Raw genomic sequence first — 72,089 nt, forward strand, 5'->3', positions numbered from 1 at the left:
CTGATGGTGATCTTTTCTCCAGGGGGTCTCGAATGTTCACCATGTAAAATAATAATATACAGTGCAGTGTGTATAACAAAGGGATTTCCAGAGTAAAAGTAATAGGTGCAGTCACCTAAAATCGATATGATTCCGGCTTTAAGGTGACTTGTATCTTATTATTGGAGGTTCATTGTTACTGATCCAAAGCCTCAAATGTGTATAAAAAAAATGCTATATAGTATAATACTGTTAGAAAAACTATATTAGTGACCTTTTGCCAGGGCTGTCAAGAGGAATTTCGGGTTCTGGTACAGTATCCTTTTGGGTCCCCTTTCATAGCCACTGAGGGGGGTGCCTCCACCCCACATTAGTGACTCCTCCCACTACAAAGACAGGCCCCCAGTACTGTGCACCAGACCTCACACCCCTCCTCTGTCAGAGCTCCTGACTATTTCAATAAGAGAACTTATTTTGGCACAAGTAAACTAATGCTTCTTGACCTCTCTGCTGCCGTCGATACCGTTGACCATGAACTCCTTTTGCAAACTCTCAAATCTATAGGCCTATGTAACACTGTCCTCTCCTGGTTTTCTTCTTACCTCACCAACCGCTCCTTCTCAGTCTCTACTCATGATTCTACATCACCCCCTCTTCCCCTACCTGTTCCTCAAGGCTCCGTTCTTGGCCCCCTGCTTTTCTCCCTCTACACCTCCTCCCTTGGTGTCCTCATCCACTCCTTTGGCCTCCAGTACCATCTCTATGCTGATGATACCCAAATTTATCTTTCATCCCCTGACCTCTCCCCTTCCCTTCTGCCTCGTATCTCCTCCTGTCTCTCGGCCATCTCATCTTGGATGTCCCAACGCTTCCTTAAACTCAATATTTCCAAGACCGAGCTTATAATCTTCCCCCCTGTCAGGACTCTCCCACCTCCCCCCTCTCTATTTCTGTTAATACCACTACCCTCGTTTCTGTCCCCCAAGTCCGATGCCTTGGGGTCACCCTTGATTCCTCCCTCTCATTCAAGCTTCACATTCTGTCCCTCTCAAAATCCTGCTACTTCCACCTTCGGAATGTATCTAAGATACGTCCCTTTCTCACCACGAAAGCTACAAAATTCCTTGTTCACTCGCTTGTTATCTCTCGCCTTGACTACTGTAACCTCCTTCTCTCTGGCCTACCTGATTCTCGCCTTGACCCTCTTAAGTCTTTCCTCAATGCTGCTGCCCACCTCATATTTCTCTCCCGCCGCTCTGCATCTGCAGTGTCCCTCCAACAGTCACTACATTGGCTCCCCATGCCCTACAGAATTAAATTTAAACTCCTCACCCTCACCTTTAAAGCACTTAGTCAATCTTCCCCTCCCTACATCTCCAATCTCATCTCTACCTACACTCCTACCCGCCCCCTCCGCTCTGCCTGTGACCACCGCCTCACTACTTCACTGATCACCTCCTCTCACTCTCGTCTTCAGGACTTTGCCCGTGCTACTCCCCTGCTGTGGAACGATCTTCCACGTTCCATCAGGTTAGCATCTACTCTCAAAGGCTTCAAGCGTGTCCTTAAGACTCATTTATTTTTCAAGTCCTCCTCCTAACTTCCTTGTCCTGGCTCTCTCCCCAAGTTAGAACCACCCTATTTGTGCCTCCCCCTTCCCTTTAGGATGTATCATGAGCAGGGCCCTCTTTCCTTGTGTGTTTGTAACGATACTGGTGGTATTACTTGAAGCCCAATAGCCAAGTAGATATCCAGAGAGTAGTCAGACGTTAGCCGGGTCGGTACACAAGCAGGTAGTCACAGATGCAAGGTAGGGTAGCAGGAGCTGAGCAAGCAGAATACTCAAGCATATGTCTGAACCAGGAAGTGCCATTTATAGGCCCAAACAGGAAACAGGATCCAAGATGGTTTCTCTTTGATTCCAAACTGGCCATCTTGGATTAGGGCAAATCTAAGGGCAAGTTTGCAAATACAGAGACCTTTAGTGGTCGGAGGTGCAAATGTCAAGGTAACTCCTTACAGCAAGTTTGCAAATACAGAGACCTCTAGTGGTCGGAGGTGCAAGTGTCAAGGTAATTCCTTACAGTGTTACTTCTACTGTTCCTTCACCCTCTGTACATCTTGGCCTGCTTCACTAGCCCTGTTTTCCCTGTTTTTTTAAGCTTTGGCCTTCTTCTCGCTGATTTCTACCATCCCTTTCACTATCTGTCCCAGATATAATCTGATTTGCTTTACCCTGTCACCTGTGTTTTTATACATTTTTGTATCATGTTGTGTCTTGGTTCTGTTTTCTGTATATGTAATGTACGGCGCTGCGGACCCTTTGTGACGCCTTATAAGTCAATGATAATAATAATAATAATAATTAGAAAACATATAAATATGACATTTGAAATAAATCAAGCCTTGATGTCCCATGTGCCAAGGGTGTAACTAGCCCTATCAGTCCATGCGACTGCTATGTGGACAGGCAGCACAATGGCCGTTTCCTAGAGGAAAAAGTGTGTCTTAAAGTATAAAAATATCAACATACACAAATATACTCTTAAACAGGCGCTTGGCTTGGCTCAGATGTCAATCCACATAAGTGAATGTTAACGATTGAAATAAATTTGAGCTTAAGTAAAAATTCACAGATATTAGTTTATTTTTTGTATATTATTTCTTTTTTTGTGTACCTTTTTGTTTTTTTATATTGTTTTCTTCCCTATTGCCTCAATTACCTAGTTTAATGGCCAGTTGGTTTATATAGTCCATGCTTTCTTGGGGAGTCATCTGTGTCTTAAATTACTAATGAATTTTTCCAGGCAGTTATATGATTTGGAGAATAATGAGGATAAAATGATTGAATGTGTAAATCAGACTAAAGAAATCAATTAGTACCAATGTAATTAGTGTGCTCTATTAGGTTGTGACTGAAGATGGAGCAGACATAATGATGGTGCGTAGATGGCCTCTTCACAATTATGTGTCCAGACATATGTAGAGGAGAGACATGTGAGCAGTACATTGAAAGTAAACAAATAACCAGACCACAGTCTGTTAAATGGACAGCACGGTAGTTAGCACTTCTGCCTCACAGCACTGGAGTCATGAGTTCGATTCCCGACCATGGCCTTATCTATGTGGAGTTTGTATGTTCTCCCCGTGTTTGCGTGGATTTCCTCCAGGTGCTCCGGTTTCCACCCACACTCCAAAAACATATTGGTAGTTTAATTGGCTGCTAACAGATTGACCCTAGTCTGTGTGTGTGTGTGTGTGTGTGTGTGTGTGTGTGTTAGGGAATTTAGACTGCAAACCCCAATGGAGCAGGGACTGATGTGAGTGAGTTCTCTGTACAGCGCTGCGGAATTTGTGGCGCTATATAAATAAATGGTGAAATGATGATGATTCCCTGGATTACCCCGAAATCTGGACAGGTGCTTGTTTTATTGTATGTCATATCAGCATCAAAAGATTGTATTCCAAAAATCTACAGAATTTCTCTTTATAATCCAACTGGTTTAAAGTCCTTATAAAGTCTAGTTTAGAGAAATCTATTTTTTTAAATGATTACATATGTGCTATTCAGATTTTCATGGTGGGCTTTCCACAGAACGTTAATACTCTATAGATTTAATTTCTTGTTTCCCTTCAATTGGTTTATTTTCTTAGAGATGGTCTAATCTTCATTGAAACCTAATAAAAACTACTGACCATAACCGCTGTATGCAAACCGCAATGACTCTACAGTTTTCTTAATAAAAGTTTAAATTGTCTTCTTGTGAAAATGAAACAGCGACTGTTCTCGCATCATTGAGATTCTTACAGGAAACACTGGTTGTGACTTCCTGACCACACAGATGCAATCTTCTCATTCTCTCTCACGCCAGCACTAATTAGGGGTACCTGCAAAACAAAATGTTTTAATATTTTTCTTAAATGTTAGGTGTCATGGCAGGTTGTCCATAAAATGGAGCCAATCTAGTAGCCAGTATACAAAATGTGACAGAGAGTTCAAGTTGTTTTTTTTTTTTTTGTAAAGAGAGCGAACTTACCAAGAGGTACCCCAGGAGCCTCCAAATGGCGATAGAGGACCAGCTCTCCCCATCAGCTACTGATTCCAAACATACCTCTCAAACCACAATACAGAAATGAGATGCTCAAATTGGGACTGTCCTGCCTAAATCATTATGATTGGGAGGTAGGATTAAAGTATTTGATTTAACAATTTAATGTATCTTAGTTTGCACTACTATGAGATAACCACTATATCCTTCTTACTGGATGTATTAACTTTAGGCTATCTGTAGGAACACCTCTCAATTATTTTATATAATTAGTGTCGAAGTCAGCAAATTGGATAAAGTCATTTCAATTAAAGTCGAGCAAACTTGGTTGTCTTTGTCTGAAAAGATGCGTACGGTACGCTACGGCGTACAAGGGCACGCTACGGCGTGAAAGGGCGTACGCATCCACTACACGTGGCAGCAACAGTAATTGGTCTTTTACCATACATTCGCACAAACACGCATACTTATAAAATAGTACACATTAATGGTAGTTGCAACACATAGTCAGTTATGTCGAAATATAGTAGTATTTATATGTTATATCAGAGTTACATGCATATTAGTGAAATACACGGGACGGGTTGAAGGAATAACATCATGAGTGGTATCATAATGAACCTTGTCACATATCCTACTGTTTGGTTCACTCTGCGAGGGAATCGCAGAGTGCATGCGCAAGTTATGAATGATAGGGAATTATGAACTACTTAAGACTAAGGAATCTTGGCGGGAAGAGCAGAGCATACCCCCTGCTGAGATGACCCCCTCCTTTGGATTCCTTTGTATGAACTGGCCAATGATGACGACCCCTTGGACCTTCCTGAGACCTGGACCAATAGATGCAAGCTATTCCATCTTCATTGTATTACTGTATGTGATTGTGTATATAAGCAGCAGCTTGTGACCCAGAGTGCAGACATCTTGTCCCCAGACTTCAGGATTGAATGACTGCACTGGATCCAGAGCGCCTGCGATAAGTAATGGCTGTATTTACTATTATTTCGCTTGAACATATTTATTCTACTATTTGCGAATAAATCTTTGTGCTTTGGAAACACAACTCGATGTTCGACAATCGTTATTGGTTAGCGACAATACGCACATAACATTAGTATAGTAATATCAGTCTAGGTGGGGCCAGGATATATTGGCCCTAATAGCCCTAATATGTGAATAGTTTAATCTCTGGTGCAGAAGGTACAATATATAGTTGGTAGTTATGTGTACAAACGTACAAACAGTTGAAAAAGTTCTGCAGTCTTCTAATCTCTTCATCCATTTGAAGAAGCCCTATGTTGTGGGCCCAAATGCAGCCTGTTTATTGGTCAGATGCTTCACCCTAAAGTCCATACAGATTTAATGACTGGGATATTACTGCTTCTGATATTGTCCCTAACTCCAACACCTCTGGTGCTTCCTCACAATGTAACAGTACAAAGTTAAACCATGCATAGAGAAACTATATATTACACAAACTTTGCCACCAAGTAAAGATGAAATGCAAGGGTTGAATTGCCTTTTAGGAACTTTGTTGTTCTTTGCCAATGGAATAAGCGTTGTGAGTGATCAGTGATCATACATTGGCAAACGGATACTGTGATATTTTTCGGTAGACAAAATTGTCTCAGTGTAATGGTGTTTTCCCATTGCGAGATAAAATGTAAATGTCCTAATGAATAATATGAAACAACATCTGCATGTTTAGGTAATAATATCTCTTTATCAAGTTCATTTAGTTATCTGTTAACCATGAACAGTCAATATCTATCAATGATATCAAAAATAAAAATACAAAATATATATACCTTCCCATAAAGTGTATAAATATGGCTAGCCAGCTCAATCAGATATATAAGAGCAGTACGTTGTAATGCAAACGGTTTTTCTTCTTTAGAAGCAGCACCCAGAAAGTGATTAAAATTATCTTTAATGCCTAAAAATATGTTCATAGTATATAAACAACACTTAACTCCCCCCCCCCCCAATAAAATATAGAGTGAACACTCACAGACATGGTTTATAATGGAACCATTAGAAGTAAAGTACCCTCTGGTCTCAGTACACTTCCAAGGGTCACTATGGATATGACCCTATGGAGCAGGGATAGTGTTTTAGGGATGGTGTCACATGGGCCTGTAGCGAAAAATGATCAAGGACCTATCATGAGAAGTGCCGTCCCACTGAAGGTGTGTCAAGTGATGTGTGGGTGTGGCCAGTGGTGTGTGGGCGTGGCCAGCACCATGGAGGGCATAGTTTGCACTTCCCTCCAACTGCTTACATTCTCCTTCCCATCTTCCCTTCACCTGGCTAATCAGGAATAGTCCTCTAATATCAGGACTAGCCTGATGGAATTGGGACAGCTGAGAGGTAAAAGTATGTAATTTTATTGACCATTGAAGAGAAAAATACAAACAATGGTAAATAGAAAAAAAACATCCACTGTCCACTTTATTAAATATATCTGAGCACCTGCTAGTTAAAGCAAATATCTAATCAGCCAATCATGTGGCAGAAACTCAATACATAAAACCATACTTGAAATGTGACATTCCAGATTGCTTTTTATAGAATAATGGTTAGAACTCGACTATACATCCATTTTGATTCTATGAAAATTAAATTCCCCAAAATATGCCAAGCGGGTGAATACTTTTTATAATACCTATAATTTTAGGGTAAGCCTAATCGTGTAAAAATAGCAGATTACAGGATTACGGTTTAGTGTAATTTTCCAAGTTACAATTCTGCATGCTTGTGGTTTTTGGGCTATTTCTCCAGCACATACAAACTATGTTGTATTTATGAGTTCGGCACACTTATGTTTTCTGTAGTACAGGCAGAGATTGGGTTATATCATTAGAGCTTACATAGGTCTAAACAAATTCAAGCAACAATAAATAATTCAAAGGAAACCCTAAAAGCTCCAAATAAAATTCTTAAAATAAAATCCTAATACGGGTAAGAAACCGATTCCGTCCTTGCTGTGACCATCAATTTGTGCTCCAATAAAACATGAAAAAAGAAAAATAATATATAGTGCAACAGTGATCTGTGTCATTTTTATTAAAAAAAAAATATTTATGTCCATCATTTGCAGGAACGTAGTTTAATGCATGGCTGGGAGGAAGGGGCTGCAATGAATTTTAAAGTACGTCATTTCATTGGTGTGTATAAAAATGGGGCAAGTGTCTCTGCCAAGTATGTTCTAAAACGCCAGTGGTCCTCTGGCAGTGAAAGGGTTAAATAAGTCTTTCATACATTTATTTTTTTTATACTTAGATTATATTGAGGTTTCATGTTAATTCGCTTGAAAGATATTCTATATATTTGAAAGTGCTGATGAATAACACATATTGCTGGCACTCATAATTGTTTGTCTTTCTCCTCTGTTCTCTCTATTTCCACCTATGGTGACAGAGTCCTTCTTTTACCAACAATCCCAATGTTACTCCTGATTATTCAATATCACTCTCACTCTATCAAATATTGAAGAGGACGTTCTCTGAAGATTTCTTTTCGTTTTTTCCTTTTTTTCTTACCTCACTAACCTCGGTCTGTGCTGCTGTTGGCTTGAAATGAATGTGTAAGTTACGATTAATATCTGAAACTTGGCTTTCGTTCCTTCACTTACAATTCCCACAGGTGTAGCTATCACTCTCTACATCATCTGCGTCTGGAGTTGTCCCAGGTCTGGCTCTGACTGATTAGCCAGAAGTCATAAGTTTTACTTTTTATTCTGACCACAACATAAATACGTGAGATGTTCCCTGTCAGTTCCTCGTCTGGAATTGGTTATTTGCAATATTTGAATGAAGGTTTTGTGTTCCTGAAAGTGTTTTGTAGTTAGTGTTTTAAATATTATCTATGTTGTGGCTTAGTATGATGTATCTGTGTGTAATCAAAGTTCTTTTTAGCAAGTCGGTGACATAATTGCCTAATTTATAATGAAACTACTGTACATTTGCTTTGCTGTAAGAAGTTCACATAACTCTCAAATTAATAACATTAGGACCACTTGTCCTTATCAGTAATAGGAAACCAGAAGTTAATATTTATTTTAAACATGAACTTGGTACTCAACCCAAATTTTCAGCCCATCCAGATGTTGGACATGTGTAGATTGTTTTATTGGATTAGGGACCTCACAATTTTGACAATAATTAGAGGTGAGGTTTGCCCATTCCACACTCTCTATTCTTCCATGTCTGTGCCATATAAGTAAAATAGTAATAGGTGTTTAATTGCATAACGTTTTTGGAAAATTTTCAGGTTAAAGTCTGTCAATGACATTGTTATCGGACTTGATTCATTACCTGCGCTGATGTCAGCTGCTAAGAGAAGAAGAGAAGAGTTTATTTAATTACTTTTAAATAAAGGTGCAATAATAGGCTGCAAGACACCTACCTTCACAACGGTGATAGAAGGGGGAGAGATTAAAGGATCCACCTTTAATCCCACCCCCTTTCATCACCATTTTGAAGGTAGGTGTTGTGTAGCCTATTGCTGCAGCGTACATGGTGGTCCAGCGGGGGGCTGGGGGACAGGAGCAGCCCTGGAGTCACCCCTGCCCTCTGGAATAAAATGAATCCAGCAGACGCGGGACATGCTGATGAACCCAGCATGCAAAGAAGCTTAAAGGAGCAGAAGCCTGGGGACGGCTGCTCGGGATCTAACTGTCCACTCCCTGAAGCCCAATTTGGCTACATTGGGCAGCCAGACCTTGGGGCAAGGTCCCTGGAAATAAGTTTTAGGTGGGAAATCTAAAGATTAAATCTCCTGCCCTAGAATTGGTGAGACCAGGGTAGGAGAGGAGGCTGGACCTCCCTCTCCCTGGCAGCTCATGAACAGGGGGGGAGTATACCCCCCCCCTGACGCTATCAACAGTGTTAATGATGTGAAAACCCTCAAGGGTGATTCATGTGCTAGCTGCATGAATCAGCCTGGATTAGATAAAGGGGCAAGATAAAGATAAAGGGGCTGAATAACCTCCTACCAAGGTTATGTGTCCAGAACTGTATAGAAAGAGCTGTTTTGTCCATGTTAAAGTATATTCTATCTGTACTTTTGGATTATCACAAGTACATTTAATGTGTATGTAACATAACTTGTAAGAGATATAAACCATCACTGCTTCAAGATTTTGCCTGACACCTATCTCCTGCTGCACCATGTGACCAAGAGATAAGAGCTTACACTTTAATCCATTCCCAGGCTGTCCTGTGTTGAACCCTGAATCTCTGTGTCAATGGTCTGCCCGCTACTCAGCAGTCATGATCCATTGTAAGCGGTCACGAGGAACCAGTCAGCCAACAGCAAAGAGGCGCTGCAGGATCTATACCAGATAACTAGAAGTAAACGGGCACTTCAAACGTTCACTCAAAACTCATCTTTTCCTCAAAGCCTACCAGCCATCCGCCTGATCTTCTATCCATACTTGATTGCCTTACCCTCTCATGCGCTTGATCCCCTCCTCTAACTCTCCTTGTGCCTCCTGTCTGTTTACCCTCCCTCTAGGATGTAAGCTCAGATGAACAGGGCCCTCTTCCCTCTTGTTTCTCTACCTTTTCTTCTGCTCCTACGTCACTATGTAAGCTATGTTTGGAGTGTTTGAAGCACTGGTAGTACTATTTTAATGTTCGATACTGTATCTACCCTGTATGGTCTTATGTCTGTCTCTATACAGCACTGCGGAAACTTCGTGGCGCCCTATAAATAAAGGCTAATAATAATTATTATAATAATAATAATAATAATAATAATAATAAACGGTTCCAGGTACCGGAGAAGGAGTGTAAGACGTCCCTCTCCAGAGACCAAAACCGGGTGGCATGGTAAGCCCATTCAGTAACGGTCACCCTATTAGCTTTTCTTTATAAACCCTCCCTTTCAGTAATCCTGTCCTTTTTTTCCAGCTTAGCTAGTCTGTTGAAATCTCAATTCAGTTCCTGTTCCAGAATCCTGCATCCTGCTATTAATTTGGTATGAGGCTCACAAGTAGACAACATCAACACAAACCTGTCATGAAAATAGGAACCACACATGGGAACATACAAAGTTATAATATGGATATATTCCATGGTATGATTTTTATATAAGAAATAATTGGTATCTGGAAATAGAGCTTCCTCTAATCCTTTGGATTGTCTAAATTCGGCTGGTGGAACTACCAACCGAGTACACAGAAACACTGTCTCCTACATCTGTGGACAGGTACAGTTAAAAAAAAAAATCCTACATATGTAGATAGATTGAGAAAGCATGAACACTTTCTATAAAATGTTTTCTTCATTATTCATTTATTTATTATCTATCAAGCATTAGTATCAATAAATGTGTTGGGTTTCGGTTTCAAAATAAAAGTCTTTAAGCAATTACAATATACATTTATTACAATATGGAATTATGGACATCATGTTTCAGTGTAGGAAACTTGGTAAAGGCTTAAGTCTTCTGAGCCCTATCCTAAACTAAATCAATAATATAGCTCTTAAATAAAGAGTTACTTTGTTTTTTATATCAATGTTTGTTGATTTCTTATAGTGAAGCCAGAATAGATATGAGTCAGCCACATAAACATCAAGATAGACAAAAAAAAAAATCACATTTGGCGTAGTTCAAGACAGAGCTAAATAAAATTATATGTTATATATAGAAGCTTCTACAAAATGCTTATTTGTAACTACACTGATTATATCTTGTAAAGTGTATCTTTACGGCATGCTTTATATGATGCTTTATATGATGGAAATGTGAAAATTCAATATTCATACGGTTGTAGTTTATTAACTTACTAGTAACCAGTACCTCAGAATTAGTCAGACATTGCCTCAGTGATGCAACCTGATAGGCCACATGCTGGGTCAGCCTATACAATGGATGCCTCCACTGTGTGTAAGTGACAGGTCCACTTTTATTCAATACAGATCCAGCCAGAACTTTTGAAAAGACAAGTTCTTTGCTATAGATGCAATGTGATGAAATGCACAACAAATATTTATAAATTATAGGAAAGATTAGTTTGGGATTTTCAGACAGTGCAGTATCAAATATTTTCTATTTGATCAATTTTCATTTAATAATATCAAGTACTTATAAATTATAGTTTATCAGATAGATTCATACATAGTGTGCACGGCAGGGAAACCTTCTAAATGCATAGTAATCCCATGATTTAAAGATTTGTCCCTGTAATAATATTTTTTAATATTGACCAACTAAACAATAAAATTCTTTGCGTGTTAGAGGCAGTTCTTATCTGTTTTTAGTCTATTGATTTTATAAGTTAAAATATACAGTCTACTTAGTCCAAAGGGATGCTCCATGTTTGATTGTGGCTTCTGATTGGTCCTCCTCCTCACACGCCCCCCCCCCGCCTTATCATACAGACCCAATATTTGGTTGGGGCTGTGAGACGAATCCTGGGAAATACAGCTGAGCAGCCACTGGGGCTCCTGGACCATGGGCTGGGTTAAAGGAGAGAATATTTGAAAATATACTAAGGGCTAGATTTCTAAAACCTTCTAAACAGGAAAAGGGAAGGCGTTGCCCATAGCAACCAACCAGTTTCTAGCTATCATTTTCTAGAATGTCCTAGAGAAATGATACCTAGAATCTGATTGGTTGCTATGGGCAACACCTCCACATTTCCTGTTATTTATTAATTTTGAATGGAATACATGTCACAGTTCAGCAGTTCTTTTTAAATATATAATCAAATGGTCTGTAAATAATGTAGCACTACTATGCTGAGCTGGTAACGTCTTACAGTGTAGCTGTTTCCAGTTCATGTTTTTTTTGACGACTACACAATATATTGACAAGATAAATGACTACTTGTAACTGAAGCTGCTTTCATGGCCACTGCGATATGAAGGAAGCTTTAATCTCTTATCCTATATTCCTTATCAACACAGGGATTATGGCAGTGCCAAGAAAAACAATAGTTCCTGACACATTCCTTGCACTTCCTATGTAAGCAGCCTTAAATATGTTGTAGAAGTAAATAGAGTTAAGGGAAGCCGCAGAGGAAACCGAGCAAGACCAAAAATAAGATGTTGGAATAGAAAGCTAAAAATAGACAGCAGCAACAAAGTCTGTCCCAGGTCCCAATTCATTGTGTTCTAGTCAATTGTATAGGAACCCATTCCGCAATGTATTACTCTGTCATTGTAACAGGACCTGGGAACAAAGTTTTTAATTTGTTTAAGGCAAATCTCATTTTATATGGTTCGTAGTGCATTATGTATGTCCTAAAAACAACCAGATTCCCCTATGCTCCCTCCATCATTAGAAGAGCATATAATCTGTGTTAAGTGCAGAATGTTGTCTGCAAACATGGACTTCCATGGGGCGAGGGCAGTGCTCCTACTGCTCCCCTACACTCCCAACGCAGAGGATCTGTGACATAGGAGGAAGCTGCGCAGGATTGAGCCAGCATTCAGCATTTGAATGTAGCACATGAACATATTATTTACTGTCTCCCGGGCAGGTAAAAGGGACTTTGGGGTCTATTTATCATTATCGGGCGATAGGGAAGATTTTCTAATTTTCTATCACCCAATTTACCATTAAAAGTTCACCGAGGCAACTGAGCGATGCTCAGCTAAGCTGCCCACCAGTGCAGGGCCCCTTTGCCCATACCTGAGCTGGCTTTAAAATCTATCCTTCCCCCATTGATAATTGAGGCAGGATCTTGTTCTTTGTGTGTATACATATACTTTTAATTAGGTAAAAAATAACTATTTGCGTGGGTTTCCTCCGGGTGCTGCGGTTTCCCCCCACACTCCAAAAAATATACTGGTAGGTTAATTGGCTGCTAACAAAATTGACCCTAGTCTGTGTGTGTGTGTGTGTGTGTTAGAGAACTTAGACTGTAAGTTCCAATGGGGCAGGGACTGATGTGAGTGAGTTCTCTGTACAGCGCTGGGGAATTAGTGGTGCTATTTAAATAAATGGTAATAATAATAATAATTATACATTTGAACTAGGTCTCAAAGCAGCTAGACGGCGCGTATAAAAGATATCTGCAACCGTGTGGGACAATGTGCATGTATTTAATCCATTTGAAAATAAACACAATTGCTTATATCTTGGTTCTAACTTAACTCTGTCCACCCTACTGTCAGATATATCTTTCAGAGACAGCAGACATTGCTTAATAGGCTGAAGCATCTCTGTCTGGCAGGATTGCAAAAACAAAGCGTGTTTGATTGGCTAGCAAACCTCTGTACAGGCTTCCTATTGGTGCAGTCATACAAAGGGGCAGGGCTAATGAAGAAGAAACTAATTTATGGAATAAATGTGTGGTGTGGCTTCAGTTGACTGTAATGGAAGGAATGGCAATAGCTATAATCCCTTTTCACAATAACATTTAATATACTTTCCAGCTAAAGTATCTTAAAATTTTAATTTTACCTTTAGCTTTTCTATCATGTTATATTTTACTGAAACATTAACATGATTTTTAGTGAGTAACAAAACTGCAATGAATGTTGATGCAACAGTTGACATTGATATTATTGTACGATGTTTGCATGTCCTTATGTAAACTGCTTTATATGCATTGGGACGTCTGTTATGCAGAGGTTTGTTTTGTACTGTATTATTTGTATTTGGCTACAACTGCCTGCTCATACTTAGCTGTAGTTATGCAAATGATGTCCAATTTTTTTGCTATTGGTTTATTGCGAATGAATCTGCTCAATCTTGTTGGAATTAATTAATCCTTTGCGAACACTCACGCTAAGTCGTGGCTCAGCACTGCATATTCGTCTTCCTAAACCCCTCCACTTATTAGAGCGTACTTCCTAATATTCCACATAGAAATATCAGAACAAATTTGGCCACACCTAACACCCAAATGAAGCCCTGATTTGCCCATGACCTTTTCCCATTTGACTGCTCCTTGCAAAAATTGTGACTGTAGTTATGTTATTGCAAATTTCTTAAATTACTGCCATTTAACACTAGGGGACAAATAGCTTGTATGCAAGTACTGTTATTGTGATGCTAAAATGGGTTAAAGTAATAGCTATAACAACTCTCACAAACAAATGTCTGACATTGTACTCAGAAATAATTACAGTTTAAAGGTTTAGTTTACCTACCAGAATATTTTTAGTAAAATATATCTTTAAAATCAACCACATTTTGTGTATTTTAGAAAAGCAGGTCTCTCGTCTCTGTTCTGTGTGTGGTTTTGGCCCGTGTGTGATTCAGTAAATGACTTGCTCATGCAGTTGCTGTCTGGTGAACGCCCACTCCTTGTTCTGTACTAAACGTCTGTTATTACGGGCACTTCGTTATTAATAATGTCCATTTTTCACACATTATTTAAAGGCTTAAAAAAATTCCTCCATAAACATTCACTAGCATTTAAATGTTAGCATTAAGCCTCACACTCCCATGTGTAGATGTGTGCTTTCACCCTTATGGGGGGGTACATGGGGCACCTTAGTAAAATTTGTAATTTAGTTACACTCCAGCTAACAATGTCCTTCTCTGTAGTTGTCTGATTGAAGCAGGTAGAGCTGTTGTTGATACCGTTCTTCCCATACAGGTTTCATTCGCATGCACTTGGAAGGACCTAGGGGAGGGGCACTGACAACACCCGTGGGAGCGCTGGCAAATTGTGGCCCAGGAGGCAAAACTTGACTCAGCAGCCTATTTTAGGAAAAAAATGCAGGCGGCCCAGTGACCCAGCCCAAGGTAACCCATTATGCGACCAGCCCGGGGGGGGGGGGGGGGGGTAGGGCAGATGCCCCCCTGCCCCCCATCCCAGCCTGCCCCTGACAACACCTCTGGATGTTTTAATCAGGCAGTGGCTAAGCAATGGCTAGTATATAGCTGAGCAGCTAAGTAACTGCTGGTGGCTTCATGGAGCCAATGGAACAGACGAATAGCACATCATAGACAAGTATTATGTGAAACAATGGACTTAATCTTAACATACTAATCTCCACCTACTACTAGATTATATGCTTTTGTGCAGAATTCTTTAAATATACAGGAATCATAAAGATATAATAAATTGCACTTTTGTCTTTTTCTTACATCTTCTTTAAGCAAAGAAATTTTGTTGTGGTGGATAAAAATGACATTAACACTCAGTATTTCTGGTGTACTGAATGATCTGTGACTACCCCATTCATAAGCAATAATTACTTTTGAAACTAGTAACACTTTATTAGGTATATGTATTCTGGACTGTCACTGCTCCATTCATAGCTCACATTAATCACTTTGTTTACTAATGATGCATTTATCCCATTTGAAAAAAACAACAACATACAATTTATGGGCATTGACACAAAGAGATTTAAACTACAATATAAATTTGTTTTGTAATAAATAGATTTAGATTTTTTCCCCATGCTTTTTGTTTATTGAAAAGGTTTAATAACCATTTTTTATCCAAAATGATTTCAATAAAGTTTTTAGAAGTTGTACGTACTCCATAAGTTGGGCAAGACACATAACAACCATGTGCGGTGGGCCATTTCCATTTATTTCAGACATTGGAATCGTAACGATTGTCTCAGGCAGAGAGCCCTGGGGTGATAGATACAGGTGTTAGTCTGGCTTAACACAGGCCAAACAGAGGCACAAAGGCCAACCGGTCCCCCGATCTTCACCAAGAACCACCGCAAGGCAGGATGGACTTTAGCATCGGGGAACACACAGGTCGCAGCCCTCTGATGAGTCGTTAGCCGTAACACAGCTTAGAGAAAGGAAAATCCGAAAGCAAGTCAGCTAGGATTGGTGCACTGGTGGTAGCGAGGTACAAAATCAGTATGCAGAAGGGAAGTCCAATAACAGGCCGGGACCTGGTACACATGCAATTGTGCAGTACAACGTCAGGGAGAGAGTAGTCAAATTAAGCAAGGACTGGTACATGAGGGGTTAGAGAAGACGCACTAGCCAAGAAGGAATCACAAAGGAAGCTAAGGTCAGCAGCAACACAGCATAACAGGGAGTCAGTCTGGATATGAATACCTGTTGCTCTGACACAGCTGCAGTGTCAGAGTGAGCTTATATACTCTGCAGGTTTGAATATACCGCCTCCCAGCCACAATCATGTGACCGAAAACACAGACACAGAGGAAATCAGCAGCACAAGACTGTGTGACAGGTAAGTTTTGTGACCGGAATGTACTCATATGCAGCATCTGTGGGTGAGAAAAAGGGAAAATATAAGTGTCACAATAATCATTTCTGTTCACTAATTAAACAAGCCCTAAATACAGACCATATACATCATTGATGATAATTGGGTTTTGCACATAGTTTTTACATTTTTTAAATAATGTATGGAATATAGACTTTTCCATTATACAAACATAATTTATTGGCTTATGCACAAAAAAACAACAAATATATACGTAGCTATACTTTATAGAGCAGAATGCATCAAGTCTGTCTGAGTATGTGGAAACCTCTCGGGATTACACTACTTGGACACAATTGGTCTGTATGTCTCTTAGAGAATGCCATCACATTGCACGTCTGAAAAAATTAGATTTTGTGTATTATGCACCTTTTGGATTATTTTTGGCAAAAGTAGATCACACCGTAATAAAGTTCCATTGATTCCAGCACCTATAAACCCTCTGAAGTTACACATACACATTCTGCTTGGCCAACATTGATTCATCTAAAGCCTACAGTGCAGGGGCTGGGTGGGCTGGAGGGCTGGGGGCTACATCGGGCTGGGTCACTGGATCACCTGCATTTTTTATCATTTAAAATGTTCCTAATAGGTTGCTGAGTTGAGTCTTGCCCCCTGGACACAATTTTGCCAGTCCTCCTCTTGTACGTGTCATGCCTACACAATCAAAATATTTTTACAGCTAGGATAAAATGTTACATTTATTTACCTTCATCTCTGTATACCCTTGACGGGCCGGTCGTCTCCTTAGTCAATTCCTCATCATGGCTGTCCATTGTCAACTCCTGTTGACCCTTCTTCTCGGCTTCCTGTTGGCCATCCTCGCGGCCTCCTCCGGCTGGACTGACAGCTCTCTGTATGTCTTTTATTTTGTCATTTCATTATTTAAGCAAATGTCAACATGTGAGTGTTGCAAAAGAAAAAAACAACACTGTGGTCACTCCAGAAATATTTCCAAAAAAAGTTTACCTTATCAATGGCCATTTGCCTTCCCACTTTGCCCACATTGTCCAATATCAACCACTATTTTTTTAAATAAACTTGTATTATTATTTTAGATTTTCAAACAGTGCATTCTCTTTTAGTAATATGTATAACTTTATGATATTTTGATTTATCCTGTTTATTTATACTATTTAAAAAACAAACAAACAGCTGTGTTGTACACTTATGTCCATGTTAACACTTTAGAGCAGCGTTTCTCAAACCCAGTCCTCAGGACCCCTAACAGTGCAGGTTTTCCAGGTGCCAAGAGAAATAATTAGTACCATCTGTGGATATGTTACAATGTGTCAGTCAGTAATGAATACACCTGTGCTAAAGCAAGGAGATATGGAAAACATACACTGTTAGGGGTCCTGTGGAACAGGTTTAAGAAACACTGCTTTTGAGGATAATGTACTGTGTGGTACAGTTTTTAAACTGTGCATGCATTGTGTGTCTTACAAAGGTTAGATAGAACCTTGTTCAAACTTAATAAGGGGATGGACAGAATATTATATAAAAAATTACATTTTCAAATGACTTTTTTATTATATAAACTTAAACAGTAAGCTGCTATTTAATGTTAATATATAAGGCGGAGCTGAATAAAATATGTGAAACAATCGTAGTGTTTATACTTAGCTAAATATGTCCGCAATGCTTTCTTTCACCCCTCTGCAGCAGGCTGCCATATCAGGGAGTGACTAACAGCTTGGCGGACTTGCTTGATAGAATTCCACTGTGTGGATTGGTTGATTCACGTTGCAACAACTGGAATGCCTGTAGAATCAGCTTTTTAACCTGCATGAGATCCCTTTAGAACACTGTTCTAAAGATATGGAAGTTGCATCAGCAATCTGTAATGGATTGTAGAGCTAACACTTTAACAGACGTTTAGTGAAATGTCAGGTTTTCGTTTCTTCCGTTTCAGATTTACAGTTTACTGGTCCTTTAAAAAACTTTACCCAAAATGTAAAATCTGAATGGAACAGGTGGTGTTTATTTATTTTTTAAGATTACATTTGATTGTGAATAATTACATATTCTCAGTACAGTGTTGCTTAATTTGATTGGCACTATATAAATAAATGATGGTGATAATAATAATAATAATAATAATAATAATAATAATAATAATAATTGATCCCTAATGGCTCACACCGCACACAAAGTGAGTAGTACAAAACAGAATATAAAAATAACTGCATTGATTGTTACACGTTACCAAGTGACTGACACCTTATTTTCATTTGACAATTATATTATTATTTTGTTACATATGTTTATTTGTTTATATGGTTGTGTCTATGGACAAAGGTTACATAGTATTTTGTACAAATATATGAGTTGCACTACATTAAAACAAGAATGTACTTTATTTGCTTATGATATACGTGTGCAACACAGCAACGAAACCATTTGCCGTGTGTTGGATTTTGATTATATCTAGAGGTCTCTCATCAACCTGTGGATCGAAACATTTTAAATTAGTTCATAAGGGTTTTTTTTTAAAAAATTATTAGAATTTCCTTTTGAACAATAAGTTCAAAGAAGTAGGATTTTTTTTCACCCCCAACACATATTTTTGGATATGTTTTCTGTGATGAAACAGAAATAAAAAGAAATTGCGAATAGATTACACGAAAATATATTGATCCAACTGTAAGGTAATTAAACATAAATACATGAATAATGGCTGAATCATTGACTCTCAAGCTGGTTGCCAGACTTAATCTGGGTTCTGAGCCGTGGAAGATTAAGGACTTCTGCTTTGAACTGTTGTCTTTGATAAATGCTGTGTAGAATTTTGCAGTGTGGCGCTTGCCATTATCAGAATTGGCAGTATGTACACAGCAGCTTTTCTGCTCTGTGGATTTCTCTGATTTTCAGATGTTCAGAACAGTCTGTGCAAGGCTCTACTGGCATGAACATTATCTTACAAACTCTGCTCTGCTCAATATTACAAATTCCCTGTCTGCCAAAACTACATCTGACAAAGCAACAGCCACATAAGCAATATATCACTCACTATATTCTTACTGCACCATCAATGACTCAGTAGACGATATTCAGTGGCCAGCAATACAAGAAATCTCACCTCTCACATTATTATGCATACATAGAGTGTACAGAAATATCATTGATTTATTAGTGAATAGCAATTGTCAGATACCAGCCAAGGTCAGGGTAACATTCAGACGTTCATTTCTGATATCCAAACCAAGGATAACAAAGTGGAAATGCTACTGTAGGCACGTTACGCTGGCAGAGATCAAGCGTAAAAGCTCTGGGCCAAAAGGTTTCCTAGAAAGTCTACTGCAGTATTTCCAAAATCTGCTCCTCAGAGCATGTTTTCCAGGCCTCGCAATATCACAAGTGAAATAATAAGTGCCACCTGTGAATCTTTTTACAATGTGTCAGTGACTACTACACCTGTGCTACAGCCAGGAGATATGGAAAACATGCACTGCTAGGGGTCCCCGAGGACTGGTTTTGGGAAATGCTGGTCAAGTGGCATCAGATGGTTGATAAAATGTGTTATTGTAAACCAGAATATGACCCAGATCATATTCTGGGCAGCATATTTGTGGGCAGCACAGTGGCTAAGTGGTTAGCACTTCTGTCTCACAGCACTGGGGTCATGAGTTCAATTCCCGACCATGACCATATCTGTATGGAGTTTGTATGTTCTTCCGTGTTTGCGTGGGTTTCCTCTGGGTGCTCTGGTATCCTCCCACACTCCAAAAACATACTAGTAGGTTAATTGGCTGTTATCAATATTGTCTGTGTCTGTGTGTTAGGGGATTTAGACTGTAAGTTCCAATGGGGCAGGGACTGACGTGAATGAGTTCTCTGTACAGCACTGCGGAATTAGTGGCACTATATAAATAAATGATGATGATGATGAGATCAAAATGAACACAGGACTGTAATTTTGGCAATAAAAGAACAGCCCATTGATACTCACAGAGACATCAGCTTCTGGTACATTCTTTTATCCTTCATTTCTATACCACCAACATATTCCACAGTGCTATATGCAGAATTCATTAAGGCACTACAGTCCATGCCCCATTGGAGATTACAATCTAGATTCTCCACAGCAGATACACATATACAAGGTCCAAATTAGGAAGAGACCAATCAATTTACCACTATAGTGAGAAGAAACAGGAACATCCAAAAGCAACCCAATGCAAACTAAGGGAGAACATGCAAAAGCCACACAGGTAGATCCTTGGTTGAAATCAGACCCAAGACAGCAATGCTAACCACTGTGTTGCTCTACCATGTTCATTGATTGTGATTGTGATTCCATTCTTGGTGTATGTTGTTTAGGTTGATGATTTCTAATCTCTGTCTTCCCTATTCGGTTCTCCAATCCAGCTTAATTTTGTGTAAACTGCCTTCTTTTTTTAAATACCAAATATATGAGATCAAGTGGATTGTGGTCAATGAGAAAATCACTTGATTTTAATGTTTACTGTGATTTTACAAAATACCTTTGCCTTCCTTTGACAGGTTATCCTTCCCCTTATAAATCTTTTTATTAGTGGAATTACTTTGTATGTCATTCTCTTAATACTTCAGTGATTTCCTGTTTTCCTACTCCAGTCTATCTTTGTTGTATCCCCTCTCGATCCTAATTCTCTTCTCTGTAGAAAAAATAAATTAAATTAAAAAAAAAATAAAAAAAATAAAAAAAAAAATATATATATATATATATATATATATATACACACGTGTAAATAAATATATATATATATATATATATATATATATATATATATATTAGTTGACAGCTATAGAAAGGCTTATGCTTGCCTACTTTTCAAACTTCTCCTCTGGGAGATCCCGGAAGAGAAGTCATGTGACAGAGGGTAGGAGGGGGTGCCACCGTAGCTCCGTCCCCTGCTAGGAAATGCAAAAATGTCATAGCAGAGGCAGGGCTTAATGACGCAAAATCGTGTCATTAAGCCCCACCTACACCACGTATGGGAGGTTGCCTACCCTTTCTGGAGTCTGGGAGGACTCCTCGAAATTCGTGAGCCTCCTGGAAATTCCGGAAGAGTAGGCAAGTATGGAAAAGCTTCTATTATTGAAAGGTCACTCGCCAGAGACTCTGGTCAGCAGCACTAAGCAGGGACTTACCTCTCTTCTGGCCATTTGGGGTCCAATCTGCGCATACGTGACACGGCATTACCGTGTCACACATGCACTTGGTTTAATAGGCAGAAGTACAACATAAAAGGCATTTTGACCTGCAACTTGGTCATTTCTATTTTAAGAAACTTTCCTTAACTTTTTACTTTTGTTCATAATTTCATCTGTAAGTGGTAAAACAATATCCTATTCCTATCAGGAGGTTTAAAGGAAAAATACTTCAGAAAACACTCCAGTACCAGAAGGAAACCCGCTGTCAAATGCTGCGAGAGCTTCTCAATTGGCAAAATCCTGTTTGCTGCAGACACAACAGAAAACAGGAAATATTTACTGGTTTTGCAGGTGTCAGGAAATATCCTTAGAACAATCTGGTGACCTCAGCAGCTTAATGTGGGATGTGGAGACCAAGCAGGTGTTATTAATATTTCCTTATTGTGTGTTCTTTGGCTTCAGTGTGTCATTTTTGTGCATTGTATAAACGGCGATTACATTTTCCCACAAAGTTTATCGGCGGCGGTGTTGACAAAATATATTCTTCGGGCAAAGATTTATCCACCAAGTGCCACTTGTTCTTCCAGAACAATTTTTAATAACTTCCTCTGCAATTTGAAAAGTTCCCCCACGTTGCTTTAAGAAGTAGCGCCCTGGTTTGAAAGAGGGACTCTCTTTATTTCTTGGTGATAAACATGATCACCCAAGAAACCCATACACACAATACTTATGTAAAAACAAGGGGATTGTTTTTTTGCAAAGAAAACAAAAATTGCCCCCAGCCCCAATTATGTCACCCATATTTGAAAGAAGGAAATCCTCTCTTGAAAACAAGGAAACATCTTCATATTTAATGTCTGGTAGACGTTAGTGAGCACCAGACAAAGAAAAGCATATATATGTAAATAAAAGTAATGTACTCCTGGTCCCCCTTTATGTTATATAAACAGTAATAAATGGGGTACCATTCTTGTCGGGAGATGATCAGCTATTCAGAAAAGTATGACAGTCCCTCTTTTTCAGTTGTGTACCTATCCTAAATAAAGTAAAACATTTGAAAACATTTCCTCTATAGCGCCAGCTCCTGGAAATGTGTATAACTGCAGGGCCCTCTCACTGATTTGTCTGTCAGCCTTAGTTTTATTTACTGTGTTTCTCCCCAAATACAAAGAGCTGCGGAGTATGCTGGCACTATTTATATAAATAAATATTACTATTAATACAGTTTCCTAAATGGAATGCCTTCCCCATTTTCATTTTATTTTTTTGACACTCTGTGACCTATAAAATGCACCCATACATGAAAGAAAAAAAAAATCACACATAAAATGGTGGAGGGCCGCAGGAGTGGCCGTCCAGCCTTCAAAGGGGCCACACAGAGAAGGGTGGAGTACACAGTGCACTGTGCAGAGCAGGTCACGTGACAGAGAAATCAGCTACCGCCATTCTAATAAGATAGGGAGCAGCCTGATGGGGGCCACAAGAGGAGGCCACCTGTTGCCCACCGCTGGCATAGAGTGTGCCAGGATTACAAATAAGTCAGCCCATGCCCTGGGGTATCAGAAGACCTGCAGCTGCCCTATTGAGATTCCTCAATGCGACTGTTCAGCCTCAATGCGACTGTTCAGAAAGGTATGATACTCCCTTCTTTTCAACTGATTTTCCAACTTTTTTTAAGTACTTCATTCCATTGTATAATCAAGGTAACAGAGACATTATGTCTAACAGTAAAGGGTCCACTGATAGACTCCTGCTGTAAGGGGGGAGATTGGGACATTTGACCCTACTCCCTGTGTATACAGCCAAGAATATAAGAAGAGCAGAATGACAAGAGAGCTATTCTAGCTTGGAGGACCCTGGTGTACAGGACATCAGTGAAAAGGACTCTGGGCCAGACATTGTGGTGCCGCTGGAGGGAACTCTACCAGGACAGGGTCTGTGTGAGCCAGTATCGCAAGCTTGACGACATAGTAACTGTCTAGCTAAACGGTAGTGGTAATACTATGGGAGCACAAGACTCTGAAAGAGACTGAGATTATTACTTTGGAGCGCTGACTGAAACAGGCTGCTGGAGGGTATGTGCTACTGTATACCCTGTAACTAGTGAACGTCTTGTGGTATTGGGCTGTTGTAATAAAGCTTTATTATGATTATATTCTGGTCTACCCGAGTGAGTGTAATCCCACAGAGTGTAACTGCCATCCCAGCTAAGGGTGGTATCCTCACAATACTGTGTGGGGAGTACCAGAGGATCTTCATTGTTTATATAAGGTTGCAAGATTTAAATAAAAAAATATTTCCAGTAGATCTTCATTATCTTGGCCCTCCTTTCCTGGTATGGAAGCCCTATGATCTGGAATAAGGTACCCATATGGATAAGGTTCAAGGGGAAGAGGTTCATATAAGGACATAGTCCTGAGGTGAGAATTGCTGACATGTAGAGTGTAAAAACTGGGCAGCTGTGGGACAGCTCTTGGTGGTGATTAATGACAGACCTCTGGGGTCTCCACACATTTGGGGCAATTAGTTAAGTTATAAAAGGGTTACGTTACAGTTAAGTTTATCTATTTATATAGAGATATATTTTCTATAAAGGAGAGAGATGGGGGGTGCAAAATAATATAATAAATTATTCAAATGTCAAATAAAACATACAAAAGTAAATTGGATAGTTAAATATATCTGGTGATTCATGTCAGGGTGTTAGTTCCTCCCTGGAGAGAACCAATTGGCTGGGGTACAGAAACTAAGTGGGCCTGATTCATTAAAGAATGTAAAGCAAAAAAAGGAGTAAATTTGCTCCTGGACAAACCATGTTACAATGCAAGGGGTGCTTTGTAATGTAGCACACAAATACTTGATAGCTTTAATTTTACACTGAATTTTAAAGTTGATCTAGGACATGCCTCACCCCAAATATAAATCTGTCCTCACATTATAAATTTACCTCCCCCTGCAATGCAACATGGTATTGCCCAGGTGCAAATATACTCCTTTTTTTGCATTACTCTCCTTAATCACTCAAGCAGGGCCGTCTCTTCCATTGGGCACGATGGGCAGGTGCCCGGGGGCCCTGCAGGCAAGGAAGGCCCGTCCGAATCCTAAAAAAAAAAAAAAAATACTTACCTTGCGGTCACATCAGCAGTGATCCGGCTCCCTCCCTGGTCCCCTCTTCCGTGCTGTGCTCGCAGTGAATGCTGGGCATGATGTCACGCCCAGCATTCACTGCAACCACAGCATGGAAGAGGGCAGAAGAGACTCAGCGGCGCGGAAAAAAGAAGAGGATCGGACTTAAGGTAAGTTAAGGGGGCCCCTATATATATATATATATATATATATATATATATATATATATGTAAAAAAAAAGGGATTATATATATAATCATGTTTTTTTTTACATACATATATATTTTTTTTACACACACACACTATTTATATATATATCTGGAAGACTACTGGTTATACTGCTGCACCCTGAGACACATACCATTAGAATATCCTGCATTGAGCTTCTGTGTGGAGCCTGCTGAGAGACTTCTATCACCTAAAGGGACGAGACTGCAGACCAGTCACTTACAGATAAGCCTATTTTAAGCATATATATTGTGAGTTTGCACTCTAAATGCTATACTTGAATAAAATGTTTATATAAAATACTACACCATATGGCTTTTTATATACTTCTTTTTATGATGAGCGGATAAGTTTGGTGTCGCGGTTGTTTTAGAACATACATTTTATCCATCGTTAAGGAGAATTGGTTGCAGATCATACTCCGGGATTCCTAAGGAGCTACTATACAGATAAGCGGTTTGATTTTATATATCTGGTACGCACACCACTTCTATTAATTTGCACGATCAATCATAGATCATCTCTATCCTGTTTTACCGTGTTTATGAATTACCTGCGGTGCATCTATTCAGACACCATTTTGTTTAACTCCTCTGGACTATTTTGTGTACACCTGTGCTTATATGTTTATATACACTGTATACACCTGAAGGCGCCGCCCTTTACCATATATATCCTTTTATATATATATATATATATATATATATATATATATATATATATATATTTATTTATTTTTTTTATTTTTTAGGGGCCCGCTACACTGCATTGCCCGGGGGCCCATAAAGTTGTTAAGGTGGCCCTGCAATCAGGGTCAATGTGTCCAGCCAAGCTGCATAGTCCAGAGAGGATGGGTTGTGAGGGATGAGGCCAAAGTCGATAGACTGGAGAATGTACAATTCTCTAGAATGTAGAAGGGCAAAGCCATAGTCGATGAGGAAGCAAATGAACAAGACTGTTTGAAGCACCAACAAATAAAACACAAATCTAAACTTTATTTGTGCAAACCTTGGTAGGAGTGAGGTCTTTATAATGGCTGCATACAGAGTGAGGTCTCTTAGTCCTTGACCTTTAGTAGAAGTGTTGTGTGTGCAGTAAGTGTTATATCATTCTGTATGCTTTTGTTATATAAGTTGTTGATGATGCTCGCTAGTTAAGATAAACATTAATATGCAGTAATATGTTAATATGGATGCTAACTGCTTTCTATACAAATGTGGTGTCAGTTCTTGGTGAGCTACAGGTAGGCAGAATTGACCCTTCGAAGTCAAGTGAGTTTGAAAAGATGTTAGTCTAGGTTATCACATCCCCTTACCTTGCCTATTTGTTGCAACAGAAACTGGTGACAGACATGACCACTGTTTTTTATATTTTACTTTATTGAAACAATGTTGCTACACTCTGCAAAAGATACAGTGCAAATTTTTGTATAACCCCCTATTCCTCCGTTCACCTACAAGTGTGTCCAGCAGTGAGCTTACAAGTTGAGCTGGGGTGAGTTATACTCCCGGTCACCTATCAGAATGCTGAAATTCTGACTTTCCTCAATAAACCACATTTTTTCATGTCTTCGTATACACATGAGCACTGATAGAAATGTTGTATGCAGATTATCTTACTATTAATTGGGATATAACAAATCTATTTTCTTAGCAGTATAGTGACTTGCAGAAGTCTGTTAAAAAGTACATTATTCCTGAGTTAAAATAAAAAAGGTTTCTTTGTATTTGTATCAAAATCATTGCATTGTTTATTTTTGTCCAATGCTGCAGAACTAACTATATACTTAATTTTGTAGCCAGTCTGCTTCCCAACTCTTGGTCTGAAACTCTAATTTCTAACTTTTGATAAACTAATAAGTAAAAGTGCAATCACCCCTTAAAATGTGTTTTGTTTAACATAAATCATTCTGGCTATGTGTTGGAAGACAAATAGGTGCGAATTCAATTAGCCGCGACATCCCATAGGAGCCTCGTCTGATCTGTTCCTGCACAGAAAAACATCACTAAACTTAGAGGTACGAGCAAAAATTAGAGAGAATTATTAACAGAATCATCTGGCGGACATGCAACGTGCAAATAATTAAAATTGCCCCCTGGAGATGTTTATTTTTCCTAGGTTTTTGATTCATGCTGAGATTAATGATTTACAGTCAGCTATGTGTCATGTGATTACCGTGGCAACCACAGTCACATGAAATATGATGCTGTGAGAGAAGCTTTGGAATGTTCATAGCATAAAACCCAGCTCTCCTCCTTTCTCTGCATCATGTGACCATCAAGGAGCCACCAACTCGCTCGTGCAGGAGAGAGACACTTTTTTTTCTAAATGACAGCCATATAAATTTACCCCACAGAGCTATTTTGTAAAGAGAATACTGAGATACAGGAAGACCTTCAGCTTCATGTTACAGAGGTACAACACTATATATATATTGTGATGATTATGTAGTATATCTAATGAATGATTGTTATTTTCTGTTGAATTTATGTATAACACTGTGAATATTTTATATAACCTTGTGTATTTTGTTAAATGACTTAAGTCTGACCTAGGCAAGTGTCAATGGTCTTTTGAAAATAGCCAGACCAGGGAGATAGTTTAGGGGGAGTTTGAACCCAAAGTTGTGTATGAAAAGGAGTTAGACAGGACGAACAGCAGAGGTGAGCACTCAGGTCATGTGAAAATGCTAGGTCTCAGGACATCCTCTAGTCTTCAAACCTTCAAGCGTTCTCTGAAAACCCACCTCTTCAGACAAGCTTATGATATTCCGCAACCACCATCTTAATCTCCCTAGGTTACCCTATTACCACCCTCTACACAGCTAATACAAGACAACAGCCCTCTTCCCAACATTGCAACACACAGCCCACTCAATACTTTTACCTTTGCATTCTAGCTGTGCAATATGATGTAGCACATGCCCTTGTATTTCAAACTCCCATTGTCCCATAGATAGTAAGCTTGCGAGCAGGGTTCTCTTTCCTCTCTGTCTGTTTGTATTACCCAGTATTGTTTTATTAATGTTTGTTCCCAATTGTAAAGCGCTACGGTATTTGCTGGCGCTATATAAATAAATGTTGATGATGATGATCCATGATTTACTTCGAAACTCTGTGTCATTGTGGGAATCGATCTGACTTAATTGAAAGTATAAATTCCTAAGGTGGGGTTAAGGAGCCAGCAAGAAACTGGTTTAAAAATCCCTTGTAGCAACAGGACAGTGTCCATTTCTTGAGGAAGGTTTGTCATGACTGAAATGTGCCTGACTTCTCAATGTGTTTTCCTCACATGCCAATTCCTGAAACTTGTAAGTAGGGATTCTGGTTTTATTTCCTATTTTAATTTCTGAAACTCATTTGTGCATTTAATGTATGTCTGTTTATTACCTTTTTGTAAATAAGCCTTGGAAATATTTTTCAGATTAAACATATTTAATATAGCGTATTTCTCTGTGATTCTTTGTGTTCTTACGATGCCCAGGGAGGCTCATGCTACAGGTGTATGTGATTTAAGTGTGAAACATTAATAAGTGGTTCTGGTGAACGTAAGGACACCATAAGAAATCCTTTGTGGTGGCAGAAAAGGTGTATTCATTGTTAATTAACTAAGGCAACACCAGTCTCGGCCAGCTGTTCAGGTTGTTGTATCTGGGACAGGCTGGTCCTTCGTGACATATATATGTATATATATACCTTTAAAAGATAAAGTTCATATTGTGTAGTGGATAACATTTAGCCTATTTCCATTAATATTATTTACATTTATAATTTAAAATAAAAAAAATGGAAGGTAACAATAATCTAATGTAGAAAGCATTTATTTAAATACACATAAAAACTATATCAGATATACTAGACCAACAGTGTCCAACGCGTTCGTCATTAGCCAAATGTGGTGACCGAACCGTTATGTTATGGCAATTTGGCTCTCCTCCAGGACAGGCTTATGCATCGTTGTGCTCATGAGATTGATCTGCTGGACTGTTAGTGACAAAAAATAATTTGCAGAGAGAGGCACTCCTAATATCATTATCTAAATTATTATCTAAATATCCAGTCATGTGACAGGAAAGAGGCAGTCTTGCGGGCCTGAGCAGTCCTCCTGCGCAGGGTTGCTGATGTCATGCAGAGTACCTCGTGTTTAAAATATGCAAGTACCCTGTCCTGGAAAGTAGCAGTTTCACGGGATTGGACGGCTCTGCACAGGAGCCGTCATAACCTGCAGTTTCAGAGAAATGCCGCCAGAGAAGAGCCAGGTAAGGAATTGTAATAATATTATGGTAAAATATTATATTTTTAATCTTGTTTTGTACTATGGCGACTATGGTTACAATTTTTGCAGCACCTGTGGCCAGCATCAATTTTACTTATGTTTTTGGACACCATTCTAGACCATTGAAAATACCTTGAAAATAGTCCAAAATAAATTTTAATTGCCAACACATTTAGAAAAAAAAATTGATTGAACAGATATTCTGTTCACAGAACGAAGATGTACATCTGGCTTGTTATTATTCCACAGTCTCCAATGATTTCTCCATTTGCTATAAATTAACAGTGTCATTTTGAGAGTTGACTTCCTGATAAGCAGTACATCCAGTTCATTCACGACATTCCACTGCATTGTTTAACACGCATCCATCCTGAAATCCTCATGGAAGTTCTTAAGCACAATTATAAATTAACAATCAGCGTGGATTTAGCCATTTTATTCCAGGTGAGCGAGATGTTTTATCCTTTGCTTCTTGCTTGACAGTGTTTCCGTCTCCAGAAGCCATTTCAAGGTCTAAAATGAACAAGTAAATAAAAGCAAACAAACATGTTTACAAAATATTGTAACTTAATATGATTGTGACTGAAAAAAAATCACATACAACGTGTAAAGCATACTGCAGAATAGAAATAACCATAAACATGGAGAAAAAGCTTAATATAATATTATATATTATTATATACATTTCACAGGTTTGTTACAATTTTTGAGTTCCCTTTAAAAAAAGCAAAAAAGTTTGAGTCACATTTAGGGCTTATTTATAAGACTGCATTTGCCCTGTGTCAGTACTGTTAGTTCATTATCTGTTTGGTAATTTGATTGTGAAATGTCACTGGCACAACTGAGGTTTAGAAAAAGGTGTCTCTCTCTTTAGCAAGGGGTAACAGTGTTTCCCCAATCGTGTTTCTCGATAGGAGTGGGCAGTGAGGTGGTGGGTATTCTGGAGTTGGCGTTCTACTTATTTACATTTAGTAGTTTGTGCACAGTCTGTGTGTGATCTGAATGGATAAAAACTCTGCTCAAAAGGAACAAACACTATTGTGTGGTGGAATAAGTTTTTGGTACTGCAACAAAGAAGACAAACTGGACCATCTCCCACATGACATAACCATGATGTATTTGCATGCCGATGTTATGTGGCCATCATTTTATTTGTCTGTGTGTTCTTCCAGACAGAAATGGATTTCAGAGGTTATAGAGAAACATGCACTTTCAGCAGAAGATTATTTTTTTTCTTCATAGCTGAGTTTTCACCCTGAGAAGGCAGCGGTGTCTCCTGCTTACCTTACTACCCCTGCCCTGCTCATCAAACTGTTAGCGGGGTATTTAATTGTGCGTGATGTGCTGCTATAGATCACGGCTACGCGCGTTTTTGGGCACCACGGTACCTCAACATCGAAGATTTTCCTGTGGACCTCTTTGGGGTGCGAGAAGATATCCGCCATGTTATGCGGCTGCGGAGTGCCGCGCCACCGTTTCAGAGGAACAATTGAATCCCCCCCCTAAGGTGGACCTATTACCCCAACATAAAGCTGCTTAGTTGTCATGAAAGCGGCAAGTCCGGCTTTGACTAGATAATTGTAGTGCTAAAAATGGAAACAAACCATTGTTCTGTAATTACCTTATCTATCCTTTCTTCCAAAGGACAGTGGTAACAGCTATCTTCCCTACTGAACAATTACAACATTTCTAAATGTGTCCCCTTCCTCTACTTTGCATATTGATGTCACGCACATTTCTCAGGAAATGACAACAAAAAAGCAGGATATAGTTTTAGAAAGACCTGGATAACTAAAAAATAGCAGGAATATTTTCAATTAGAAAAAAAAATTCCCTTCTTGTATCACCTCCAATCGTTTTATTTAATACCAAATTGAAAACCAGTTACTTTAAATGGACCTTTACTGAAACAAAAATACATATAGTAAATTTTGAGCATTCCTGCAATTTAAATTTTAGATCCCAAGGATAATTCTGGTATTTTCCTTGCACTTCAAATAGTTAGAACCCTTTATAAGTGAAGAATAGGAGTCTAATTTTAAAAAACGGTTATCAAGTACACATGCGATAAATTACACATATAGTGGAATATGAAAATGTACATCTGAATGTATCAACTGAAATAATTCTCAAGAGACCCATTCAGAACAAAAGATACAATATAATTATGATATATTGATTGTAAGTGTCCAATACTCATCCTCTATAACTTAGTAAATTAATATAATAATAATAATAATAATAATAATAATAATAAAATAATAATGACATCAAGCATTAAACTGTAGATTATTATTGTACCAGAACTGTGTTTTTTCACCAACAAATCTTAATTTATTGCAAACTAAAGTTTTCTTTTTCGATTGCTCAACAGAAAGAAACAGCCAGGAGATTTCCAAACACCAACTTCATGATACTCTTATTGACAAAATGATGTAGTTTGATATAGAAGAAATGGAACCATGTTTCCATCTTTTTTGCATGCAGGGAAAATACTTTTGCACCTAGAAGATAAATACTGGGCAGCCTTATTTTTATACACTGCAGTTTAGAGTTGCGCTAGAACACGTCCCCTCAAGACTCTAAATTTGCCGGCATGTTTTACATCCCTCTCACTCTGTAGTGCATCATCGTTTTGCCAAGGTGTAAAATTGCACCTTGTACCTGGATTTAGTGTAAATAAGGCATGTAGATGTATTTAGTTTTTTGTTCTATGGTTGGGTTAATTTTTGGATTGTGGTCCACTGAAATAAAGTATTTTAGTTGATTTTCCCCTCAGTAATCCCACTGTTCATCTATGGGCAGCACGTGGCGTAGTGGTCAGCACTTCTGCCTTACAGCACTGGGGTCATGAGTTCAATTCCTGACCATGGCCTTATCTGTGTGGAGTTTGTATGTTCTCCCCGTGTTTGAGTGGGTTTCCTCCGGGTGCTCTGGTTTCCTCCCACACTCCAAAAACATACTGGTAGGTTGATTGGCTGCTAACACATTGACCCTAGTCTGTGTGTGTGTGTTAGGGAATTTTGACTGTAAGCCCCAATGGGGCAGGGACTGATGTGAGTGAGTTCTCTGTACAGCGCTGCGGAATTAGTGGCGCTAAATAAATAAATGGTATAAATAATAAGGACAAGTAGACTGACTGTGACTCTTCAGCTCTGGTGGAAGTCCCAGCATTCTCTGCCCAGGTAGGGGAGGGCCATAGATGCCTAGGTGACAGGCAAACGATATCACCCATGGAACCCAATGGAGGAATAAGCCCCTAACTCCAAACGCAGACTGAACTATTATATAGAAACACAAAATGTTCACTGAGTCTGGAGAGTTTGTTTACTGTAATTATAATAAACTTATTCTCAGCACAGACGTGTCCTTATCCCCTATGCATATATCGAGTAGGTATAATATAAATTTCTCTTTAAAATAACACTGTTGTTTTTCTCTGAGTTGATGCAGAATACAAAGCAAGTGCAACGTTTGCCTCATGTATACCAGTGTATTTACAGATCAGGAAACCTTTATATATGACATCTGAAATATAGACAACACTGGTGCCCTTTTACTTTCCTTAGTTGAATTATTAAATGAGAGTAAAACTAGCTGTATATTAGGAGAAAACATAAAAATAGAAATGAATATAGGAACACATTCAAATGTGATCGAAAGACTTGCTCTGATTGATTTTTTACTCTTTTGCAAACCAGCAATGATCGTCAACTTATTATTTTTAATGTTACTATGAGGAGCTCTGCTAAACAATTTAATAAGGAGGGAAATATGTGGGAAAATAAATGGGTAATTTTTCATTGTGTTTTAATTAAATGTTAGGATTGGTGCTCCAAATTATGGAAAAAAGCCAGTGCATCCAGACAAATCCAAGTCCCAGGCATTCTGGACAATAGATTTCATACTTGCAGTATGAATCACCCATAGCTCTGATCTGTCCAGGTTTGGCAGTACTATGTTATATGTATTTCAACATTAAAATCCTCACGAGTCCTCATCTTATCACCACAACCTTAAACCAATGGTGATCAATCATTTTAGGTGGAACTCCGAGAGTCAGTGTGCCATTGTTCTAGAACCCCAAAACACGTCATTACCAATGATATTGATGTCTGACAATCAGATGTCATCAAATAAGGTCCCTTCTGATATTCATGAATGCCAGGTATTATAAAGAAAACTTACCAGGATTAGGAGGTCTAATTTTGTTGGGAGACTTGGCTCCAGTGAATTGGAAAAATGGAAATTTCAAACATTTTCCTGTCACGCGGTCACATATTCCAGACGGACAACTACAAGTTCCTCTGCATTCCATCCCAAAGGTTCCATATGGACATTCTATAACACACAGCGGAACACAGAGAGACATTAACATATAGCGAAGGAAGCAGGACATCGTGCTAGTAACAGAGGACATCTCAACAATGGGCTGTCATATAGCGAAGGAAGCAGGACATCGTGCTAGTAACAGAGGACATCTCAGCAGTGGGCTGTCATAATTCTGCCTAAACTAGCAAACAAAATATTGCCCTCTTCACCCGTTACAAAAAATACCATAAATATATATAAAGAATACTTTACACTATAAAATACAAATATTTCCCCATTAATCCTTTTCAGTAATAATAATGTAATTAATTATCATTACATCTTTCAACAAGTTGGTTGTGTTAAGAGATAGAGGATTTGGCAGTTTCCACTTCCCTTTGAACCTCTGATAACTATACCATTGTATATAATATAATAAGTCTTATCAGTGTGAAGCTCCTTCGGGTAAGTTAAAGACAATTCCCTGTTTAATGCCTAGCACTAAACTGTAAATAAAGAAGGAATTTAAAGACTCCAGATTATTAAAGACAATTTAGCATCTGCTCAGGATGAAAAGCCTGTATTATTCAAAAAACAAAGAATGCAATTATATAGCTGTCAGGGGAGCTGGTGCTTAACCTAGAAATGATTTATTTGTAATATGAATCAACAATGTGATGTATTTTTTTTTTAAAAAAAAGGACTTACAGGAATGAGTGGGGAAGGACAGAAATATGGAAATAATTAAAAAGACACAAATTCTTGGAACGGAGCATTAAGTTAGGCAACTGCCCCAATTCTTCCTTTCTTGAATGTCCTAAGTGTTTGCCGTTGTGATTTCTGACAAGGACATGACAGTACTAAACATGGTACAAATTTACTTTTGTCTATTAAAGTAAAATATGCTATTGATTAGCATAATCAAATTTAGATGACAAATACCCCTATTAATAAAATATTCTTTTTTACCAGTACAACAAGCGCACATTACCAGAACATCAGAATGCAAAGGTTTCATTTGAAAAGCACTGTGTGTCTTTAGATATATTTTTGCAGGTCTTAATGATTTTGTTTAATAAAGTATTGACAAAACTAAAGTTCAAATTTTTACTTGTTGTGGCCAGTGGATGGCGCTATTATTTTATATGTAAAAGATTCTTCAGTTCACTTTTAATGAATTGTATTCACATTGTAGGAGTGATTACTGTGTCAGTTCTATTTTCAATAACTAACTCTCTCTCTATCTCCTTCTCCTATCCATCCATCTATCTATCTATCTATCTATCTATCTATCTATCTATCTAATAACTATCACTCTCTCTAATATCCCTCTCTAAAATCTATTTATCTCATATCTATCTATTATCTCTTATCTATCTATCTATCTATCTATCTATCTATCTATCTATCTATCTATCTATCTCTCTCTCTCATATCCCTCTCTCATATCTATCTATCTATCTATCTATCTATCTATCTATCTATCTATCTATCTCATATCTATCTGTCTATCTCATATCTATCTATCTCATATCTATCTGTCTATTGCATATCTATCTATCTCATATTTCTATCTATCTCATATCTATCTATCTATCTATCTATCTATCTCTCTCATATCCCTCTCTCATATCTTTCTATCTATCTATCTATCTATCTATCTATCTATCTATCTATCTATCTCTCTCATATCCCTTTCTCATATCTATCTATCTATCTATCTCATATCTATCTGTCTATCTCATATCTATCTATCTCATATCTATCTGTCTATCTCATATCTATCTATCTCATATCTATCTGTCTATCTCATATCTATCTATCTATCTATCTATCTATCTATCTATCTATCTATCTATCTACCTAATAACTAACTAACTCTCTATCTCTATCTTTCTCCTTCTTCTATCTATCTATCTATCTATCTATCTATCTATCTATCTATCTATCTCTAATAACTATCACTCTCTCTAATATCCCTCTCTAAAATCTATTTATCTCATATCTATCTATTATCTCATATCTATATATCTATCTATCTATCTAATAACTATTTCTCTCATATCCCTCTCTCATATCTATCTATCTATCTATCTATCTATCTATCTATCTATCTATCTATCTATCTCATATCTATCTATCTCATATCTATCTGTCTATCTCATATCTATCTATCTCATATCTATCTATCTCATATCTATCTACCTATCTTGTATCTATCTATATCACATCCATCTATCTATCTATCTATTTATCTAATAACTATTTCTCTCATATCCCTCTCTCATATCTATCTATCTATTTATCTATCTTGGATTAAACATGTTACATTCTTGACAGCAGACAGGACTAATATCACATTTCAGGTCTCTGTAACCAGATAAGTTAATTCATGTGTGATAGGTGTATAATGAACACTTGTCACTGAAGTCCATTACTGATCGTGTCTTATTTTTAATTGTCCCTGGAGATACTGTTCCTTTCCAACTGATGACCTGTGCTCGGATGAAATTATAATCTCTTCAACAGATGTGAAACAAGTGCTTGTCCTCTATAGCTATATCACACACACAGCAGTCATATACGGTAGTCACTACTGGCTCTTAGCATGTCACTGAAACATAAATTAAATGTAAATATATTTTTTTAAGCTGTATAAACTCTCTCTGTTACATTGATTGTCTACAGTTGAAAATATGTTTTTTCTAAGGACTGTAATGTCTTCTAAGCATTTTATCTCCATCACAGCCTATATTGTATGACATAATAAAAAAAACCATAGGAATGATCGATCCACTAGCCTGTTGCTATAGCATAAACTAGGACATATTTGCTTTCCAGCTTTTGGGACATATGAAAAAAAGTGATATGTCTTAATCCGTTTTTAATTTGATGTTGATTAATGCACACTGTTTGATAATAGGCTGCACCTTTCTACATACTTCACAAATGTGCTAAAAATAAAACATTTTTTATAATACTGTAGCTTTCTCCAGTGTAAGTTTTGCTTAGATTTCTCCAGATATAATGCAGAGTAGTAAAAAACTCTCATTTTTATCAGGTCCTTGGCATTTAACATATGTTTCACTTACACACTATGCCTAATATAACTAGAGATTGAATCTGTGCTCGGAGGGAAATCTGTAAAATATTCTAAATGTAAAGTACTCTATCAGTATGTATTTGATTAATTATGCTTAAAATGTTTCTCACATGGACCTGATTGAGTTACAGGCTGTCACTCAGGCACTAACCAGTTAAAATAACAAACAATAAAATAACTAGCAAAAAAAGTAAATAGCAAGCAATGCAATTAAAATATTACATTACTACAATAATAAAAGAGAATAAAGAAATAAAATAAAATAATAGTATAGAAAGGGTAGCATTATTACCTCGGCAGATGCCAAATTCATCTCCAAAATCATCCTCTTCTGTAAAAAATTGACATTTCAGCCCAGGGCCACATTTAACTCCATCCATGCCAGACACAGTCCGGTAACAAGTTTCACCAGCAGCAGCGGCGCAGACCCTGCAGCAGCCACAGTCGTCCAGCACAGTCCTCTTGCACCGTACGGTGTTTTTACATTCATTGCTGTCACAGCGCTCTGGGCAGTCCACCGCATAGGGAGCATTCCAGGTACTGCCAAGGTGCATGTTAATCAGGAGAGAGGCAACCAAGATACAGCCCTTCATCTCTGCAAAGGGAATGTACTTTTATGTCTGGGCAAAGAGCTTCACTATCAGCCTCTTGTTGGGGACAGGAATGAATCCACACTAGTAGCTGAGCATCAACCTACAAATTTAGCAGCTTTATACATTGTCTTCCCACAGGCTTGTTAGTCGTCAGCTTCCTCAATCCGGCAGTGTTATCCTACTGCCAGCCTCCCTTGTTTTACTTCATGAGATCCAGGATGGAGGTTGGATTAACAAGCTGCTGCCATCCAGAAACTGCAAAGCCTGAGCTGATGTCATTTGTTATGTTTAGACTTTAGATAGTTGTTTTTTTTTGCATGAGCACGAAAAAAAAAATCCATATATTCGTGAGAAGCAATCAAAGAGACATGTGAGGAAAGAGAATAGGAAAAGCAAGTTTGTTGTCTGGGATTACGCTTCCTAAACATGCACATGGGCTGTTCAGGTTGGCACATCTGAAAGCATAAGAAACTTTCAATAGAACCTCACAAACAAAACTTGTTTTCCCGTATATTCTTATGTAGCTGTCAATATTCTAGGGCCAGAGGCCCAGGCTCCACGTCTCAGTTGCAGGGGCAAAAGTAATTTTAAAAATAAAATCGTGTTCTATAATTAATTTATAACAACTTGTTGGGTATATTTTAAGGCTTTCAGAAATTGTAAATTTGGTTGTATGCACTCAGTCCCAACACATGGTGTGTCATGGCTCCGTTGGTAGCTGCACCTGCTGCTTTGTTTAACAGGGGCAGCGTGGTGCTCTTAGGTGTCAGATGCATCACTGATGAGCCGGAATGCAAATGCTTGTTTGTGACATCTATCTGTAATAAAAATCTCAAACTGTGCCTTTGGAAATGGGTCTACACTTCGCTTACCCCAGATCTGTGCATCATTTAGGGTTCTGCTCTTTGGACAGCTGCCTCTTGCCTGAATGGCACCAGCCCACCAGGAGTTAGCTACTCCTTGGGTAAGTGCGTCAGATCCCTCGTCTTCTTCTTCAGCAGAGATGCCAGTGGCACTAGAAACAGTTACATTGGGAAAACAGCTGGAATGCAAGAGCTGGGATCCCCTTCTGTGTCTTTTCTGAGGTAAGGGAATTGTGTAAACCTGGTATAATTTCACAGGGTCTGTTGGATCCTTGCTGTCTGCTTGGGTTTCCGCCCGCAGGTCGCGGTTCTCACAGTAGGTCCCAAGCGAGAGCAGGTGGAGAACACTGGGAAAGTAGGGATGCTGAGAAGGGGATGATTCTGGGTGCTGCTACATCAGGATACCTGGGAAGGTAAGAGAACCATGGACCCAAGTATGCAAATAAGAACAAGGACCGGCCCACTGGAGGTACAATAGTCTGCAAACAGGAATATACGGAGGTCCAGGTATGCTTGGAAGCCGTGGGTCTGGATCACTGGTGGTCCAATAGTCTGCAAGCAGGAATACACAGAGGTCCAGGGAAGCTTGAAAGCCCTGGGTCTGGGTCACTGGTGATCCAATAATCTGCAAACAGGAATAGACAGGGATCCAGGTAAGCATGGAAGCCCTGGGTCTGGATCACTGGTGATGCAGTAGTCTGCAGGCTGGAGATAACAGGAGTCACTGAATGCCATGTCTGCACAGCAGAGAGACTCAAAGTACTGGCACCATAACTCTGGACCAGGTGCTTCAAATAGTTAGAGCTGTCACTAAGCAGGTAAGCGCACTGGACCCTGACTGACCATTCTGTGGGTCTGATGTGTGATAAAATCCCCCTTCCCAAAGGTGGAAATCACTTTTAAAACAGGGTAGCTATAATTAACATAAAACTTTTTTTTAATAGTATCTCTTCTACTTGCTTATGGTGCTAGGACACATGTCCATTGAGAACCTAGAAATGCCCATATTTAAGCCTATCCGAAATTGTTTTGCTTGAAAAATTTATAGAAAGGTTTGCAGTAGAATATCCCGTAGAGATCCTGACACTTGTCTCTATGGAACTGTTACAGTGGTATCTTGTAATGTCAGGGATAAAATCATATAAGTGGAAGGAGCAGATAAACTACAGTCGTGGCATCTTTGCAGTTTTTTCTAGTAATACACCATTTCTACCAGATAATTATTGAAATTAACAACATATATAATCACATATGTATTTATTTACATTTGCAGTGGAATGAAACACAAAAAGCAGAAATATTTACTAAATCATAGGTTATTCCACATAGAAATCCTTAAATGGGACAGACAAAATTATTAGCGCGTTTTAGGAATAGTTAGAAATAATAAGATTTCAGGCAGGTGATTCTTCTTCACTTTAGAACTGAACTCACCTGTGGTGAGTAGCAGGTGCCTGAAATATAAAGTCACTCATTAAACGAGCCTGAATAGAGAAAATTACTCATTCTCCTGTTTTGTGTTACTATGTATACTGCTATGAGCATGAAGAAAAGAAAGCTAGCAGTCAGACACAACATTATATATAGGCATGGACATTCTGAAGGTTACAAATCAATCTCCAGACGTCTTGATGCTCCCATTTTCACAGTATGCAATGTTATTAGGAAGCTTAAGGTCCATGGCACTGTAGCCAACCTCCCTGTACGTGGCTGCAAGTGAAACCTTCATCAAATATTGCAGCGCATTACTGTTTTAATAAGAGATGCTCAGGCTCGGTTCCTCGAGAACTGAATACACCCGAAATTAGGGGATCCGAGTACCGAGCCCTGTCGCGTGCCCTTGGAATCGAAAACGAGGCAAAATGTCATTGTGACGTCGTCGGATTTCGGATCTCGCTATTTTTGGATTCCTTTTTAAGATCCAAACTAACGGTGGGTGGGAGGGAGGACGGGCTCGGAGGGCGGGCCCAAGGAGAAATCCATCTTGCACCATTTTTATTTTCTGCCACTGCTGTGTGCCCATGTGTCCTATATGTGCTAGGAACTGCTGTGTGTTTGTGTCATCGCTTTGTCGCTTACCATCCGGCCAGGTCGCTGCAGTATTTGTCTGAAAGTATATGAAAATAATATTGTGGTCTGTGAGGTGGTCAAAACTGACTGCAAATGACTTGAAATTAGTGTTTTTGAGGTTAATAATAATGTAGGAACAAAAAAAAGAGTAAAAATATGTGATTTTAGCATATCTTAGGATTTTTTCTAAAAAATCCAAAACCAAAACCAAAACACACGAGGGCGGTTTTGCCAAAACCAAAACCAAAACACAAAGCTAATCCAGATCCAAAACCAAAACTAGTTCACAGGGGTCAGTGAGCATCTCTAGTTTTAATGGTGGAGAGAGCACCTTGATCAACTGCTGGACAGATTCAAGCTGACCTTTAGACACAAGGTGCAACAGTTTCAACTAGAGATGAGCGCACTCGGATTTCGTGAATCCGAGCCCACCCGAATGTTTCCGATCCGATTCGGATCTGAGACAGATCCGGGTATTGGCGCCAAATGAAAACTTGAAACCGAGGCTCGGAGTCATAATCCCGCTGTCGGATCTCGCGATACTCGGAACCTATAAATTCCCCGCTAGTCGCCGCCATCTTCACTCGGGCATTGATCAGGGTAGAGGGAGGGTGTGTTAGGTGGTCCTCTGTCCTGGTAGATCTCGTGCTGTGCTGTTTAGTTCTGTGCTGTGCTGTGCTGTGTTCTGCAGTATCAGTCCAATGGTGCTGTGTGCTGTGCTCTGTCAATTTTGAGTTCAGTGGTGCTGCTGGGTCCTGTGCTGTGTCCTGTTCAGTCCAGTGGTCCTGTGTCCTGTGCTCTGTGCTTCTAAGGGCATAGTTATTTCCCCAATATTCCCAAGTGTTTAAAAAATTTAAAAAAAGTTATAAAAAAAAAATACAAAAAACAAATTAATTTTTTTTTAATTACAACAAAATTTGCAAAACCAATCCTGCAGTATAAGCCCATTGGTACTGCAATATTACCAAGTTCACACATTCAGCAGTATAAGTCCAGTGGTACTGATATTACAAAGTTCACTGATTCAGCAGTATAAGTCCAGTGGTACTGATATATTACAAAGTTCACTGATTCAGCAGTATAAGTCCAGTGGTACTGCTATTACAAAGTTCACTGATTCAGCAGTGTATAAGTCCAGTGGTACTGCTATTACAAAGTTCACTGATTCAGCAGTATAAGTCCAGTGCTACTCTCCTGTGCCGCATATAATTTTTAAAGGCTTTGCCGAGTGTGTGTGGCTTAGGGGTACGCTCTCTTGTGCTACATATAATGGAAAACCAAAATTTGGAGGATAAAGTAGGGAAAGATCAAGACCCACTTCCTCCTAATGCTGAAGCTGCTGCCACTAGTCATGACATAGACGATGAAATGCCATCAACGTCGTCTGGCAAGCCCGATGCCCAATCTCCTAGTACAGGGCATGTAAAATCCAAAAAGCCCAAGTTCTCAAAAAATATCAAAAAGAGAAACTTAAAATCATCTGAGGAGAAACGTAAAGTTGACAATATGCCATTTACGACACGTAGTGGCAAGGAATGGCTTAGGCCCTGGCCCGTGTTCATGACTAGTGGTCCAGCTTCACCCAAGGATCTAAGCCCTCCCCCCCCCCCTACAAAAAATTTAAGAGAGTTATGCTGTCAGCAACAACAACAAAACAGCAAAGAACTCTGCCTTCTAAACAGATGACATCACAAATCCCCAAGGCGAGTCCAAGGGTGTTGGTGGTTGTGAAGCCTGACCTTCCCATCACTGTACGGGAAGAGGTGACTCCATCCAGCATTTGCAGCACACCCTCTGCATATGCTGGAAGGATCACCCACTGTCCAGTTACAGATTTGGCTAATGAAGGTGTGAATGTTGTACACCGGGAGGAGGATATTGATGTAGCTGGCGCTGAGGAGGATGTTGATGATTATGATGCAGACAGATACCAAATTGCCTTTCTCAATTTCTATTTATATTCTAGATTATATAACGGCTGAATAGTTTTCTATTTTACTCCTAGTGGAGAGGGGATCTGATGCAGACAGATACCAAACAGCCTTTGTCCATTTCTTTGTATATTTGAATTTCTTGTTCTACAGTCTATGCAGGCTGCTTTTTTTATATTCAACTACAAGTGTAGGGCGGGGGGGGGGGAGGGGGCATAGATAGCCACCAAAGTAACGTGGTCCATTTAATTTCACTTTCTAGCTCCACAGTCTGTGCAGCCTGCTTTTTTTTATCTTCAAAGTATTTACAAGCCTTGCAATCTAAATTAACTAGAGGTAGTGACGTGCTAGAACTCCACCCTCTATATGCTGCAGAGGATGGAGGAGCATCAAAAGGCCATTCAAGCCTACACAGCCACCTATGACATAGGAAAAGGAGTGGGGATGCGCCTGAGTCAAGCGCACTGGAGAATGATTTCCGTGTTGTGCAAGGTTCTGCAGCCATTTGAACTTGCCACACGAGAAGTCAGTTCCGACACTGCCAGCTTGAGTCAGGTGTGTCACTCACCGGACTGTGAGTGCTTCTTCCCGGACATTTAGGAACCGTGGCCGTCCTCCATCCTGAGGGTCTGCGCATGCGCAGCCCTTTCCTATACTTCAGTGTATGTCCCTTTAACTCAATTGGCAGATCAGGCAACACTCCCTATATTAAGCACCTGTGGTCAACACCACGTTGCCTGATCTTGGAGTCTCATTCCCCATGAGTCTCTGAAGGTGTTCCTGTGTTTCCTCGTGTATTCAGCGCTGCTGATTCCTGTGGTTTCCAAACCACTTCTACCTCTGTGGTTTCCAAACCACTTCTACTACTGTGGTTCCCATACCACTTCTACCATCAACTGTATCATCGTGACTGTTAAGCTGATTCCTATCCGCTGCCTCCGTGCACTACAGTCTTCTATACCTCTTCAACGCTATCATATTCCATTGTGACTGTTAGCTGATTCCTAACCGCTGCCTCCGTGCACTACAGTCTCCAGCTTACTACTCGCCTGTGTTCATCATCGTGACTGTTAGCTGGTTCCTATCCGCTGCTCCTGTGCACGGCAGCCTCATCTCATCTCTCCCGTGTTTCCTCGAGACTGCTGCTAGTATTGCCATCCGCTACTCTCCGTGATCAACAGCTCCTGGTCTACTCTGCTCTCCCGTGTTCCATCGCTATTGGCGCCTGTTGGTTGCTACTGGTTACCTCCGTGTGTCCGCAGAGTCCTGCTGCCGCTGTCAGCGCTATCGTCCATCTGCTGCTGATCCGCTCTCCACGCCTTCCTGTGTCCCGCTGGTCTCTACCCTCCTGTCAGCATTGGATTCGTATCTCATCAGCTACTCCTCTGCTAGATCATCTCCATTCTCCTGGGTCCTCCATGAGTCCAGTTCCACGTTCTGCTGATTCCTGTGGATTCGTGTCCCTGTTGGTCTACTTACCTGTGCGCTGCACCTACTAGACCCCTGCCTCATCCATCCAGGGACTTCTCATCCTGCCGGCCTCCTGCCGCTCAGGTATCGCTGCACTCCTATCTGACTGACTACTTCTGAACCACGGTATGCATACTTCTCATTGACTGTGCTGGTGTATTGCATATCTTGCTGGACTGTGTTGGTTCTCCTTTGGAGTCTGCTATCCGCTGAGTCTATTGCCATCATTGACTGTGTTATCTTGTGCTGGATTACTTCAAGAGACTTCCTATATTTGCAGACCTGTTCAGTCATTTATATATATTGTGCATATTACTGTGGATCGTGTTTAAGGTGCCCGTGTACATCCTGTGTTGCAGTCTCTCCCCGTACACCTCCTCACATATATATATTCAGTGGTACAACTTGCTGAAGGCAGACCACTGATCCCTGTTTCCTGTATCACCTGTTCCAGTATCCTCTCACATAGCAGTGGTACAACTTGCTATCGCAGACCACTGACTACCCGGATACCTCCACTTGGATTCCATTCCTTCACTCAGACAGCGGTACCACTTGCTATCCGCAGACCGCTGACTCTCATCACCTCCTCATTTCTGTTGGACATTCCTCCTCACTATAGCAGTGGTACAACTTGCTATCGCAGACCACTGACTACCTTCACATGCCCTTGTCCATACAGTTCCTCGTGTATTATTACCTCCATATTACCAGTGCTGCTAGTCATAGACTTTCCTGAGCATCTCATCATCTACCATTGCCTGTTCCGTGATCACCCTGCTACCAGAGTACCCTATTACCATCTACATTGCTCTGGTAAGCCTACCACCTGGTGATCCCTGGGTAAAGACTCCTAGTGCCCGTGACAGTAAGATCAGGCCATGACAGACCCAGATACGGAACCTACCACCAGAGAGATGCTGCAGCATCTGGTCAGCCGTGTGGAGCAACAGGATGCCCGCCAACAGCTGTTACTTCAGTGTTATCAGTCATTAACCTCCCAAGGAACATCTGGACAGACTGTGACAGCTACTCCTGAGGCTTCTGTGCTTTCCTCCGTTTCCCCAGTGCCATCCCAGGTGTCTACAGCTTCCACGCTTCACCTGCCTACTCCGTCAAAGTACGATGGAGACCCCAAAACTTGTAGGGGTTTCCTGAACCAATGTTCAGTCCATTTTGAGCTCCAACCTCAAAATTTTTCTACCCATCGTTCCAGAGTGGCCTATCTTATCTCCTTGTTTTCAGGACAAGCCCTGGCTTGGGCCTCCCCTCTGTGGGAAAGAAATGATCCAATATTACAAGATAGTGCCAAATTCATTTCTACATTCCGAAGTGTGTTCGATGAACCAGGTCGTGTGACCTCCGCTGCTTCCAGCATCCTCCGCCTACGACAAGGATCTCATACAGTAGGCCAGTACGTCATTCAATTTAGGATCTTAACCTCTGAACTTCAGTGGAACACTGAAGCCCTAGTTGCCGCCTTCTGGCAGGGGCTCTCCGAGAAAATTAAAGATGCACTGACTACTCAAGAGCTTCCTTCATCACTTGAAGATTTGATCTCTCTATGCCATCGTGTTGATATGAGATTTCGTGAAAGAGAGGCTGAGAAAACAACTTCTGCTAAAGCACCTCTTCGTTCTAACCCTCAATTTCGTCCAGTTTCACCCTCTGTGATTCCCATGGAGATAGGACGTTCCAAATTATCTTCCGAGGAGAGAAAACGAAGAGTAAAGAATAGACTCTGTATCTATTGTGCTGATTCCACTCATATTCTCAGCTCTTGCCCTAAGAGATCGGGAAATGCCAGGCCCTAACTAGTTCTGGAGAGGTGAAGTTAGGGTCCCTGGAGTCCTCTCCATCTTCCATGAAATCTAAAGTCTGCGCTTTTGATGTTACGATTTCCTTTGCTACCAAAACCTTTGAGTCACAGGCATTGATTGATTCCGGAGCAGCAGGAAATTTTATTTCCAAATCATTAGTAAATCAATGGTCTCTACCAGTGATCACCTTAAAAACACCCATTACTGTGACGGCTATAGATGGATCACGTCTCATCAACGGTCTCATCACCCAGAGTACGTCTCCAGTAACACTTCAGATTGGTGCCCTGCATCATGAAGAAATATCGTTTTTAATCCTTCCTGTTACGACAAGTCCGATTGTCTTAGGCCTTCCATGGCTTCAGTGTCACTCTCCCCAGATTGACTGGCGCACCCCTCAAGTCACGTCTTGGGGGCCTGAATGTCACCATCGTTGCCTTTCCCAAGTTATTCCTCTCAAAGTACAGCAATCTTCCATCTCATCTACCTCACCGGGACTCCCTCCTCAATATGCTTCATTTACTGATGTGTTTGATAAAGCTCAGTCTGAACGTCTTCCTCCTCATCGTTCTTGGGATTGTCCGATCGACCTTCTACCTGGCAAGACTCCCCCCAGGGGCGGGGTCTATCCACTTTCGTTACCTGAAACTCAAGCCACATCTGAGTACATACAGGAGAACCTCCAGCGTGGGTTTATTCGACCTTCCACCTCTCCCGCTGGAGCTGGGTTCTTCTTCGTCAAAAAGAAGGATGGATCATTACGCCCTTGCATAGATTTTCGTGGACTCAATGCCATTACTATCAAGAATCGGTATCCCATTCCGCTGATCACTGAGCTATTCGATCGCATCAAGGGAGCCCGTATTTTTACTAAGTTGGATCTTCGTGGTGCCTACAATTTAATCAGAATCCGTTCCGGTGACGAATGGAAGACAGCGTTTAACACCAGAGACGGGCATTACGAATATCTGGTAATGCCTTTCGGGCTGTGTAATGCCCCCGCTGTTTTTCAAGGCTTCATCAATGAGATCTTTCGGGACTTATTATATGTATGTGTCGTCGTCTATCTGGACGACATATTGATCTTTTCTCAGGACCTGCCTTCTCACCACCAACATGTGGCAGAAGTCCTCTCCAGGCTACGAAAAAATTCATTGTTCTGTAAATTAGAAAAATGTTCATTCGAATTGCCCCAGATTCCATTCTTGGGGTATATAGTTTCCGGAGTTGGCCTGAAGATGGATCCAGACAAGGTGAATGCTGTACTACATTGGCCCCAGCCAACTACTCTTCGTGCTATCCAGCGTTTTTTAGGTTTTGCCAATTACTATAGACGCTTCATTCAAGACTTTTCTTCCATTGCATCTCCTATTGTGGCCCTGACTCGGAAAGGGGCTAATCCTAAGCAATGGTCGCCTGAGGCTCTTCAAGCCTTTCAAACACTCAAAGAGTCCTTCTCTTCGGCTCCAATCCTTCGACAGCCTGATGTGACACTCCCCTTCTTTCTAGAAGTAGATGCCTCTAATGTGGGCTTAGGAGCCATTCTCTCCCAACGCTCTGAACAGCAAAAATTCCATCCTTGTGCCTTCTATTCTCGGGGTCTTCTGCCCGCAGAGAAGAATTATACTATCGGGGACAAGGAGTTACTCGCTATCAAAGCTGCATTAGAGGAATGGAGATACTTACTGGAGGGAGCTCGCCATCCGGTGACGATCTTCACGGATCATAAGAACTTGTCATATCTTCAGTCTGCCCAATGCTTGAACCCTCGTCAAGCAAGATGGTCTCTTTTCTTTTCCCGTTTTGAATTAATAATAACCTTCAAACCAGCTGCCAAGAACAAAAAAGCTGACGCTTTATCTAGAGCTTTTGTGACGTCCTCTGATATAGAAGAGGTTTCCAACCATACCATTCTAGACCCCAAATGTATCTCACTGGCTGCTTCATCCACCAAAACGCTACCATTTGGGAAGACCCTCGTGCCTCCTACTCTAAGGAGGAAAATCCTTTCGTGGTTCCATGCCTCTCGCTTTTCTGGACACGCCGGTGAACACAAGACCTTTGAGATTCTCTCTCGAAGTTACTGGTGGCCTTCAATGAGGAGAGACGTCAAGGAGTTCATTGCTTCCTGTGAATTATGTTCCCAGTTCAAATCCTCCCGCAGAACTCCAGCAGGGTTGCTGTGACCACTACCCATTCCGTCCAAACCGTGGACCCATATTAGTATGGATTTCGTTACTGATTTACCACCTAGTAAGAATCATAACACTATTTGGGTGGTGGTGGACAGATTTTCGAAGATGGCTCATTTCGTCCCTCTGTCTGGTTTGCCTTCCTCGTCTATCCTGGCTGAACATTTCATTAAAGAGATCTTCCGCATCCATGGATGTCCGTCTGAGATTGTGTCAGATAGAGGAGTACAATTCGTTTCCAGATTCTGGCGAGCCCTTTGTAAAACCTTGGGCATACGATTAGCACTCTCATCTTCTTACCATCCGCAATCTAACGGACAAACTGAACGTGTCAATCAAGATCTTGAGACTTTTATAAGGATGTTCTCTTCAGCCAATCAAGACAACTGGGTAGAGTTGCTTCCTTGGGCTGAATTCGCCCATAACAACATGTACCATGAGTCATCATCCAAAACTCCATTTTTTGTGGTCTACGGTCACCATCCGTCTTTTCCGGAATTTCCTGCCCTCCCGCCCACCCAAGTTCCTGCGGTGGAGACTGCTTGTCAGACCTTTAAAAATATCTGGTCTCAGGTCAAAACCTGTTTAAAGAAGACATCTAACAAATATAAATCTTTCGCAGATAAGAAGAGGCGGGCTATTCCACCACTAAAAATTGGAGATCGTGTCTGGTTATCTACTAAAAACATTCGTTTGAAGGTTCCATCTATGAAATTCGGCCCTCCATTCATTGGTCCATATAGGATCATTCAAGTAATCAATCCAGTATGTGTGAAACTTCTTCTTCCTAAGAATCTTCGGATTTCTAATGCCTTCCATGTGTCTTTACTCAAAACTCTTATTATCAACCGTTTCTCAAATCCTCCCTCAGCTCCGCAGCCAGTTCAAGTTCATCAGGAGGAGGATTTCGAGATTACTGAGGTACTAGACGCAAAAATTTCGCGAGGAGTCCTCCGTTTCCTCGTTCATTGGAAGGGCTTTGGTCCTGAGGAGCGCTCTTGGATCAAAGCTGAAGATCTTAATGCTCCTGCCCTTTTGAAGAAGTTTTATTCCAAAAATCCGGACAAGCCCGGTTCCAGGCGTTCTGTGCCCACCTTTAAAAGGGGGGGTACTGTCACTCACCGGACTGTGAGTGCTTCTTCCCGGACATTTAGGAACCGTGGCCGTCCTCCATCCTGAGGGTCTGCGCATGCGCAGCCCTTTCCTATACTTCAGTGTATGTCCCTTTAACTCAATTGGCAGATCAGGCAACACTCCCTATATTAAGCACCTGTGGTCAACACCACGTTGCCTGATCTTGGAGTCTCATTCCCCATGAGTCTCTGAAGGTGTTCCTGTGTTTCCTCGTGTATTCAGCGCTGCTGATTCCTGTGGTTTCCAAACCACTTCTACCTCTGTGGTTTCCAAACCACTTCTACTACTGTGGTTCCCATACCACTTCTACCATCAACTGTATCATCGTGACTGTTAAGCTGATTCCTATCCGCTGCCTCCGTGCACTACAGTCTTCTATACCTCTTCAACGCTATCATATTCCATTGTGACTGTTAGCTGATTCCTAACCGCTGCCTCCGTGCACTACAGTCTCCAGCTTACTACTCGCCTGTGTTCATCATCGTGACTGTTAGCTGGTTCCTATCCGCTGCTCCTGTGCACGGCAGCCTCATCTCATCTCTCCCGTGTTTCCTCGAGACTGCTGCTAGTATTGCCATCCGCTACTCTCCGTGATCAACAGCTCCTGGTCTACTCTGCTCTCCCGTGTTCCATCGCTATTGGCGCCTGTTGGTTGCTACTGGTTACCTCCGTGTGTCCGCAGAGTCCTGCTGCCGCTGTCAGCGCTATCGTCCATCTGCTGCTGATCCGCTCTCCACGCCTTCCTGTGTCCCGCTGGTCTCTACCCTCCTGTCAGCATTGGATTCGTATCTCATCAGCTACTCCTCTGCTAGATCATCTCCATTCTCCTGGGTCCTCCATGAGTCCAGTTCCACGTTCTGCTGATTCCTGTGGATTCGTGTCCCTGTTGGTCTACTTACCTGTGCGCTGCACCTACTAGACCCCTGCCTCATCCATCCAGGGACTTCTCATCCTGCCGGCCTCCTGCCGCTCAGGTATCGCTGCACTCCTATCTGACTGACTACTTCTGAACCACGGTATGCATACTTCTCATTGACTGTGCTGGTGTATTGCATATCTTGCTGGACTGTGTTGGTTCTCCTTTGGAGTCTGCTATCCGCTGAGTCTATTGCCATCATTGACTGTGTTATCTTGTGCTGGATTACTTCAAGAGACTTCCTATATTTGCAGACCTGTTCAGTCATTTATATATATTGTGCATATTACTGTGGATCGTGTTTAAGGTGCCCGTGTACATCCTGTGTTGCAGTCTCTCCCCGTACACCTCCTCACATATATATATTCAGTGGTACAACTTGCTGAAGGCAGACCACTGATCCCTGTTTCCTGTATCACCTGTTCCAGTATCCTCTCACATAGCAGTGGTACAACTTGCTATCGCAGACCACTGACTACCCGGATACCTCCACTTGGATTCCATTCCTTCACTCAGACAGCGGTACCACTTGCTATCCGCAGACCGCTGACTCTCATCACCTCCTCATTTCTGTTGGACATTCCTCCTCACTATAGCAGTGGTACAACTTGCTATCGCAGACCACTGACTACCTTCACATGCCCTTGTCCATACAGTTCCTCGTGTATTATTACCTCCATATTACCAGTGCTGCTAGTCATAGACTTTCCTGAGCATCTCATCATCTACCATTGCCTGTTCCGTGATCACCCTGCTACCAGAGTACCCTATTACCATCTACATTGCTCTGGTAAGCCTACCACCTGGTGATCCCTGGGTAAAGACTCCTAGTGCCCGTGACAAGGTGATTCCCCTGATCAGGCTTTTGCAGAAGCAGCTGGAGAAAGTGAGGGAGGAGCTGGTAAACCATTGCGATTCCACCAAGCATGTAGCTCTTGTGGATGACGCCCTTCGTACGTTTTGCCAGGATCCGAGGGTGGTCAGTCTTTTAAAGTCAGAGGAATACATTCTGCCCACCGTTCTCGATCCTCGGTTTTAAGCGTATGTTGTGTCTCTGTTTCCGGCGGACACAAGTCTACAGCGGTACAAAGACCTGCTGGTCAGGAGATTGTCCTCTGAAGAGGACCGTGACATAATGCCACCAGCTCCACCTTCATTTTCATCACTGTTTGTGCAGTTCCAAAAAAGAGGAACTGCCATTTCTATTGCTACCTTCTTTCTTTCTATATTTTTTTTAAAAAAAAAAATAACTGACATTTCTAGTACTACCTTCTTTCTTTCTCTATTTAAAAGAAACTAAATAACTGCCATTTCTAGTACTACCTTCTTTCTTTCTATATTTAAAACCCCCCCAAAAAAACTGTCATTTCTATTACTACGTTAATTGTTTGTGCAGTCACAAAAAAGAGGAACTGCGCCCTTAACTGCTATGTTGGTTTTAGACGTCCATCCGGTGTCCGCCATCTGTTCCCCGGAATTCTGACCAGTTGAAGTTGTATTAATTATATTGTGGCCCCGGTATCAAATTGGGCACTGGGGCCACCCCACTACGCAGTCCAGAATTTTATTTTTGGGAATTCAGACCCGTGGAGGGTTTTTTATAAATTATATTGTGGTGACCACTCCTCTACGCAGTCCAGATACATTTATTGGTGCGAATCATACAAGTTCAGGGTTTTTAAATTATATTGTGGTGACCACTCCTCTACGCAGTCCAGGTACACTTTTTGGTGCGATTCAGACCAGTTGATGGTTTTCTTATTATATTGTGGTGACCACTCCTCTACGCAGTCCAGATACATTTATTGGTGCGAATCATATAAGTTCAGGGTTTTTAAATTATATTGTGGAGACCATTCCTCTACGCAGTCCAGGTACATTTTTTGGTGCGATTCAGACCAGTTGATGGTTTTCTTATTATATTGTGGGGACCACTCCTCTACGCAGTCCAGATACATTTATTGGTGCGAATCATACAAGTTCAGGGTTTTTAAATTATATTGTGGTGACCACTCCTCTACGCAGTCCAGGTACATTTTTTGGTGCGATTCAGACCAGTTGATGGTTTTCTTATTATATTGTGGTGACCACTCCTCTACGCAGTCCAGATACTTGTTTGGTGGAATTCTGACCAGTTGAGGGTGTATTAATTATATTGTGGCCCCGGTATCAAATTGGGTACCGGAGCCACCCCACTACGCAGTCCAGAATTATTTTTTGGGGAATTCAGACCCGTGGAGGGTTTTTTATAAATTATATTGTGGTGACCACTCCTCTACGCAGTCCAGATACATTTATTGGTGCGAATCATACAAGTTCAGGGTTTTTAAATTATATTGTGGTGACCACTCCTCTACGCAGTCCAGGTACATTTTTTGGTGCGATTCAGACCAGTTGATGGTTTTCTTATTATATTGTGGTGACCACTCCTCTACGCAGTCCAGATACATTTATTGGTGCGAATCATACAAGTTCAGGGTTTTTAAATTATATTGTGGTGACCACTCCTCTACGCAGTCCAGGTACATTTTTTGGTGCGATTAAGACCAGTTGATGGTTTTCTTATTATATTGTGGGGACCACTCCACTACGCAGTCCAGAAAGATACCTCGTTGCAACGTTTTGGACTAATAACAATATTGTGAGGTGTTCAGAATACACTGTAAATTAGTGGAAATGATTGTTATTGAATGCTATTGAGGTTAATAATAGCGTAGGAGTGAAAATAAGCCCAAAAACTTGATTTTTTAACTTTTTATGCTTTTTTCAAAAAAAATCCGAATCCAAAACCTTAAATCCAAACCAAAACCTTTCGGCAGGTGTTTTGTGAAACAAATGCGAACTCAAAACATCGAGAAAATCCGAATCCAAAACACAAAACACGAGACACCAAAAGTCGCCGGTGCACATCCCTAGTTTCAACTCACACCATCCCTCATTGAAAGGGGGTTGTATGGTAGCAAGCTCAGGGGGACCCCACTTCAGAGATAGACATAAGAAAGCCCTGCTGGAGTTTTCCAAAACTCACCTCAACAAAACAAACTGTTTCTGGGAAAATGTCCCATGGACAGATGAGGTCAAATTAGTTGTTTGTGGCAAAGCTTTGTGTTTACAGAAAGCAAAATTAACCTTTTAAGGAAAATAACACCTCCCTTACAGTCGAACATGGAGGAGTTCACTGATGTTTTGGGGTTGCTGTGCTGCATCTGACACTGGGTGTCTTAAATGTGTGCACGGCATCATGACATTTAAAGATTACCAGGCCATCTTAGAGTGCAATGTTAAATCCTTTGTCAGAAAGCTGGGTCTCCGTGAAAGGTTATTTGGTCTGGCAGCAGGACAGTGACCCCAAACACTTCAAAAAGCACCTAGGAATGGTTTCCGGTTGCTGGCCTGTTCTAAAGTGTCCAGCAATGAGTCCAGATCTAAATCCCATGGAACACCTGTGGAGAGATGGGAAAGCAGCAGTTGGGAGAAGGCACCCTACAAATCTGGGAGAACTGGAGCAATTTGTATGAGAAGAGGAATTACAGGAAGGAGTTACAGGAAGATCATCCAGAATCCAAACCGAATGTAAAATTAACAAAGATATAAGTGGACACTGAATACTAATGGTAATTTCAACTTATGTTTAGAGGAAATTGGGAGTCCTTTGAAGAAGTGCAAGTGTGCCATTATATTTGACCATGACTGTATTGCCAGTGGTGTGCTGATATGGAACACACATAGGTGCTCAGGTAGTATATTTTCTGGGCAGTAGAATATAGAAAATTAGTAAAAATAATTCACATTCTCTTGCAGCACAATTCTAAATTATAGGTTGTTTACATTGTTGGCGGATCTAATAATGATTGTAGTTACACTATTTCTATTTTATAGTATATATTACAGTAATATAAATATTATAATGCTTGGTGTAAAAGATAAAAGGCGTGCCATTCAGTTACAGTCTAAACAGAATGGGTTGGTGACCCCTGATCGCCTTTTATTAATAGTGTGATCCTTATACATGATGATGAGCAGGCGTGAGGATCCGACACAATACCAGCTACAGACAAGTGCACCTGTAACTGCCCCGGCATTACCATGGTACCGCTCGCTCTCTGGTGACGGCACAGTACGTAATTTGCTGGCCAAGTTATGTAAGGGCCAGAGTCTTTAAAACACTATGGTTTGCTTGCAGAAAAAGACTCTAAGTGCCGGGTCCCGGGAAGATGGAGGGGAGGACCCAGGTCCCTGGCAAGGAAGGGGGGAGGGCACTTTTCATGCCAAAAGGCACAAGTTATTATTAGCCCCATAACAGGGGGAATATAAGATGGGGACCCCTAGCATCAGGAGAACCCCAAGCAGAGGCACCAGAATGGAACTGGCGCCTGGCAGTTGCCACAATAGGACATCATATGAAGACAGAGGGAAGAGAGCTCACAATAACTAAGAGCCCCTAACAACCAAGAGGGCCCATATAACACTCCTGAGGAGTGTCAGTACTCTGGGAGTGGGTTAGTGGCCAGATGCCGTGCGGAGGCATGTGTGACTATACCCTGAAGGGGGGAAATGTTTTACAGGCATTGTAGTAAGGGGTGGTAAGAGAGAGAAACTCTCAATGAAAGATTCCCCTGAGAAGTGCCCCCATAGAGAGCGGGGGTCACTGCTGGAACAGCCTGACAACAGAGGTGTAATGTCAGACGCCGTCCCTGCGCCTCCTCCTCGAGCAGGGATGGACGTCTGTCTCCAGAGCGCCCCATTGCCAAGCAACGGGGACGCCTCTTCCGGCGACGTGGTGCGCAGGCGTGCCCGTCGCCATAGCAACGGGACGCGTCTTCTAGTTCCTGTCGGCGGTCAGAACAGCTGACCGCCGATCCCCTGCCCACCAATGAGGAAGCTTCACTTCCTATTTAAAGTCTGCTCTGACACCATTAGGGTGCCAGAGCAACTGGTTTACCTAGTCTCCAGCGTTCCTGTATAGTTACGTCTCGTTTCCTGTGTTTTGACCCGGCTTCCTGACCTCGCTTTCGGATTCTCCATTTGTTCCATCCTGATATTCTGGTTTGACCTCGGCCTGCTGACCATTCTCTGTCTCCTGATTCGGTACCTCATCTGCCCGGTTGGTTCCTGACTCTGCCTGTTTGACTACGTGTTTCTCTATATCTCGCAAGTAGCTACCTGGGAGGGCCGCGACCTGCATGTCGTTGCCGCTAAGTCCAAACTTCCTTGCGGGGGTCCCTGGTGAACACCAGCGGCGTGTTAGACTCCGCGCCTCCTGGTGTAGTAGTGCCAATACTTGCAGGTACTAAGGTCACGACTGTGACATGTAATTTGTCAAGAGTTCCTACATGTAAATCCCTAATATTGGAGGGAAGTAACCATATGGGTGAGGGAGTACTGTGGCTGCAGTTGGAGAACACCTGGATATTGGAATGGATGTAAAGGGGGCAGCCTGGATGAACCACAAAGTGGGGAGATCCTTGCCAGGAGTTGGATGATTGAGAGAGCCCCTGGATATGTGGGAATGTTATCGGTGCAGTGGGGTTGACATGGAGTGGAGGAATCTTTGGTTTAGGGGATGGCTGCTAGCTGTCTTGTGAAAACATGAGTGGAACCCTTGCTCCCTGTAGGACTTACTGGTGTGTGGCTTGTTATGATGTCAACTCTGTAACAAGTACTGTGCAGGTGGAGAAGGACACTGTGTTAACCTAAAGCATGCAGCATCTGCTAAAGTAATGTGCTGGTGGTTTTTGGAGAAGCCGTGACTGTAACCATTATGCTTATATGCAGGAAGAGAAGTGTAAATTAAATGTCTTGTTTGTATCATGATGGTCTTATGCCCAACCTTATTTGACTTCGCACTGCACTGCCCACAACACTTGTTTTTACTTGCATAGAAATGAAGTGTTCAGTGGGGTCCCTCTGGTCTTTCTTTGCCTAAGCCCACCAGTTTACCGGGGCTAAGAACCACCCATGATAATCAGACCAAGGCTACTAGAGGGTCTCACACACCATCAACACAGACAACTGCAACACTCTTATTACTAACTATAAACACCGTTCTTGCTAAAGCTCTAATAGACCTCATCCGTGTGCAGTCTTAACAAGGCCCCCACTCCTACCCAATATTGCATAAGCACAGTTTGCCTTTATTTTTCTTTGCTGGTGCTTCAGAGAGTCTTATTTTGCTTACACATTGTATGAGTTTCATTAAAGACTGCGGAAACCAGCAAAAACACCCAAAAAAGTGCATTATCATTTTCAAATGCAGCTTTTATTATGAAATCCTATGTGTGGAATCCTAATTTTTGCTGTTTTGGAAAGGTGGAATGGTGGCAGAGTAAGAACAGCAAAGTATTTCTTGGTGGTTTTTAGAAAAATAAAATACACACATTTGCTATTAGTTCCCTTTCTTGCTATGCCAATGAATAAACAACTTTTTGGCCCATTTTGGGTAGATTGTCTTGCCGTGTGAGGAATATAAATAATCTAGTTGTATTCTCTGATAATTCACTTTCCTAAAAAAACAAAGTATCATTTTTGTCGTTGCTGCATAAATAAATTACTGATATTGATGTTGGAATGTGACCAGCCCAAAAAGTGCCACAATAGGCTCAGCATGGGATGGGTTGAATAGCCTCATTGACCAAGGGTTAATCAGGTAAGAGACATCTATCTGTAATATCATTTCAGCAGACTTTTTATTATCAAGTAAATAAGTGTTATAAGCTAACACAAACACATACGACATCAAAGCATGAAGTAGCTGGTGAACAAGCATGTTGCATCACTGAATTTAAACAAAAGCCAGCATATCATCTCAAAATTATACAAACATTAAACAAAACAAACAACAACAAAAATGATAGAAAGCGCAAACTAAAATGAACCCTCAGTTGGAGCAGGTTAAAGCAAATAACACACTGTAACTAAGAAGAAACACAATAATAATTGCCTTAAAAATATTTTAATAATATAGTAAGACAATAAAACATGGCGCTGCATACAGATCAATATGATACCCCTATTGCAAACATCTAGGGCCTCATTCATTAAGGCAAAACAATTAGTAAGTTTTCTCCTGGACAAAACCATGTTACAATGCAAGGGGTGCAAATGAGTTTATTATTTTGCACATAAGGAAAATACTGGCTGTTTTTTCATGTAGGACGCAAATACTTAATAGCTTTATTTTTACACTAACATTAAAAGTGGATCTAGGACATGCTCTACTCCAATTATAAATCTGTCCTCACATTTTAAATTTATCTCCCCCTCCAATACAACATGGTTTTGCCAAGGTTCAAAGTTATTCATTTTTTGCTTTACTTTCCTTAATGAATCAGGCCCCTAGTGTTCTCAGAATTCTTGTTTAAAAGAAACACTCCTCTTGTTGCCCCAAAACATTACAATAAGGAAGAACATTAATATTGCACTATCCAAATATAAACTTGTATTAGCAGTGGAAGTGGGGATAGATGAGTGAGGTAACAGGTACAAAACTCCTCCCAACAGGTGTATATGCATGGCTCTGCAGGTCTGAATGATCCGCATTTGCGTGAACACTCATATGGTGTACGCGGCCTAGGTTTGCATGCCTCTTTCCTCCCCTGTCCCGTTTCTCCAGGTGCAGACAGGGGACGTAAGTGTTGGAAGCAGGCAAGACTGCATAGCAGCATGTGCGTGTGGCCACTTCCTGGATTTCACTGCACAAACTGGAGTACATCCCACTCTGCATTAGCCCCATTGTTTTCAGTATTTCTTTTCCATCCTTTTATAATAGAGTATGTTTTGTTCTACAGTAAACGCACTGACGCACCTTAGAATTAGCCAGGACTTTAGAAATTTCCATCAGCTATGAATGATGTTAAAACTCCCTCTAGAGGTTGCTGCATTGTATATCTCATTCATGAAAGATGAATCCTTCGTGCTCGATTGCAGGATACAATACATATTCTAGCTGTATATAAATAAAATAACAACAATATAGAATGAGAAATCAACTTATATAAAGGCAATATACATGCAGTTCATGTGGTCGGGAACCTGTAGATTATCTTTCGATTAGGGATCACTGTCTCATGACATGGATATGATTGCAGGGCCTGATTAAGGGTTCTGGCCGCCCTAGGCTAATATAGCCGCAGCGCCCCCCCCCTCCTCCGAATATATAGGTGTATAGGAACATGTATTATCGTTTATGACTGTGTGCGTCAAAGTAAGTGCTTCTTATTTGCCTCTAGTTGTGAGTGTGAGAATGTGGGAGCAAAGGTGGCAGTAGGAAAATGTGTGTCAATAGGTAGTAAATGAAGTACGCAAAACTAATAATATTTACTTACTTTTCAGTTAGTGGCTCTTGGTTTTTTAGAGGTTAAGCTTAGAGGTCTTTGTTGGTGTCTGGTCTGCGAGGGAAGGTGCTGCCCAGAGGTCCAAGGAGTAGACCCTTCCTCCTTCCTGCTGTGCTGTATGGAGTATCACTGTTTCACACAATCACTATGATCAGGGCCTGATTGAGGGTTCTGGCCGCCCTAGGCTAATACGGCCGCAGCGCCCCCCCCCCCCCCCCCCCTCCTCCGAATATATAGGTGTATAGGAACACCCCTGAATATGAATGTTCAGGTGTATTCTCCAACATTCAAATTTAGACAGATTGTGCCATTGTCTCTTACCTGTTCTTGCTCTTCTCTCTTGCAACTTTGTTATCCTCTCGCTGCCTTCTGGAAAGTTGGCGTCCTCTTTTGAAAATGCAAAAATGTATTATAATGCAAACCCTGAATGATTAGGCCCTTTAGTTAAAACAAAACACTCCATTATGGCCAGCTAAAAGTACCCCATTGGAAAGGCATATATAAGCAATATCTGAATATTTGTTGTCAATCAAATACAAACCTCTACCAGCCCCATCTCACTATTCTAGTGATTGCTGAGACCACCCATGTGACCACCACACAATCATGAGATTCTGCCCCCCAAAGCTGCTCTATTTTTTAAATACCCCCTGCAGCCATTTTCCTTAACCACAACCCCCTCCCCCACAGCTATTTTCCTTAACCCCTGCTGCAGCCATTTTTTTTACCTCCCACCCTGCATTCATCCCCCTTGCAGCTATTTTCCTTACCTCCACTCTGTTGCTATCCCCCCGTCACATCAAAACTCCCCCAGTCACATATATCAGCCCCCCTCCTCTGCCCTCCTTCATACATATCAACCTCTCTCCCTCCCTATAGATTTTCATGGCAACCCCCCCCCTCCCACCCTATAGATTTGTATGACAGTCCCCCTCTCCCTCCCTATACATATGCATGACAGTCCCCCCTCTCCCTCCCTATAGATATGCAGGGTAGTCCCCCCCCCCTCCTTATAGATATGCAGGGCAGTTCCCCCCCCCTCCCTATAGCTATGCAGGGCTGTTCCCCCCCTCCCTATAGATATGCAGGGCAGTTCCCCCCCTCCTTATAGATATGCAGGGCAGTTCCCCCCCCTCCCTATAGATATACAGGGCAGTCCCCCCCTCCCTATAGATATGCAGGGCAGTTCCCCCCCTCCTTATAGATATGCAGGGCAGTTCCCCCCCCCCTCCCTATAGATATACAGGGCAGTCCCCCCCTCCCTATAGATATGCAGGGCAGTTCCCCCCCCTCCCTATAGATATGCAGGGAAGTTCCCCCCCCCTCCCTATAGATATGCAGGGCAGTTCCTCCCCCTCCCTATAGATATGCAGGGCAGTTCCCCCCCTCCCTATAGATATCCAGGGCAGTTCCCCGCCCCCCTATAGATATGCAGGGCAGTTCCCCCCCTCTCTATAGATATGCAGGGCAGTTCCCCCCCCCTCCCAATAGATATGCAGGGCAGTTCCCCCCCTCCCTATAGATATACAGGGCAGTTCCCCCCCACCCTATAGATATGCAGGGCAGTTCCCCCCCTCCCTATAGATATACAGGGCAGTCCCCCCCCTCCCTATAGATATGCAGGGCAGTCCCCCCCCCCTCCCTATAGATATGCAGGGCAGTTCCCCCCCTCCCTATAGATATGCAGGGCAGTTCCTCCCCCTCCCTATAGATATGCAGGGCAGTCCCCCCCCTCCCTATAGATATGCAGGGCAGTTCCCCCCCTCCCTATAGATATGCAGGGCAGTTCCCCCCCCCCTCCCTATAGTTATGCAGGGCAGTTCCCCCCCCCCCTCTCAATAGATATGCAGGGCAGTTCCCCCCCTCCCTATAGATATGCAGGGCAGTTCCCCCCCTCCCTATAGATATACAGGGCAGTCCCCCCCTCCCTATAGATATGCAGGGCAGTCCCTCCCCCCTCCCTATAGATATGCAGGGCAGTTCCCCCCTCCCTATAGATATGCAGGGCAGTTCCTCCCCCTCCCAATAGATATGCAGGGCAGTTCCCCCCCTCCCTATAGATATGCAGGGCAGTTCCCCCCCCTTACCTATAGATATGCAGGGCAGTTCCCCCCTCTCCCTATAGATATGCAGGGCAGTTCCCCCCCCTCCCAATAGATATGCAGGGCAGTTCCCCCCTCCCTATAGATATGCAGGGCAGTTCCCCCCCTCCCTATAGATATGCAGGGCAGTTCCCCCCCTCCCTATAGATATGCAGGGCAGTTCCCCCCCTCCCTATAGATATGCAGGGCAGTTTCCCCCCCCTATAGATATGCAGGGCAGTTCCCCCCCCCCCCCTATAGATATGCAGGGCAGTTTCCCCCCCTCCCTATAGATATGCAGGGCAGTTTCCCCCCCTCCCTATAGATATGCAGGGCAGTTCCCCCCCCCTCCCTATAGATATGCAGGGCAGTTCCCCCCTTCACTTACCTGTAGTTGTGCCAGCGTCGCTCCTCTCCTCAGATCAGCAGATAGGAAGTGAAGACGTCCTGCTTCCTGTCTGCTGCACAGCAAAAGGCAGCCTGGTGATTGGCTGTGTGTTGCTAACCACTGACCACCAATGCTTTTGATCGTGGAGCCCTCCCACCCCCCCGCGGCAACCCCCCCCTGCGCTGACCCCCCCCCTCCCACCCCGCAAAAAAAACGAATGAAGGAAAAAAAAAAAAGAATGAAAAAAATAAATAAATACCCGCAGCGCCGCGCCCCCCGGGACCCAGCGCCCCAGGCTGCAGCCTGGTCAGCCTAGTGGTTGATCAGGCCCTGTATAATTGCAAGGGGTTAACCCCGACCCGCCACTTGATTTCTCGCTCACCTTTCAAACAAGTTAGAAGATTGAGTGAAAACACCTCGCTTGGCCGTCCCCACACACTAAAACCATGCTGCCACCACCTCTAGCAGAGTTAATTTTGGTGATTTTAGTACCTCTCCACAAAATGTAGTGTACACATACAAGCTAGAACACTGCTATACAGCAGTCAAAGAGATATTCCCACTGCACACTGGCAGATGTACTCCCTTTAGTAAGAACGCAATATACTAGCTTACCTTTTATTTCTCTAACCAAATTTTAATTTAAAGACACGATTACTTCCTCCTAATCTGACATATTATGATAGTGGATTATTCATTCTTCATAACAAATTGTACCCATCAGATACATCCCAACCATCAGTGGTCCATGATATTTCTATCCCAAGACATTAACATCTTTAGAACCATATACAGGATATACACTTTTGACAGGTTTTGTCATTCTAATGCTGTATTTGCCATTATTGTATCTGTATAAAAGTATACAGGCCTGATTCTAGTAAGTAAGGCAAAGAAAGGAGTAAATTTGCTCCTGGACAAACCATGTTACAATTCAAGGGGTGCAAATTAGTTTATTATTTTGCACATAAGGGAAATACTGGCTGCTTTTCATCTAGCACACAAATACTTCATAGCTTTATTTTTACACTGAAATTTAAACCACCTATTGGTTATACCTTTGATGTCAGTGGTGCTAGGAGGATGTGAAGCCATAAATGCTTTTAACTTAAACAAGTTGCTGTTTATTGAACTTTGTAACAAGACTTGATGCAGATACTCACAGTTGTATTTGCAGTAGTACAGCTGCAGTAGGTTCATACGGTTGTAACAGGTTTCTGTATACACTTGTATGCATAAAGACGCAGGCAGGTTCTTTGGTAATTACTGCACATCCATGCAGCAATTTACATTGTGGCAGACTCTCCTATAATATCTACTGGGAGCCTCCAGTCACTGTATAGGTGCTTTTGAGGAACTTTAATATACACGGCACGCAGCTATATCTCCTGCATCCGTTTCTTACCGGGTCTCTGATGGAAGTGCTGGTGCAAATCCGAACTTCTGGTTTGCTCTGTTTGCACATATGCAGTAGTGCATTACAGATGTTCACAGGCTGCACCATTTCCTGTTACACTAAACCACCAGGAAAACCAGCAGATAGGAGACCCCCCCAAATATAAATCTGTCCCCACATGTTAATTTTACTTCCCCCTCCAATGCAACATAGTTTTGCCAAGGTGCAAAGTTACACCATTTTTGATTTACTTTCCTCGATGAACTTTAAAACACATTTGGTCCTGCTTTAATGTAACTAGTTACCCTTCTAAACAATGAAGGATCCAGAGAGGTGTTGAGATGAGGTGCTTCTACTTGTAGAGTATATTTATTGGCAGAGGCTGGGGATATATCTTTTTACCCTATCATTCCTATCTACTGCTGAGAATGTGGCATTATCAGCCACACCATAGATTCCTGTAAAGAAGAACAGGTGGTTTAGTCTATTAAGTGTGGTCAACCAAGTATTGCCACAAAAACTGTTCTGATGAAACAGTTTGCAGCCTATGTGGGAATAAAGGCCACATTTGTACCTAGACAACCTTGGCAGGAAAGCAGCCAAGATAGCAGGAAACTGAGCGGATGTTGCAAGGCTTATACTGATCTCTGGGGTTTGAGCTATGGTCTGCTAAGGAAGTGGGTTCTGCTAAGATGACCCTGTGTTCCCAGTGTAAACGGGTCTTAACAGAAATCCACCATACGGCAAGTGGTGAGCTCTTCAAAGACAACCTGAGCACTGGGTGCTGATCTTCTATTGGGTATGTGCTTAGGTGAGCTGCACAAGTCAACTATGGGGTCAGAGCAGCAGATTTCTATCAATAGATGGAGCTGCAGAGATGGCCTAGAGCAGTGAAAGGGTAAAGCAGATGATGGAGTCTGAGCATAGGTCCATTGCTCCATCAGTTATTGTACCAACAAAGAAGACCCATGGTACTAGAGCAGTGCTTCCCCCCGGCACCCTTAGAGTCTCCATCATTTTTTCAAGGCACCCCTCCAAAATAATTACCGAACAGTCCCATTTTAGAAGTAGTTGGGTCAAAAAAACGTAATAAGTATTTAGGTCAGGACAGACATACTTATTTAGCTGTATGCAAAAATAATACACATAAATCCAAGGGAAAAGAATATTTTTATATATTTTTTTCAATTATCTTTCTGTCAAAGAATAATTTACAGCTCAAACTGTGCCCTCCTTCATCTCCACACACTCTGTGCCCTCCTTCATCTCCACACACTCTGTGCCCTCCTTCATCTCCACACACTCTGTGCCCTCCTTCATCTCCACACACTCTGTGCCCTTCTTTATCTCCACACACTCTGTGCCCTCCTTCATCTCCACACACTCTGTGCCCTCCTTCATCTCCACACACTCTGTGCCCTCCTTCATCTCCACACACTCTGTGCCCTCCTTCATCTCCACACACTCTGTTCCCTCCTTCAGCACACACACTGTGCCCCTTCATCGACACACTCTGTGTCCCTGCATCCACACACTCTGTGCCCCTGCATCCACACACTCTGCCCCTCTACATGCACTCACTCTGCCCCCTCTGCATCCATTCACTCTGCCCCTCTACATCCACTCACTCTGCCCCCTCTGCATCCACACACTCTGCCCCCCTGCATCCACTCAGTTTGCCCCCTGTGCATCCTCACTCTGCCCCCTCTGCATCCTCAGTCTGCATCCTTGCTCTGCCCCCTCCTTCATTCTTTTCTCACTCCATTGCTGTTTCGTATCACCATTCCCCTCCTTTTCTTGACTCACCATACTTGACCTTATTTCTTCTATTTCTTCAGTCTTACTAATCCGGCGGCACACAGGACCCAGCATCCTCTCTCCTGTCGCTTGTCACTGAATGTCGGGCGATGATGTCACGCCCGACATTAAGTTAGAAGCGATGAGGGAGGTGGATGCTGGGTCCCGTGTGCCGCCGGATTGGTAAGTGTTGTTTTTTTTCTCCTCCTGCCACGGCACCCATGTGACAGCGCCACGGCACCCCTGGGAGCCATGGCGCATACTTTGGGAACCACCGTACTAGAGGGACAAAGGTACTGTGGAGTCAAAGCACGAGGTCCTTGGACCACTAGCAGTAGATCCTGTAAAGACCTCAGTGAGAGCCTATTGTAATGCCAGCAGAAAGCCTTGTTACAGTTAACCCTATTTTATTCTTATGCTTTTTGATCATTTGTTTTCAGACCACAAGCTTTTTCTTATTACACATGAACAAACATGAGCAAAGTGTTCAAAAAAAGGTGTCTGGATGCTCAGGACATCCTTCTTAGAGGATCCTCTGGATAGTAGAAGGGGCTACCAGTCCTGGCAAGAGCAAAGTCTTTTTTCTAAAAAAAAACAGTACAGATAAAAAAAGCAAAAGAGATGAAACAATGTTGTGTTTTTTTGCCATACAATGTTACACACTGTATTTTAAATCTAAAAGCTGAAATAAGCATTGCATTGAGCAGAAAGGTAAAAAAAAATATTCTTACATGACATATTCAATACCTAGAGAGAAGAGATATTCTACTGGTACTTTTTTAAAAAAAAGTAATGCGGAAAAAAGCAAATTTAATTTTAATCCTTGTCACGAGCCGCGGCGGTACTCAGAGCCGCTGCGGCTCGCTTCCTGCGCCCCCTGGCATCCCGGTCGTCAAGATGATGACCGGGACGTCAGGTGTCATTTCCGGATCCTGCCCGACCGCTGCCGAGGCAACGGTTGGAAGCTTCTTGTTCTACACTGCGTCCCGGCAATATAGGAAGCCGGGCGCGCACACGCAGTATGGTGTATTATTAGTTCCAGATTGTGGGCTGATTAAGGGTCATTACAACTGCCTGTGTATGATTTCAGGGCTAAGCCCTGATTGGTTACTCTTAGTTTTTAAGGCAGAGAGGGCTTAGCCTCCCTGCCGGTTATAGCTTTGCTGTCCAGTCTTGCTGACCTGCTGCTGCCCCTTTGTTCCTGTCCTGTGGATACTTTATTGGATCTCCCGTGTATGACCTCTTGTTTGGATTTTGACTCTGCCTGTTTTCTCGTGACCCTGACCCGTTTGGCCTATACCTCGGACCCTGCAACCATGACCGTGACCCCGACCTCTGGTGTGTTAACAGACTATCCTGCTTGCCTGTGACCCTTGACCTTGGCTATAGTTTTGACTACCCGCTGCTTTCAACCAGTCTCCAAGGCCTGCAGCTGTGGTGCAGCATTACCATCCCACACTACATCTGGAGCTAAGTCCTGGGGGCATCTGAGTACCGGTGAGCACATCATGCTCTAAGGGAAAGGTGGCTGCTAAAGGTGAAGATCTCCGTCATCTAGTTCTGTGGGTTGGTGATCAGGACCAGCAGCCTAATAATCCTGAAGGTAAATCTGCCATTGGGTATATTTTAAATACAGTTTTTGATTTTTACCACCTAATTTAGACTTGTTTAGACCAAGTTTTCTTGTCCTGTGATATTACTGTTAAACATTTAGCTGTTTGTAAAAGTATTCCCTAAGGGCAGACTCCTGAGACAGATCCTTGTCAACTGAATCTTGTAGAACTTTCTGGGACCTTTTAAAGGGTCACCTGTTGGGGTTGTATTTTAAGAAGCTTTTACCATAATTTATTTACCTCTCTCTTTGTAACTTTAATTTTTAAGGAGAGAGATAGTGGTATGCACACCGCAGAAATACAGATTTTACAATTTGTTTTAATCAGGATGATAAGGGCACAGACAATTGTCATTACATTTTAAATAAGGTGAAAGGTTGTAATGTGGAGTTTTATGAACATCACTATGGAGTGAAACGTTTTAATAATGAAGTTGATTTTGCCCCCTATTATGTAAGGATGAGCGGGCTCGGATTCCGCTAATCCGAGCCCACCCGAACAGTGCGGATCCGACGGGATCCGAGCACTGTTCGGGAACTTACGGGCGCCAAACGAAGCCAAACCGAGGCTATGACATCCAAGTCTCGCGTCGGAGCTCGCGAGACTCGGATGTCATAAATACTCACCTTGCGGCCGCCATCTTCATTTCGCCTGACATCAGGGAAGAGGGAGGGTGTGCTCTTTACTTGTGTCTAGTGCTCTGTTCTTGCTGAGTCCAGTGGTGCATCAGTCCAGTGCTCTGTCCTTACTGAGTCCAGTGGTGCATCAGTCCAGTGCTCTGTCCTTTCTGAGTCCAGTGGTGCATCAGTCCAGTGCTCTGTCCTTGCTGAGTCCAGTGGTGCATCAGTCCAGTGCTCTGTCCTTGCTGAGTCCAGTGGTGCATCAGTCCAGTGCTCTGTCCTTTCTGAGTCCAGTGGTGCATCAGTCCAGTGCTCTGTCCTTGCTGAGTCCAGTGGTGCATCAGTCCAGTGCTCTGTCCTTGCTGAGTCCAGTGGTGCATCAGTCCAGTGCTCTGTCCTTTCTGAGTCCAGTGGTGCATCAGTCCAGTGCTCTGTCCTTGCTGAGTCCAGTGGTGCATCAGTCCTGTGCTCTGTCCTTGCTGAGTCCAGTGGTGCATCAGTCCAGTGCTCTGTCCTTGCTGAGTCCAGTGGTGCTTTTGTCCTGTGCTCTGTGCTGCTGAGTACAGTGGTGCTTTTGTCCTGTGCTTTGTTCTGCTAAGTGCATAGTTATTTTAAAAGTATTAAAAAATCTTCAAAAAAATAAAAACATAATTATACAAAAATCATTTAAAAAAAATATAAAAAAAAATTCAAAAAAGTATAAAAAAAATTCTTGCAGTCCAGAAACATTAATACTGCAATCTATTAAAAATTGTTCACTGTTCTTTCTTGCAGTCCAGAAACATTAATGTACTGCAATCTATTAAAAATTGTTCACTGTTCTTTCCTGCAGTCCAGAAACATTAATGTACTGCAATCTATTAAAAATTGTTCACTGTTCTTTCTTGCAGTCCAGAAACATTAATATACTGCAATCTATTAAAAATTGTTCACTGTTCTTTCTTGCAGTCCAGAAACATTAATGTACTGCAATCTATTAAAAATTGTTCACTGTTCTTTCTTGCAGTCCAGAAACATTAATGTACTGCAATCTATTAAAAATTGTTCACTGTTCTTTCTTGCAGTCCAGAAACATTAATATACTGCAATCTATTAAAAATTGTTCACTGTTCTTGCAGTCCAGAAACATTAGTACTGCAATCTATAAAAAAATTGTTCACTGTTCCAGCAGTATTTAAAAAATAGTACTGTAATACAACGTGTGCTGCATATAATGGAGTACCAAAATTTGGATGATAAAGTAGGGAAAGATCAAGACCCACTTCCTTCTAATGCTGAAGCTGCTGCCACTAGTCATAACATAGACGATGAAATGCCATCAACGTCGTCTGCCAAGGCTGATGCCCTGTCTCCTAGTAGAGGGCATGTAAAATCCAAAAACCCAAAGATCACAAAAATTACCAAAAAAAGGAAACTAAAAACATCTGAGGAGAAACGAAAACTTGTCAATTTGTCATTTACGACAGGGAGTGGCAAGGAACGGCTTAGGCCCTGGCCCGTGTTCAGGACTAGTGGTTCAGCTTCACCCAAGGATCTAAGCCCTCCTCCCCCCCCCCTTAAAAAAATTTAAAAGAGTTATGCTCTTAGCAACAACACAGCAAACAACTCTGCCTTCTAAAGAGATGTCATCACAAATCCCCAAGGCGAGTCAAAGGGTGTTGGTGGTTGCGAAGCCTGACCTTCCCCTCACTGTACAGGAAGAGGTGGCTCCTTCCACCATTTGCAGCACACCCTCTGCATATGTTGGAAGGATCACCCACAGTGTAGATCCAGATTTGGATAATCAAGGTGTCAATGTTGTACACCGGAAGGAGGATATTGATGTAGCTGGCGCTGTGGAGGAACTTGACAAGGAGGATGCTGATGTGGTTATCTTAAATGAGGCACCAGGGGGGGAATCAGTTGTTGTCCATGAGATGAAAAAGCCCATCGTCATGCCTGGTCAGAAGACCAAGAAATGCACCTCTTCGGTCTGGAGTTATTTTTATCCCAATCCGGACAACAAATGTATGGCCATATGTAGCTTATGTAAAGCTCAAATAAGGAGGGGTAAGGATCTTGGCCACCTAGGGACATCCTCCCTTTTACGTCACCTGAATAACCTTCATAATTCAGTTATTAGTTCAGGAACTGGGGCTAGGACCGTCATCAGTCCAGGGACACCTAAATCCCTTGGTCCTGTTGGATACACACCACCAACACCCTCCTCGTCAACTTCCTCCACGATCTCCATCAGATTTAGTCCTGCAGGCCATGTCACCAGCCAGACTGAGTCCTCTTCAATCCGGGATTCATCCGAGGAATCCTGCAGCGGTACGCCTACTACTGCCGCTGCTGCTGTTGCTGCTGGTAGTCGGTCATCTTCCCAGAGGGGAAGTCGTTAGAACGCTACGTCTTTCACCAAACACTTGACCGTCCAACAGTCGTTTGCCATGAGCACAAAGTACGACAGTAGTCACCCTATTGCAAAGCGGATAACTGCGGCTGTAACTGCTATGTTGGTGTTAGACTTGCGCCCGGTGTCTGCCATCAGTGGAGTGGGATTTAGACGGTTGATGGAGGTATTGTGTCCCCGGTACCAAATCCCGTCGAGATTCCACTTCACTAGGCAGGCGATACCAAAGATATACAGAGAAGTACGAACAAGTGTCCTCAGTGCTCTGAAAAATGCGGTTGTACCCACTGTCCACTTAACCACGGACATGTGGACAAGTGGTTCAGGGCAAACGAAGGATTATATGACTGTGACAGCCCACTGGGTAGATGCATCGCCTTCCGCAGCAACAGCAGCAGCTGCATCAGTAGCAGCATTTCCACAACGGCTGCTCGTGCCAAGGCAGGCAACATTGTGTATCACAGGTTTTAATAAGAGGCACAACGCTGACAACCTCTTAGAGAAACTGAGGGAAATCATCTCACAGTGGCTTACCCCACTTAGACTCTCCTGGGGATTTGTGGTGTCAGACAACGCCAGTAACATTGTGCGGGCATTACATATGGCCAATTTCCAGCACGTCCCATGTTTTGCCCACACCGTTAATTTGGTGGTGCAGCATTACCTGAAGAGTGACAGGGGTGTGCAGGAGATGCTTGCGGTGGCCCGCAAAATTGCTGGACACTTTCGGCATTCTGCCAGTGCCTACCGCAGACTCGAGCAACATCAAAAAAGTCTGATCCTGCCCTGCCATCACCTCAAGCAAGAGGTTGTGACACGCTGGAACTCCACCCTCTATATGCTGCAGAGGATGGAGGAGCAGAAAAAGGCCATTCAAGCCTACACAGCCACCTACGATGGGCCACGTGTTTGTGCCGCCCACTTGTGTCGCTTAGCTTAGACATCCAGCTACCTCGGTGCAACGTTTTGGATTAAAAACAATATTGTGAGGTGTTCTGAATAGACTGGAAATTAGTGGAAATGATTGTTATTGAATGTTATTGAGGTTAATAATAGCGTAGGAGTGAAAAAAAAAACCAAAAACTGGATTTTAGCACTTTTTATGCTTTTTTAAAAATAAATCAGAACCCAAAACCCTAAATCAGAACCAAAACCTTTCGTCAGGTGTTTTGGCAAAACAAATCAGAACCCAAAACCTCAAGCTAATCAGAACCCAAAACACTAAACGTGGCCGGTGCACACCCCTGCTATTATGTTACATGTAGGGCTGGTGTTCCCAACATTTCAGTTATATCATAAAATATTTGCTAGAATTTGTGTTATATTTTGTGGTGTTCCAAGATGGAAATGTTGAAACGTGTTTTCGTGTACAAAGATACATCTAATAGCGTTAAAAATGCACCTAACCTTTTAATGTTCTTTTATGTGTAACACTACTTTCCCTAGCACACCGAAAGGGGTGGTGAAATGTTATCTCTCTTCAGTGCCTCCACCCGAGTCTTCTGCATAGTATGGTGGGTTGCGGACTGTGACTGAATCCACCAGGGGTTGACTCGGGAAGCCACTTGTACCCGACCACACTAACCCTCTGAGTAATAATGTTCCGCACACTGTGGTTGCAAACAATCAACTGGGTGTTTATTTTGGGGAAAATAAACGGGAGAGGCCGATTTAATAAAGGGAAATTATGAACAGGATAAATGTGACAGCGGGTAAGATATTAATCAAAGGCAACAATACAGTAATAACTAAGCGACAAGATGTCCACCACACATACATTCACTGGTGCCCCAAACTCTCCCACAACGCACCCACACTCAGTGTGAAAATATAAATCAACAATAATTACAATACTGACAATATTAAATAGTTTGTTAGGTTAACTGATTAACGTTGGTGCACTTGTTGAAATGTTGGTAACTTTCAAAATATTTCTGACAGGTAACACAGTCTCTGATATATGTGCAGCAGTTATAGTGTCTGGGTGTTTGGTGCATTTTTTTTACTTATCTCTCTCCTTTGAAGATGAGGGTCTTAGCCAGGGCTGGACTGGGACTACAATTCAGCCCTGGCATTTAAAGTACACAGGCCCACCTCAGATGTAGTAGGAAAGAAGTTGTGTGCTGAAAAAGGGCGTGACCACAATGTGTTGTGGGTGTGGCTAACATGGGGCCTTGATACATACATTATAATAAAACATTACCTTTATCATGCCCTCCCAGCCACATCCCGCCATCCCCCCAGGCACATTATGACACCTCCAGCCCACTGTACTTATCTATGCTTCTGGTGCTGCTGACATCCATCAGGGTGGGAACTTTCTGAAGAGTGAGCAGGGAAGCTCTTAGTCTCATGAGATGACCAAATCTTGTGAGACTTAGAGCTTCTTGGCTTGCTCTGCAGTCTGTGTCCAATCCAGGGACTGTTATATAAGCCGCCGGGCGGAGCCATTACTTCAGAATTTCGGCGGCAGAGAGAAGAGAGGATGTCGCGGGACGTCCGGAGCGCTGGATCAAGCAAGAAGACCCGGCGGAAGTTGCAGGGTGCCCTTGTCAGGGCAAGGAGCTACCCTGCCACTGAAAGTCACCAACAGAGACGTCGGCGGGGAGCCATTCTAAGGGCTAAGAGCGCCCCGCCTAGAAGACAAGAACAGGGCATCACCAGAGATGTCGGCGGGGAGCCCTTGTAAGGGCTGAGAGCGCCGCCCGCTCTGAGAGCTGCTGTAAGACCTGTGCCGAACAGGAGAAGAGGAACCGCCAGCTGGCAGGTCTGGAAGACCCGGAGAAAGAAGACTGCGGGGCAAGTTGAGTATCCTGCACAGAGCAGGTAAGTATACTCAACTTAGGTCAGGCACAAGGCCCGTGGGCACAGTCGGGCGCTACGCCCATGTCCACAAGTTAGAGCAACAAGGCCCAGGGAACTGGACACAAGGCCCTTAAATGTAGTTAGGGGGCTATAAGCCCATTATAGTTAAAAGGCACAAGGCCCTAGATAGTGGGCTAGTTCCCATAGTTAGGTAGGCCGCAAGGCCTAGTGAGGGAGGGCTAGGCCCACAGTGTAAAAGGGCACAAGGCCCTAGTTAGTGGCCTGGAGGCCATAGTGAAGGGCACAAGGCCCTAGTTAGTGGGCTCAGAGCCCAAGGCAGGGGGGTCAAAGGGGCCCACAGTCAGGGCACAAGGCCCTGTAGTTAGCTGGGCAGAGAGGCCCATGGTACCAAAGGCAGAAGACTCTGTGGCAGCGGGCGTGAGAGCCCTGTGAGTAGAGTAGGGCGCGGTCCCATGTGTGGTGTGTACTAAGGTATGTACTAAGGTGTGTGTACTACGTGACAGCTTCCAGGTACAGAAGCAGGGTATTATTTCGCCTGTGCGGCGAATATTGCATTGTGCTTTGTATTTTGGTGTGCTGTTTGTTTCTTTACAGGTGCAAGATGTCAGGCCCCCATTAAAGGTAGGCTCTTGTTGCTTGCTGTTTTCCTGCAATAATCTGTGCTGTGGGGACAAGGTGTAGTTAAGAGCTTACACATAGCCAGGGAAGAACACACAGTAGTTTTCCCGTCCCGTAGGTCCCTGGGGTTACACTGGTTTCCAGAGGTGGTGACTGAGTGTCTCATTGGCAGTGCGGCACAGCTCATTTGAGTTCCAGTGGTTCTATTTGAGTGTTCCAGTCCTCAGTTCCGGCAGGTTCTCTGGCAGTTCCGGACTGGGACAGGTGTACCGCTTAAGTGGAGGCAGTCATTTTGAGTTCCAGCAGTGACGACTGGCTGTTCCGTGCGGCAGTTGACACTCCGGTGGTGTGCTGTTCCAGTGAGCCTCTTTCGTGGCCTGTGCGACTGGTCCTTAGGATTCCGTGGGTGACCCCATAGCGAGAAGACAGTCTTCTCCGTACGACCTGGGTGAGGGTGTTAGGAACAGCCCTCCGGATAGACCGTGAACACCGGCTGGTGTTCCCCGTAAAGTAAAGGGAGAAGGTTTAGGCAGAACACTACACCCAGTTATAGTTATATAGTCAAGTTGCGTTTCCGGCCATTAGTTTGTTGTTAGGGTCGGGTCGCCTGTTGTAGTTAGTGCATTTCTGTGGGTGTACATGCTAGCCTCACTG

General features: G+C 42.0%; 1 protein-coding gene across 1 annotated transcript; it reads right to left on the reverse strand.

Annotated features, from left to right (window-relative positions):
• Window positions 1–28,508: 28,508 nt before the first annotated feature.
• Window positions 28,509–37,423, reverse strand: ESM1 (endothelial cell specific molecule 1). The gene is made up of 3 exons (XM_075193708.1): window positions 36,672–37,423; window positions 33,154–33,306; window positions 28,509–29,478 (listed from the first exon to the last, which is right to left on the reverse strand). Exons 1-3 carry the CDS (start codon window positions 36,970–36,972, stop codon window positions 29,381–29,383), a joined length of 552 nt encoding a protein of 183 aa, XP_075049809.1. The 5' UTR covers window positions 36,973–37,423; the 3' UTR covers window positions 28,509–29,380.
• Between the last annotated feature and the right edge of the window lie 34,666 nt (window positions 37,424–72,089).

Source organism: Mixophyes fleayi, chromosome 1 (assembly GCF_038048845.1).
Source record: "Mixophyes fleayi isolate aMixFle1 chromosome 1, aMixFle1.hap1, whole genome shotgun sequence".
Classification (NCBI taxonomy): domain Eukaryota; kingdom Metazoa; phylum Chordata; class Amphibia; order Anura; family Limnodynastidae; genus Mixophyes; species Mixophyes fleayi.

What these genes read in the sequence shown, in the direction of transcription:
- ESM1 (XM_075193708.1), bottom strand. Translation starts at nt 36,972, where the DNA reads ATGAAGGGCTGTATCTTGGTTGCCTCTCTCCTGATTAACATGCACCTT. An exon ending in TGAATTTGGCATCTGCCGAG is followed by an intron (nt 33,307 to 36,671) that starts GTAATAATGCTA and finishes TGTGTGTTATAG; the next exon opens with AATGTCCATATGGAACCTTT. An exon ending in AATTAGACCTCCTAATCCTG is followed by an intron (nt 29,479 to 33,153) that starts GTAAGTTTTCTT and finishes TGTTCATTTTAG; the next exon opens with ACCTTGAAATGGCTTCTGGA.